Genomic DNA, 72089 nt, shown 5'->3' with positions numbered 1-72089 from the left:
TTAATTTTAAGTTTGTTCTCTCTCTCTCTCTCTCTCTCTCTCTCTCTCTCTCTCTCTCTCTCTCTCTCCCTTCCTCCCTCTCTCCCTCTTCCTCTCCCTCCCTCTCCCTCTCCTCCCTCTCCCCCCCCCTCTCTCTCTCTCTCTCTCTCTCTCTCTCTCTCTCTCTCTCTCTCTCTGTCTCTCTCTCTCTCTCTCTCTCTCTCTCTCTCTCTCTCTCTCTATCTTTCTCTCTCTCACACACACATATGCACGCAAATTCCCCCCTTGCTTTTGCAATAGCTTTATTTAGAAAGCAAGTAATTATACATGTATAGGTCTGTTTCAGGCCTCTGTGTTCCATTCTGTTTGTCTTCCTGCCCTTGTGCCACACCATGTCATCTTAAATACTATAAATTTACATATCTTGACATCTGATACAGCAAGTTCTCCTACTTCAATCTCTCTTCAAATGTCTTATGTCTTTGTATTTCCTTTTACAAAATTAGAATGTAAAACTGCAATATAAAGATATAATTGATGGCTGGGCAGTGGTGGCATGCGCCTTTAATTCCAGCACTCGGGAGACAGAGGCAGGCGGATTTCTGTGAGTTCAAGTCCAACCTGGTCTACAGAGCAAGTTCCAGGACAAGCTACAAAGCTACACAGTGAAACCCTGTCTTGAAAAACCAAAAAAAAAAAAAAATTGACTTTTGCATGTTGACTTTTTAACACTTTTTTAAAGTTATACTAATCATTTATCATATATATTTTTTATTCATATAGTCATGTTTTTCATGAAAAATGACATTTCTAGTTTTTATTTCTAATATTAGTCCTTTTATTTGTTTTCATTTCCCTGCTACAGTGACACCTCATTCTTCCTCTTGTCATTGTGTATCAAATAAACTCCAAAATTTAGTAACGTGAAATAACAATTTACTTTCATACTTTGTGGGGCATGAATTCATCCAGGGGACATTGGTACCAATGTAACTAAGGCCTCAGCTAGAAAACCTTGAAACTGGGAGTCACTTAGTGCTTGGAAGTTGGAACCTCCTGAAGGCTCCTTTATTCATGTGCCTGATTCTTGTCTTACAATATTTCAAAGAGTAAGTTCAGTTGTAAATGTAACTGTGGTGCATACATGTGTCCTCATTATAGGACTTCAGCTTTCTAATGACATGGAAGCTTCAGAGTGTTGAACCCCTTATACTTGGATTCATGGTACTGCAAACAAGACACAGACCGTGTCAGTCTTCATGACCTCACCTCAAGAGTTATATAGTATCAGTTCTTCAAAGAGCTGTACTCCAGAAACAAGAAAAAGAAGACTGGAATATACTCTAAAGGTATATGATTATAGACAGAAGATGAGCAATTGAATAGGGAGGAAAGAGCATACACATAGTAAATATCTGAGTAAATCTGAAATGACCCGATGACTATAAAGCCACTATAATGATGTCTTATGGATTTAAAATGTATAGAGATCTAAAATAAAATATCGAAAAATTTAAAAATTATATATGTAGGGCTGGAAAGATGGCTCGGCAGTTAAGAACACTGGCTGTTCTTCCAGTGGACTTGGGTTTGGTTCCCAGCAGGTACATGTTGACTCTCAACTGTCTGTAACTAACTCCAATTAGGTGGGATCTGATGTCCTCTTTTGGAGGACATACTAGCACCAGGCACATATGTGATACACTGATATACACACAGACAAAACGCCCATGCCCAGCCGGGCCGTGGTGGCGGAATCCTTTAATCCCAGCAATCGGGATGAAGAGGCAGGCAGATCTCTGTGAGTTGGAGGCCAGCCTGGTCTACAAAGTGAGTTCTAGGACAGCCAAAGCTGTAACACAGAGAAACCCTGTCTTGAAAAACAACAAAACAAAACAAAACAAAAAACCCATGCACATAAAACAAATTAATTATATTTTAAAATTGTATATGTAATTTTCAAAAACCTTTCATAAACTAAACTACAGACCTAGATTATTTCATTGGAAATTACTACAAAATATGTAAGAAATAATAACAATTTATCCATATTCTTCAAGATCATAAAGGAAAAGAGTTATTTTTCAATTGTTTCAAAATGAGTTGTATACTCATTCCAAACCCTAATAGGTATGTTACAAAAAGCAATAATACTCTTAAAAAGCAGAAGCATGTTGGGTGCTGAAGAGACGGCTCCACAGTTAAGAGCACTGGCTGTTTTTTCCAGAGGACAAAGGTTCGGTTCCAGTACCCACACACATGGCAGCTCACCACTGTCTGTAACTCCAGTCCCAGGGGATCTGATACCTTCACACCAATACACATAAAATAAAGCTAAAATATAAATTACTTAAAATATATATAAAATAAAAGAATTTTAAATAAAAGTAGAAGCAAGTTACTACACAAAATAGTACTTTTTTGTTCGTTTGTTTTCTTGGGCTTTTGTAGTGAGAGCAACAGGGTCTTATGTAGTTCAGGCTGGCCTCCACCTGTGTAGCTCAGGGAGGCCTTGAACTTCCTGGTTCTCCTGACTCCACCTACTGAGTGCAGGGTGAACAGCCAAGTGTTAGCAGGCCAGGTTTGAGAGGTTCGGGGAGCTTGACCCAAGGTTTCACGCAGACTCAGCAAGCACTCTACCAACTGAATTGCATCCCTAGCACCACAATAGCAATTTTTTATGGGCAAGTGGTGATTCTAACTCATAAACAGACAACTGCACACCAATGACTGATCCAAGAGAGGACTGGGATCACTTTTGCCCATTACATCTGGGCACTGAAATCAAGTAAGGAATACAACAACATTTTATTTATATACAAACAAGAGGATAATCTGCTTCAATGGTATGTGTCTGCTTGAGTGTATGTGAGCACATGTCCACAGGCGCGCGCACACACACACACACACACACACACACACACACACACACACACCTGCAGCTGCAACTACTGCATCTTCTCCAGTCAACACAAGGCAACTGAGCTAATCACATCCATTTTGTACCTCAGTGCAGGGCTCTGCCCCTCACTCCCATTTGAAATCCCATGCTGAAAGCGGAGGGCATGCCTAAGGACCACTGATGCATGTACTTATCAGAACAAAAGAACACTCATTGCGTATGGAACAGGGAAATACATTCCCACACAAGGTAATAAGCCCGATACTGTCCACATGAACATTTTGCCTCACAGTAAGCGATTTAATAAATTCAACAATCCTTCATGGTTAGAAACAAAGGCAAACTATAAATAAAAGAGAGCTTCTTTAATCTATTCAAACATGTGAACAAAAAACCTAAACCAAATACCATATTAAAATTTTCTCCTGACAGTAATTGAAAAGAACTAGATACTTATCCAACATTGTGCTAAATATTTTAGATAAGATTACAAGAAGAAAGAAAGAGGTATTATGACTTAAAGGATGTAAAAATAATTTCATTAATTGTAAATAATATTCTTGTACACGAAGTATAAAAATTCAAACTATACTTTAAAAAGCATATTATCATCATAATTATCATCATTATTGGTGATGGTGGTGGTGGTGGTGGTGGTGGTGTGTGTGTGTGTGTGTGTGTGTGTGTGTGTGTGTGTGTGTGTGTGTGTGGCATGACTGTAGTGGTCAGAAGCCAACCCTCAGGAGTTGGTACACTCCGAGGATGACACTCGGTTTGTCAGATTTGTGTGGCACTTTTTACCATTGGGCCATTAAGCTGGCCCACTTATTATTTATTTGGTTGCTTGCTTGTTTGTTTGTTTATTGAGACAGGGTCTCTTGTTTCTAGACTGGCCTCCCTATGTAGCTAAGGATGACCTTGAACTTCTTATCCTCCTGCCTCTACCTCCTAAGTGCTAGGATTACAGGTGAGCAAGACAAAGAACTTTGTCCATGCTGGACAAGCATTCTGCCACCTGAGTTCCATCCCCACCCCTGAACCTGTCTTTAAATGGTAAGGTAGGAAGACAGGTGACTAAAGAATCAACATCAAACTAGAAGGCCATTCTGATATATTTGCAACCAATTCAAGAAATTGAAGACATGCATGCCATTTAAAATAATGTAAAAACTATTTTCAGAGATAAGCTAAATTGGAAGACTGACACTATCCTATTCCAAGACTTACTAGAAAACTACAATAATTGAGGCAACTGTATTACTGAAAAAAAATAGACAAACAGATCAATGGAGCCAAATAGGGAACTTAGAAATAAATATTGTCAGATGAACAACATGAGCAAAAGCAACACAACGTTTCAACAACTGCTGGAGCATCTGCACATCTCCATGCAAACAAATGAATAATCTATACACAGATCACATACACTTACCAAAAAGTTTCTCAAAATACCCTGCAAACTTAAATGTAAACGCAAAACTGAGGCGCGGCATGGTAGCTCACATCTGTAATCTGAGCACTTCCAGGAAGCAGATGTTTAAGGACTGCTTTAAGTTCAAAACCAACCTGGGTTGGAGCTGGACAGATGGCTCAGCAGTTAAGAGCACTTGCTGCTCTTTCAGAGGTCCTGGGTTCAATTCTCAGCACCCACGTGGAGGCTCAAAACCCTCTGTAACTATAGTTCCAGGGGATCTGACACCCTCTTCTGCCTCCATAAGCATTAGGCACGCACACATGCACTGACATCCATGCAGACAAAATATGCACACAAATAAAATAAAAAAAATAAGCCTACTTGGGCTGCGAAGTGGCTGCTAAAAAACAAAACAACATCCAACTAATCAATTACCTGATCAGTAGATAAACAGAGAAATGGAAAAGTGCTAGAAGACTCCCTCTAGGATTTGGTGATGACCTTGTAGAAATGGGACTGAAGGAAGAATCCGTAGAAGAATTGATGAGCTGAGTATCATTTTAAAAGATCCTGTCAAGCGATAAAACGAATCCATGGATCAGGAGAAAATATTTACAAAGGATGCACTTGTTAAAAGACTTTAACTGGAGATAGATGAAAAAGCACTCAAAAGTGAGCAGTGAAGTACAGCAATCCGATTTAAAGATAAGCCAAAGACTCTACCAGATACTTTATGAAAGAAGACACACAGATATCAACTAAGTGTGTGAAAAATATGTCATAAGACAAAATTAAAACAACAGTGTGAGTTACCACGACACACCAATTACAATGACCAAAATCCACAACAGTGACAAAGGCAAATAAAGGCGGTCATTCATGCCAGCTTAAAGACCAGGCAGTGGTGGCACACGCCTTTAATCCCAGCACTCGGGAGGCAGAGGCATGCGGATCTCTGTGAGTTCGAGGCCAGCCTGGTTTAAAGCCTTGGCCTCCAGGACAGCCAGAGCTGTTACACAGAGAAACTCTGTTTCACAAAACAAAACAGAAAAAAAGAGAAAAAGACTGTCATTCATTGGGAGAATGCAGCACAGGCACTTAAGATGATTTGTTTCTTAGAAAACTAAGCATACTTATATCATATGATCCAGCAACTGTGTTCCTTGGTATTTACTGACATGTCCATCAAGACCTGCCCATGAATGTTTATAGCAGTTTTGTACATAATTTCTAGCATGAGAAAACAACTAAGATGTCCTTCAATTGGTTAATGGACTAATTGTGGTTCATCTGAAAAATGGAACATTATTCAATACCAAAAATAAATGAGCTAACAGGACATGAAAATACATGGAGAAACTTCAATATATCCCACTGCATGAAAGAAACCAGCCTCAGAGGACTTAGTGTTAAGGACTGAGTCTAAGCAAGGCTAAGGGGAAGGAAGATGGGATATTAGAGGAATATATCTGACAGAGCCGTTGAAACCCTAGTCCTTCTTCTCGGGCGCTTTAGTTGCTCACTACCATGAGATGAGCAACTTCTCTGTCCCCCATGTCACGCCATATTGTACTATCTCACCACAGTACCAAAGGCAAACAGTGATGGACTGACACCTGCCAAACTGTGATGTAGAATAAACTGTCGTTCTTTAGAAATTGGTGGTCTCAGATATTTTGTCATGTGTGTTAAGGTAAACAACACGGTAGCAAATATCTAATAATATATCTGTGCACTCCTGGGGCCAATTTGGTAAAAATAATTCAAGCAATTAATCCAACTCTAATTAAACTCACTGAGTCAAAAATAGCAAAAGGAGACATGAAAGTAGGAGAGACTAGGAAATGGAATTCACCCCCCATCTGCCATGTGGTGGCCCTCGCACCTCCGCCCCTTGCTACCTGTGGCAGGCAAGAGAGCTGGTCCCAGGGTCACCAATGAGCATGAGAGAACTAGTCCTGCCCCACAACAGCTGCAGCACACTGGAGAGTGGGCCCTACACCCCAGCCTGGGCAGCACACTAGAGCTGACCCTGTTGTGGGAGGGGGTTGCGCAGGTGAGCCAGCCCTGAGGGCGTGAGAGCAGGAGAGCTGACCCCACCCCTTCTGCCGTCCTCCGTATAACCCCTAAAGCAATCAGGAAAGAGGGCCCTGAACCTTGCTTGGGCAAAACAGTAGAGCAGGTCCTAGCAATGTGAGTGAGGGGGACCAGAACCTGAGGGCCAGAGAGCAGGAGAACAGCCCTGCTCCTTGCTGTAGGCAGCACTGGCTGAGATAGTCAAGGCAGTGTTGGAGAACTCACAGGGGTACTGACAAAGAGGGAAAGCCAGCAAACTGACCAACCCAGCTACCACCTAGGCCCAGAACCAGGGCTAGGAGTTGGTCTACCTCAATATCCACCGCATCTATGAACTGTTGGAGCATGTGAAGGAAACGGAACTACAGAGCCAAACAGCAGGTCTCTGTGACAAAGGACAACAGGATATCCAACAGACAGGAGCCCCAGTGAGAGCCCATTATAGGTGCTTAACCAGATGCCTCAAGCCAGAGCAATGACTCCAGGCAATGAACATTTGCAAGTAAAGACAAATGGACTAAAGGGTAAAGTGTGTGACTCACGGCCCACACTAACTACAGCTTCAACGGCAAGATTCCTCTTTTTTATTTTTGTTTTGTTAGGTTTTAGCTTTTCTTTTAAATTTGGTTTTGTTTTGGGGGATACATTACAAGGGCAGAGGGCAAATGCAAGGAGACAGGAGATAAGTGGGATCAGAATGCACAATGTGAAATCCACAAAGAATCAATAAAAGTTAAAGAGACAGAGAGAGAGACAGGGAGAGAGACAGAGACACAGAGACAGAGACACAGAGACAGAGAGAGAGACAGAGAGAGAGATACAGAGACAGAGAGAGAGAGAGAGAGAGAGAGAGAGAGAGAGAGAGAGAGAGAGAGAGAGAGAGAGAGAGAGAGGAAGAAATCGGGGTTTGGGGGGTAAAGTAGGGAGATAGAGTAATTCCGGGTGCACATAATCACAATACACGAAGGTAGATAGATAGCTAGACAGACAGACAGATGACGATGAAATTGTCTAAGAAAACATCTTGAGACAGTATGTCATAGAGTTCAGGCTGGCCAAAAACTCCCTACATAGATAAGGCTGGCCTTAAACTCCTGATCCCCCTGCTTCCATCTCCCAAGTGCTAGAATTATGGACATGTACAGACTACCATGTCAGGCGAAAAGACATTTTATAATGAAAAAATGGTTGATGTTAACTCTATACTAAGGCTGCCTACATCCATGTGGAATGCGATCATGTGGCACACATCCTATGAAAATAAAAGATATTATTACGAAAAGGTACTTTATAGAAAATAAACTTTTAATTTCTGTAGTATGAGACTGAAAATACACAATTTTCACAATGTTTATGATTTTCCGGGCAATGTGTAGCGCTTTGTATGTGCATTCATTATTTCATTTAGCTCTTCATGACCGCCTATGAAGCAGTTATAACTGGCAGAGTTGACAAAGGCTAAAATTGAAGCCACCATGGGAATCACTCACTCGAGGTTGTGTAAATAGTAAGGAGAGAAGCACTGCTCAGAAACGCCTTATTCATTTAATGTTATATCTTAACTATGGTAGTATACTGCTTCCCTAAAGATGAAGATCATATTGTTTACCTAGATTTATTTATCTTTATTTTATGTGTGTGTTTCCCTAAATGTATGTCTGTACACCACCGCATGTGTGCTTGGTGCCTGTGGAGGCCAGAAGAACAGGCCAGAATCCCTGAAGCTAGAGGGATAGACATTGTGAGCTGCCGTGAGAAGGCTCAAAATCAAATCCAGGTCTTTAATCACAGCAGCGAGTGCTCCCAACTACTGAGCTCTCGCGCTCTCTGGCTCCATATTTTATTTCTTTTGTTCTCTCATTTTTCCCTTTAATTTTGTTTAGTGTGCGTGGCTGTTTTGCCTGCCTATACATCTATGCACCGCCTGTGTGCACTGTCCTTGGAAGCCAGAAAATGGAGCTGGATCTCCTGAGACTGGAGTTACAGGTGGTTGTGAGCTGCCGTGTGGGTGCTGAGGGTAGAACCCTTGTCCTCTGTGAGAGCAGCCAGTGCTCTTTGCCACTGAACCACCACTCTAGCCCACTTATTTTATGTCTTAGTATCTCAACATACCCAGAGAAGCAGTTGCTCAAAAGGTATTTTCTAAATGTGGGTCAGTGAGATAGATGGTCAGAAGGTAAAGATCTTTGCTTCAAAGCTGGATGACCTGAGTTCAGTTCCCAGAACCCATATGGTGGAAGAAGCAACCTCAGAGAGTTGTCTTCCAATTTTCACACTCTCACTGTGCATGTGCACCACCCCCACCTCCACCCCCACCCAAAACAAACAAATAAATGTGATTTTTTGCTGGATGAATACTTGTATAAATAGACACATTTCAGCTGGTTTAAATGACTTACATGCCTTCCAAGTGTTTATGTGTGCTATAAGAAAGTATCATTATCAGTCTTGGAACTTGATTTGTATTTATTACTGCCATTCTACCATTGACAGTTTATGGAAGTCTGTATAAATAACACTAATGTCTTTCAAAATTAATCCTTGAAACTCTGGAAAGTAAACAAAAGGAGCTTTTTTAAAAAATAGCCCAGCAGATTTCTACATATCCTTGAATCAACAACTGAAAGATATGTAATGAACAAAGAAATAATTTTCCTCCAATGAGAGTTTCTAGTTCTATTAGAAAAATATCTTAGATATAACAGTACTGGTACCATTTCCTAACTGAGGAATAACTATGGAAAAATTATTTCTTGTTTTTCAAGGTCTCTCAGTTCACCATCTTAATTGAACACCTACTATATCTCCAGGGATTTACAACCTCTAAGACAAAAAGAAAACGCTAAGTACAAAATTGTACTACGTGAGAACAAAAACCTAACAAAATAGGATCAACAAAACCAATGCTGTGGGTGGGCACTCATTAAGACAAGGAGCCTCTGAGAAAGCTCATTTGTTCAAAACAGAAGTTACTGCACAACTGCCACATGCCAGGCATTGTGCTGCTCATGAGACCAGTGCAGATGTGTGTTAACACAGGATTTCCACAACTAAGATGACCAGAGCTTTGTGGGAGTAAGTAATGAGAAACGAAAACAGTGGACTTGGGGAGTGTTGGAAAATAACGTATATAAAACAGACTACCTAAAAGAGTATGATAGTCCAGTAAAGGAAGAGTTTAGATCTTGAGGGAAATGGAATACTTTATCCATTTAAAATGTTATTGATATGGTTTTTGTTTATTCTTATTTTATGTGCACTGGTGTTTTGCCTGCCTGTAAGCCTGTGTGAGGGTGTTCGATTCTGGAGTTATAGACAGTTGTGAGCTGCCATGTAGGTATTGGGATTTGAACTTGAGTCCTCTGAAAGAGTAGTCAGTGCTCTTAACAGCTGAGCCATCTCTCCAGCTCCCTGGTTTTATTTTAAAAAGGTAATCAAATTGGCATAACCAGGTTTAGCAAAGAAAAAAAAGAGAAAAATTCTGTCCTTATGTCCTCCGTTGACTGCTCTGGATTAGTGAATACTAAGAATATTTCTTTACATATTTTCAAGGAAACAAAGGCATGTGTCATTATTATTTACCTCCTTCCTTTATACAAAGGGGTATGACATACATACTGTTCCTTTTCTTGCTTTTTTCCCCATCCACCTTTATAGTGTGAGCTCTTCCTATGTCATTTATATAGAGAGACAGAGAGTCCTCATTCTTTATTATACAGCTTCATACTTTGTTGGAAGGATAAGCCACAATCTAACCAGTTCTCTATTGAAAGAACCAATTATTTCCAATGTCTTTCTTCTTCAAACAGTACAATCACAAATAGGTTTGTATTTATATATAGGTATACCTGTAGACATAAATTTTCAGTATAGTTATTTAATCAAAGGAAGGAATAATTTGTATTTTTTAAAAAATACTGCCAAATTACTTTCCATAAGGATTGCACCCACTAAAATATATGAGTGCTTGTTTTCTGAAGGTGACTGGCAACAATTCTCTCATTGTGGTCTAGTGTGTATTTCATTGCAACTGAAATTGAACATTTTTTTGCTGTGGAATAATCCTTCTGTACACTGTGTGAATATATGTTGCTGTGATTGGTTTAATAAACAAGCTGACTGGCCAATAGCTGAACATGATAAAGTTAGGTAGGAAAGCCAAATTGAGAATGATGGGATGAGGAAGGGCAGAGTTAAGGGAACTACCAGCCAGACAAAGAACAAGTCAGACACACATAATGGAATAGAGGTAAAAGCAGCAGATAGATTGATAGAAATGGGTTAAATTGTAAGAACTGGTTAATAACATTTATAATTTATATTAAGTCTCCAAGTCAGTTATTTGAGAAGCAACTCCTAAATCCTATTTACCTGTCAATACATCCATGCTTATGTTCTCTCTCTCTCTCTCTCTCTCTCTCTCTCTCTCTCTCTCTCTCTCTCTCTCTCTCTCTCTCTCTCTCTCTCTCTCTCTCTCTCTCTTCTTCCCTCTCTGGAAAAATCCAAAGAAATAAAGCAAAAGGACAAAAGTTACCAAAACGAAATGAACAAACAACAAAAGCACACATAAAAAAGTGGAGTCCATTTTGTGTTGGCCAACTACTTCTGAGCATGAAGCCTGCCTTAGAGTGTGGTTGATACTTCTTTATAAATTGTGAATATTAATTCTATATATCAGTTCCAAATACTTTCTATAGTTTTTCAGTTGCCATTAAAGAAAGGATATGGGGAATCCAGTGGAAGAGGTGGGGGAAGGATTGTTGGAGCAAGAGTGGTCAAGGATTCCACAAGAAAACCCACAGAACCAACTAACCTGGGCTCATAGGAGCTCACAGAGTCTGAACTAACAACCAGGGAGCCTGCCTGGGACTGACCTAGGTCCTCTGGATATATGTTACAGTTGTGTAGCTTGGTCTTCTTATGGGGCTCCTAACAGTGGGAGCAGGAGCTGTCTCTGACCCTTTCCTCCTACTGGATGGTCTTGTCCAGCCTTAATAGAAGAGGAAGATGTGCATAGTCTTATTGCAGCCTGAAATCCCATGGCTTGCTGATATCCATGGGAGGCCTGCTTGTATCTGAAGAGAATCAGTGGAGTAGGAGTAGATGGGGCGGGAGTGGGGTTAGGGGGGAGAGGAACTGTGAATAGAGGAGGGAGAGGAATCTTTGGGATATAAAAACAAACAAAACCCAAATAAATAAACAAACAAAACTAAGATTTTTGGTTTTCCTTTTATATGAATTTTTAAACTATGGTTAAAAAGTCTTTCCTAGCCATCTATCATAAGGAAATTTACTGATATTTTCTCTTTGTCCTTTTATAGGTTTCTATATAAAATTAAGAATTCATTATGGGTGTTCAATGTGCCTTGTGACAATCTCCTTACAATCTATTCCATCCTTTGATTTTTTTAAAATAATATTTAAGTAAAATTCCAGGCATCATGACAGTACTTCAGTGTATCTAACTAAAAGAATGTATTTTTCCACATAACTACCATGTCATTATGATACTAACAAAAATGGACAATTCCATACTCTCTAATGTCAATACTATGTTTAAGTTTCCTAATTATGTAAAAGGGTTTTTTATTTTACAAATTTCTTTTCATCATCTCATTTGGTTCCTTGTTATGCTTACTTTATTATTTACTTTTACATCTGCCATCTTTCCTCCTGTTGTATTTGTGCTCTTGGTGACAGAGAGAGGAGACTAAGAAAGGGCCAGTGTCAGTCTTTGAAACTGGATTTAGAGCACTCTAAAATTCAAAGGAAAAACAAGAGTTAAATAACCAGCATTTAGCTTTGTTCAGAACATCAAGCATGTGATTCCTAGCAATACTTTGTTTTTCCTAAATCTGAACTTTATGACACTAATCTAGGATTCTTCAAATAGTTCTTTGTGAACATACTTATCAGTTCTCAATTTATACACATTGTTCCATTTGAAATGCTTCTTAACTGGAGGACGAACTCATCTAGGGGATGGATTATGATATGGAACAGCACAATGACCTTGAGCTGATGCGCTTGGAGTGTGATGGTCAAGGTTTGGAGGGATTTGAGATGAAATGCTAAAAGAAAAGCAGATTGCAAAACAAGCAGGACTTTCTGGGCAGTTCAAGTTTCAGAATTTTCTACTCAGAACACAGGACATCAATGAAACTTTTAAATTACAATTGTATTCCTTCAACTCAGGACCCTTCTGAATATTGTATGTGTGATTACCTAGCCAACATAAAAACATACATGGAAATGTAAGATGTTTGGCTCTCATTCATGTTTATGTGACACAAAGTTAGATGAATTAAAATTGTATCTACTAATATAACTTTCAAGAATTTAAATTTTTCTATTTGAAAGAATGTACGTTGTATTTGTGGAAAAAGAAAATTCATTGATTCATTATATTTTTAGATGTAACTTGGTGCCATTCATTTTACTTCCTGGTTACCTACGACATGTTTTCTGTGATAAAATGAAAACTAGAATCTCACCACCAGTAGTTGGTGCATTTATCAAGTCCCACTCATACAAATCTTATATATATATATATATATATATATATATATATATATATATATATATATACATACACTCAATAACTTACCATCTACCAAATGAAATTTAAAATATTAGCAAAAGTGACTTAGATAATTACAGTCCATCCACCTGAGTTGCAATAACAAGAGTGTGTTGGGACTGTGAATGCTGCATCCATTTTCCTTATGCATTTCTCCCTCTTAAAATTTTCCTTGTGGTTAAAAGTGCTTGTCACCAAGCCCAAAGACATGCATTCAAATAAGACCTGATTCTTTGAAGTTGTTTTTGTCCTCCACATATGCGCCATAAATTTGACCTACACACACACACACACACACACACACACACACACACACACACACACACACACACACGAGCACAAACACATAAACTTTCCTTTTTTAAAAAAAATGTCCTTCTTAGAAAGAAGCATATTGTAATATCAGGACTGACATCAATCCGAATAAAATGATGCAGTTCTATTGTAGCTTTTTAGTCTACTTCAGAGCCGCAGGTTTTCTTGACCTCAGTATCTTTCATCTACAAACTGAAAAGAGTGACATCCACAGTGCAGAGTTGTGGGTTGAGCGAGACAGCATATATGAAGCACACACTCAATGTAATTATGGCATTTCATTGTGATACTTAACACAGTGGTAAATCTGAGTAGTTTGAGATATATTTGCATTTTCAGTGAAGTACTAGTTGATAATTCTTAGTAGTAGCTGATAACTTCATCAATGATGTGTCACATTGAAAATCTCTAATTGACAGTTTTTTGAAAGGTTATTGGTTTTATTCTTTATGCTTTTAATGGATTAACATTATGTCAGACAGTTCACATTATTAAAGTGTGTCTAATTTTACTTTGTGTTAATAGATTCACGTATTTACATACTGAGTTTTTTTTTTGTTTGGTTTTTCGAGACAGGGTTTCTCTGGGTAGCTTTGCGCCTCTCCTGGAACTCACTTGGTAGTCCAGGCTGGCCTCGAACTCACAGAGATCCGCCTGCCTCTGCCTCCCGAGTGCTGGGATTAAAGGCGTGCGCCACCACCGCCCGGCTTACATACTGAGTTTTAACTAAAGAAGAAAGATAACCTTAAGTGATTTTCCTCTTCCAAGCTACATAATCTTGAATATGAACTACAGTTATGCTAACAATTATCTATTTGTATGACTCTGGGTATATTTACTCTAAAAAAATAGAGTGCCTATTCTGTTTCACACCACTCATGAACCCTGTGCATCAAAAACAGGCTTAGGAGCTGAAGGGACATTTTTCAGATACCATATGAACCAGTTCTCTTGGATTCCACATAATGTCTCCAATTTTCTTCCTCTTCTTGCTGTAATATTGCCTTCTCTGTCAAAATAAGCTATGGAATCCACTGCCTCTTAAGGCACCACTTGTTACTAATGACTATTGATGGCTCTTTCTGTTATAGGTACTCTTGGACATTTTTAGATGGCAATTGCTGATGTCCTTATCTGAGAGGGTTATATGGACTGAAAGTGACATTTCACATCTGGGATTTCTGATGTTAATGTTCCTGACATGTCAGTTTCAGGCTTAAACACTATAACATGAAAGTATATATGAGACAGCTCATCACATTTGCTTCATTTTAAACTCTTTTTTTTCTTTCCTGGTATCCCTTTAGTATTAAAATACAAGTAACTATGAAATAGCTGAGTCACTGACTGGCTAATGTACATCTATGCTGCAATTGGGTTCATCTCTTTCAATGGAACTGACCTATTTATCTTTGAACACATCCTGAATTCCGCATCATTTGCTTCCCTAAGATTTCATTTCCAGGAGGTTATTTGGCTCCTTGAGTAGTTAGGCTCCTGGTATACTTACCCACCAATCCTTCTAGTGTGTTCACAGATGTTGACAACTCAAATGGAGTAGAACTTGAGAGCATATGGAGACACCCTGCACCCGCTGCCAATTTTCTCTTCCTTGTAAGACATCTTTATGTTCATGCTACATTCAGAATATCCATAACCTCACTAAGCAATCAATTTTTGTAAGAATGGGAAAATGAGCACTTCACAGTTTCACATGCCAAATAGTCCTTGATTTTGTGACATCCTGCACTGGCACAATGTCCAGACTGTGAATTAACCTCTGCTAGGAATTAACACTATTTTGCAAGACAAGAATTCTTCCTTCAGTTCCTACTCCTATCTAGAGAGAAACAGAAGCTCTGGGTCCTTTGATTTTTCGAGAACTTCCCAGTGATTTTAAAGGAGCCACATGTTCAAAAACTTTGGTTCATTAATAAATCAATCTTACAGTGGCCTGATAAGGAATTGCTCTTTCTTCATTCTTATAAGGATGTATTCAAAAATAAAGATGCAGACAGTACAAGGCTTTTCATAAGGAAGGAAAAGGCCCAGTTCCAAAGAATTGGCCTCAGAAATAATAAAATTATTTTATCCATGCTTTCATAGGTGTCATATTATTTATAAACTCTTAGAAATAAACTCACCGTACAAGATATACTTCATCTCTGTCAAGTCTTTAAGTATAGATGATAGCTTTAAATTATTGCCACATTAAATTGGATACAAAAATGCACCTGTCATTTCTTTTCTACAAGACCAGGAGGCCTAAAGTCTGGAAGAGTACTCATCAACCATCTTGAAATTCCTGGAATTGTACTTGTGTACTGAAATGGTATTTCATCTGGGAGTTTCCTACAGTTTCTCATTTCATAAAATTACATGCTAGGTCAAGCTTATTGAATCTCTATTCTTAACACACCCCAGATTTAAGATATATAGATATCAAAGACTCCAGCCAAATACTAAAGAATGAAGGATTAAAAAAGGTTAGCCATGTCTTGTCTCCCTCAACATCTTTACTCGACGTCCCGCTACCTGTATACCATCAATGTCTAATCAAATCTTTTGTGATTTGAAAATTCTTAGAGTCATGATAGTCTAGTTTTGAATTTGTGGTTTATACAGCCTAGAGGTTACCTAGAACACTTTGTTTAAACACTTAACTGGATAGAAAAAAATAATAGTTCTTCCTAAAAATCTAGGCAATGGCCAGGCAGTGATGGTGCACACCCTTAATCCCAGCACTTGGGAGGCAGAGGCAGGCGGATCTCTGTGAGTTCGAGGCCAGCCTGGTCTACAGAGCGAGATCCAGGACAGGCACCAAAACTACACAAAGAAACCCTGTCTTGAAAAACCAAAACCAAACAAACAAACAAACCTAGACGATGGGGAAGATGAGCCTTTCACTTTGAGCATGGTAGGTGAGATAATCACTTACTTGTAGGTTCTTCCCACAAATCTGTTATCTGGTTTTTGAAACATGATGTATTTGTTCATTAACTCTGTGTGCTTGGTATTACAGATTGTTTTCAGATAGACTGCTGAATTTGGAGGTCCTTTGCAACATGCAGAAGTTTTACAGCAGATTTAATGACCTCAATCATCCTTGGCAAACAAAACAAAAGAAAATTAGTTCTAAGGTATTTCCTGTTCTAAAATACAACCACTGCTTGGCACTCACAAATAAGTACATACTGACATTCTCTGAAAAATCAAATGTGTAAAAATATCAGATTTTCTAGTTTCTTTGTGCAGGCCGATGAAAATCTTGACACAATACAGGACTTTTAGTAACAATGCTTTTAAATTACATCATTCTTTCACTAAATTTTTTTAACCCTTATTGAAAAATTTTCATACAATATATTCTGATCACAGTTTCCCCCGCCATAACTCCTCCCAGATACTACCTACCTTAACTAAAATCTTAATCACACTGGGAAGACATTATTTTGAACTATACATTATAAACTATGAAGATATCTCAGAGGGCCACAGATGGTGTTTTCATAAAATGAATTAAAATAAGATAGTGTCTTTCATAGGGATAGTTTCTTTTTCCTGTTTGTTGAGGACCTGAGATGACAGATATGCATATATACATCTTTGTTACCACTCTTAGAACTGTGACATGGATTTAAGCCTATTAAATACAGTCAGGATCATCTCTACCTACTTATTCCCAGCAACATGTAATTCTAAAAGTAGCATTCAGTTTCTACTCCAAGACAAGCAAGAAGTGAGAGACAGTAAAGACCATGTCAGGACACGGTGACCAAAGAGTTGTGCTGCCAATGGTAACTCCCATGGTTATTTGGGATCTTGATGGTCATGTATTTGGGCTGGCTGGGGCCTGGACTTTTCTGAGGCTTTTTGCATGAGTCCTTCTCGAAGAGCATACCATGAAACTACTATCTTTCTTTGGTGTGTGGGTGAGGTTTTTTGTTTTGTTTTGTTATGTTATGTTTTTTGTTTTTATTTTAGACAAGGTCTTACATATCCAACAAAAGCTGGCCTCACATTTGTTATGTAGTTGAGGTTGACCTTGAACTCCTGATTCCCCTGCCTTGATCTCCCAAGTGCTGGGATTACAGGCACTTACAAGGTTTTACCCCGGGCCTTGTTTTATGCAGTACTGGAGAAAGAGCGTAGGGCCTCTTACATTGCAGGCAAGCACTCTGTTGACTGCCATACACACCTCAGCTCCAGAACTAGTACTTTTCTATAGCTCTTTTAAATTGGCTACAAGTTAGCCAGCATCCTTATTTTTCCAGTGCTCTGATAAAAGTAATGCTTTTATTTAGCACTACTGATCTATTTAATGCAGTTATGCAACCTATTGCCTTTTCATTAGATATTTTGGAAAAGCAAAAATGTGTTTTTTTCTGTGAAGTGTCCTTTTAAACTAATAAAAGTAAATCGTTATCTTCTTTCGTTAATGCAATTTGGAGACACATAACTAATAAATACAATGATCATTGGTTTTTTCCCATTCATATTCCATCTGTTGATAGTAACATCCATACTCATTCATAATTTCTTGAGGATCTTTTCTTATCCTCACAGTAGATGAAGAATATGAACAAAGAAAAATAGGCAACGATCTCATTGGCCTATTATTCTTTAGTATGATTTTTCAAATCCTTGATCTCTAAAAAAGCAATCTTCTCAAATCAGTTGGTATAAACTGAGGGCAATTTTGACATTCAAGTGGCTTCCTACAATATTTGTAGACACTGTCGTTTGTCACAACTAGGATGCTGTGGCTATTAACATCTATTGGCTAGAGGCCCAGGGTCTTGTTAAACATCATACCAAATATGAGCAGTCCCTACCTCCTCTGCCTAAACACACAGAATTATTTAGTCCCAAATCTAAATGATGCTGATATTGAAAATTTCTAGTAATGTTTGTCATCTGATCTTTACATTTTTCACTAAGTCACCCAAACATATAATAAGTTAATCCTTTAATCTATCTATCTATTTATAAATAGAGACTTTGCATAACCTTATTCACTAAGTCACCCAAACATATAAGTTAATCCTTTAATATATCTATCTATTTATAAATAGAGACTTTGCATAACCTTAATTCTGATCATCCTTCTCAATCTCATATTCTACATTGTAGAGTTTAGAAAGGACTTTGTTCTAGTTTGCTTCTCTATTACTGAGATAAAGTATTGACCAAAAAAATCTTGAAGATGGAAGGGTTTACTTACCTTACAAGTCATATTCTGTAGTTGAAGGAAGCCGAGGAAAGGAACTCAAGGCAGGAACCTGGAGGCAAGAGGAATGCTTCACACTGACTTGTTCTCCCAGGCTTGCTTAGTATTGTTTTCCAAGTTCCCACAACAACACATTAAGCTTTGAGCACTCAATGACAATTCCAGCATAAAGCTCCAAAATCCTTCATCTTCCTCCCCCAAAATATCCCACGGCATAAAAGCCACATGGTGAGGTCCATCACACCACCACCTACTCTCTGGTACCAATTTCTCCACAAGCTGCTTTTGGTAGTGTTGTTTATTAATGGCAACAGAAAAAAATTAGGACATACTTCAAATTCAAAATAAAAAAAGTTTAGAGATCTTAAATTTTGAATTTTATTAAGTGATGCTGGAGAAGAAGAAATAGATATTGAGAATTCTTTGTATGTCTTCAGAACTTTTGGTGAGCTGGTGTATGTAAGACAATGAGAATTTTTGTTAAGGATCTATTATCAGTCTGCAGCTGGAATAATACTCTAGTACTTTAAAAGGCAAAATTATCCATAATCAATGCTATACACACCACAGCAGGGTTGATTCAGCTCATCTCAATGGCTTATATGGGGGAAATATAATGAGTTCAATTTTGAATACGATGAGATTGAGATGTCTGTGACTCATTCAAGTAGAGATGTCAAGTAGGTAATTGTGAATATGTGGAACTGGAGTCAGAAATAGAGAGAATAGAGAATCAGATTCATCAGCTTATATATGGTAATTGAGGCATGGACATAAATGGAATCAGCCTAAGGGGGAGAGAAACAGAGATTTTAAAAAATAATATGGTCCACACTGAAATCATTGGTAACTCCGATGTTCAATGTCTGATAAAGGATGAATCAAAATCCAACGCCCTTGCTACTACATCAGGCTGTCTCCCAGACAGTAACTGTCTTGATTTTAGTATTTCAATAAAATTTTCAATGAAACACTTGTTATTTGTCAGACAATATTGTAGACACATCAGTAAACCAAACTGACAAGCTCCAAACAGTAGGAAAACTTGTAGCCTTGTGAATTTCTTTATAATGAAACATGGGCAGCATTTATTAGTTTGGCTGGTAGCAAAAAGGGCTATAGTGGCCACATTATGAAGCAAGGGTTCTGGACATTTTTGCTAAAAGCATCTGGATTTCAGTCGCCCCCATTTATTATTATAAAGAATTCCCAGATGGTATCTAATTGTCTCCTTTTCCACACTCTAGCTTCTTTGTTTAGTGTTGCATGCTATTTAACTTTTCTACACATTTGGTAGTCATCTTGAAATAAATAATACCCCAATCCAGAAGTTAGGGAGGCATTATTAACCTTGGGACAAAGTAGAGTAAAAGGGTGTCTCAGAAAACAGAATGTAAGGCATTCATAATGAAATATTTAATGTTATAGACCCAAATTCAGATAAGTGGACAAAGAATTCTCAGTTCTTAGATTGACGAGCTGTAACAAAGACGGTGTGGCCTTGATTTGATAAGACCAGCATGTGTCGTGAAAGGGAAGAATAACGGAGAAGGAAGTCAAACTCATACAATAGTCTTTTAGAGTCTCTATCTTTTGTCTTGTTAACTCGGACTTAGTTTCTTTTTCCATCAGGTAATAAATCTATGGGAGTCAGACTACATAATAAATGCATTCAACTAAAATCTGGTGATAAAATTTTAGACTTCCTCAGTCAGCATTTTTGAGAGAAAGCGGATCACTAGTGGGAAGGGCTTAGGAACCCTTAAAGACAGCTTTTCTGATGTTTCTTAAGATGGTTTTAATTATGTATGGCTTCTGCTGCTTTTGTACATTCCTGACATTTTATACCAATGCAAAGACTGAATTTAAACAAATAGGAAACTCCAGAGCTTTATGTAGCAATCCAATGGCACTTATAACATAATTTCAGTTCCCAATGATTGATTTCTTTAGTTGTTGCTGATATTCTTGGATGCTGAAAATTAGAAGCCTGCACAATGTACTGTCTCAGGTGTCAGAAGAATATTATTGTGTCAATCAGTGAATCTTGAATAAAGGTCCCATGAGAATATCAGAATTAGGTTTTTATTTTGAAATAAGAATACATCCTGCCTTTATGTCTAGTAATAAAACACAAATACGCATTAGAGTTTCAACACTTAGGTGTGTTAGAAAGGTTGAAAATGATAAACATGTTTAACATTTTTACTTTGTGCCACAGATATATCTAAACAAACTACCAGTGAAATCAATAGTGACTTTTTCATAACAGTATTATTTCCAAAATTAAAAAACAAACAAACAAAAAACAAACACAAAAAACTTGGACTGGAGAGTTGTGCACACTTGTTGCTCTTACAGAGGGTCTGAGAATGGTTCCTAGCATCCACATGGCAACTCCCAACAGCCTATAAGTCCAGATTCTAGGATTTCAGCATCCTCTTCTGACCCTCACTCTCTCCTGCACACAAATGGTATGAATACACACACACACACACACACACACACACACACACACACACACACACACACATAAAATAAATAAATACCTAAATAAATATTTTTAAAAAGAATCTCCAAAAACCTGAATAAGAACCCTCAACCAAAGCCATTCTACTTGACTAGAACTTGATTTAGAAATGGGGAATACTAGGAAGATCCAGTATAACAAGCTTAGAATCTTAGCGATTTCTTGGGAGGCTAAAGCATGAGAATAGGAAACTCAAGATGTGCTCCACATAAAATAAGTTCAAGACTAACCTAGGCAACTTAGTGAGAGCCAGCTACCAGTTAACAACAACAAGAAGAACAACAAAAAGCAGAGGTCTGGATATGCAGCGCAGTGGTAGACCCCTTGCTTAACATATGTAAGGTTCAGGTTCAATACACAGAGGCAGAAAGAAATGAGGGGAAGTTTTTCACAGGGTTATAAGATGCTATTCTGGTTACTATTCTCCATAACCACTCAAATTTCCAACTCACTCATTATGTTTACAATTCTGAATTAGTGTGAGGAATCTGTAAAGGACAGAGCTGAGATGAAGTGTTTCTGCTCCAGGGTCTGGGGCCTCAGCTGGCATGACTCAACGGTTCAATCATCTGAAGCCCTACTCGCATGCATGGCAGTTGCCACTATCAGCTATTCTTTCAGCTGGAATACAAGTTCAAAACTTTCTCAAGTAGCTACTTGAGTTTCATCACAGCCTGATCACTGGGTCCTAAAAGTACAAGCCTAGAGAGCCTTGAAGCAAAAGCTTTAGCATATTTTGTGTCCCAGAATTACAAGTCCAAGAGCATTACTTTGCTGCTATCACAGTTCCACTCAGACTGAAGAGAAGGAACACGGACTGTCCACCTCTGAATGGAAGAGTTGTCAACACCATATTTTGTGTTACTATTTTGCTGTCATTATTAGTATTATTATTTTGGAGATGGTCTTACTATATAGCCTTAGCTGACCTAGAACTTAATATGCACATCCAGCTTGCCTCAAATGCATGAGAATCATGCTTCTGCCTCACAAGTGCTGGGGTTACAGTTGTGACCACTATGCCCCTTTTGAAAGTCACATTTTCTCTCTACTTTTCCTCCCTCCAAACACTTCCATATATCCCTCCTCTCTCTCTTTCAAATTCACGGTCCCTTTTTCACTATTATTGCATGCATATATGCACTTCCACATACATATGTATCCCTAAATATGTACCTTTTCAGTACATATGTTGCTACTGTGTGTACATTTTTAGGGCTGACCATCTCAAACTATGTTAGCCGTTGGCATGCTTTTTCCTGGGGAAAACCATCTCCTGCTCCCAGCTTTCCTCAGTTCCTTATAATGCTTTGTGTGGAGTTGAGACCTCATGGGCTTTTCCTTGTCCACTTTGGCATGTCCACTGGTGTCATCCTTGTTCAGAGCATGTTTGGACAGTCATGTTAGTGCGATTTTATTGGTATAGTTTCTGATGTTACCAGATGAAAATGTGGTACATCTACACCATGAAATACTATTTATCTGTACAGAAAAAAAAATGAAATGATGAACTTTGCAGGTAAATGGAAGGAATTAGAAAAGATCAAATTGATTGAGGTAACCCTGACCCTGAAAGACAAAAGTCCAATGTTCTCTCTTGTTGGAGGCGGCTCCTAGCTCCAAATCTTGAGATGCGAGTACACAGCCTGTAGCAACTACAGAAACAAGGAAGGTAAACGGGACCATTTCAAGGATAGGGAGTTGGAGTGCAATACAGAGGGGAATGGCAGGGTACAAGTAATCTTATTATGGAAATGGGGAAAGGGGGGGTACTCCTTAGGGAGGAAGGGGAAGGTAAATACTCAAAGTCATACTTTGAAAAGAGCATAGAGGACTAGATACCAACAAGCTAGAAAATACAATTGTCTACAGTCTCCTCACTGTCTACAGTAATGAACACCCTTCCCCCACGCAAAATACACTGCTCCCCTCCTCCAAGACTCCAAAGTCCATTGACATTCTGGCAGCACTCCAACTGCCAGATCTCTCTATCTAAATAGAGGCCAGGTGAGATGAAGATCCTCAATTTTGATTCTTTGAGTTTACTTCCTTGAGACCTTCCTGACAAGAAAAAATAAAGCTAAAAATAATTGTTCCATGCACCCAACATGCAATTGCAGAGTCTGGCTGACCTTGGTAGAGTACTAGCTTAACAGATGTGAAGTCGTGGGTTCAATGCCCACTCCTCCATAAACTAGGCACAGATGTAATTCGAGCAGTCAGGATGGAGAGGCAGAAGGATTAGAAGTTACAGCTATCCTCGGGTAGCTACATAGCAAGTTCCAGGACAGCCTGGGATACATGAAAGCCTGGTTCAAAACATTGCTATCCTCCTATTTGCAGCTAATTCAATTGAATTGTTTTCTCAGACTGCTTCTTCCTGGAAGAGCCTGAGAGCTCAGAGCACCCCATTTTGTGATAGCTCTGTGTTTCAGTACACTTGATGCATAAGTCCTTGAAAACTTTGATGATCTTTCTATGCACAGTTTATAATCCACTCACTTAGACAACAATCATAACCAAAGGAGATTTCTTTAACATCCTTTCACTCAGGTTCCCTGTGAGACCTCTGTGGGAATACCCCCATAGACTGCTTAGAAATCCCATTGTTCAGGAAAAAAAGATCTATAAAGTCCTTAAGATCTTTAGAAGGACTTTTGTCTGCATAAGAGGTATTAAGAGACACTAGGCCACCTCTTCCTGAGGTTTAACAAAAGATCCTGTAATACCATCCTCGTTTCCATCTTTCCCTAAAATCCTTTCTTATCTGAAAATCACTGTCTGCAGATGGTGAGAAAGAGAAACATGATTTTCAAACTCACCCTGTCCTGGGTTCTTTATAATAAGATTTCATTCTTTATCTCATATCTCTCCTTCTGGATTGTATCATCTGGGGCAAAAAATCAAGGTGGTACTTCCAATACTTTACCTATGTTATTTCCATAGCTACAACATCAAGTTTGCAACATATATAGCATATTTTCCATGTTAGTGTAGAGCTGTGTTACTAGGCTCCTGCTGATGCAGTACCAGAGGCTACCTTCCCTTTAACTTATCATTTTCCTTGACTCCTTCATAAACAGCCTTTTCAAGTATTTGTAGAATTTTTCTGCTACTCTCTTCTATTTCCTTCCATCTTCTGGCTACTTCCCGGTCCTAAAGCTAAAGGCGTATATTTTCATGCTTTGTTACAGCAACATTTCACTTACAAGTAAAAGAATTCTATTCAAAGTAACTATGGCTGAGTGCAAAATCACTCAAAACGTAGACTCAAAACAACCATTTGAGTATGCCTAATAATTCTGTGCATGAAGAATATAGCAAGGAAATGATAGGATTGCTTTTTTCAAAGATTTATTTTTATTCTATGAGTGCATGTTTTGGTTGCACTTGTGTAAATGCACTCCATATGTGCAGTGTTTGCAGAGGCCAGAAAATGGTGTAAGGTCCCATAGAACTGGAGTTACAGAAGGTTGTGAACCACCCTGTGAGTGCTGGAAACCAAATCTGGGTCTTCTGCAAGCACAGCCAGTGTTTGTAACTGCTGAGCCGTGTCTCCAGTTCCAGAATTGATTGTTATTTGTTCTCAAATGTCTATGGCCTTACCTGGAAATATGCAAAAACTAGGGGTATAACCATTTCAAGGCTTATACATTTGCATATATAGGCAGTGTTGCTAGCTATTTTCTGGGCTCTCAACTGAAGTTGTTGACTATGGCTCATACATGTGGAATTGAAGGACATATTTTCATTTAGAGAGACTGATTAGAAGATGACTATGGTTATCTTTCTGCAAAGTCAGTTATCACAACTCGGAACTATCAAATTAATAGTTAAAAAACTCAAGTCTGGTGCAATAGGCATAATTTAAGGGAAAATTCAACTTCAAGATATGCATATACTAGGAATCCAGCACCTCTAAATAGACACACTGCCATGCAAATCTGGATGACACAGGGTGGCAGACACCACTTAAACTCAAGAGACCCTGTATCCTGAAAATGTTATAATCATTCACCAGTGGCTGGAAATAATAATTCATCAGATATTAGTAACTAGCAAGTAGTTACAAATAATCTTGTATGAGACACTCTGAATAAAACCCAAACTGTAGAATGTATTGGCAATCCAGTCTATAAACGATTAGTTGACAATGTCTACTCAGAAAATCTATACACTATTATTTGCCTCTACACATTAGTAGATGGCCTTTGAAGAAAATGATAGTACATTTTCTGAGATTTCTGTTGATCTTATATCTGGAACTATAATATTTAAAAAACAATAAATGTTCCTGAATTAAAGACTATCTAGCAAGCTACTGATATACATTAACCAAGGTTAATGTACAGTTGAGATCTAAGATCACCTTGATAAAAGCAATTTTCAACAAGCTTTTTCCACTTACTACCAAAACAGAGAGAGGCATTGTTTACATAATTGCCTTATGCTTATAACAATAAATATTAAAATATATTCCCTTAAGGTTTAGTTTGCATATTTTAATAACAAACCAAAACATTTAGGTATACTAACAAATTAAACATTTATTTCAAACCAAGGAAATGAAGTTTATTTATAAATTAATTTTGAATGAATGGAAGAGTCATTTTTTAATTCCTATGTGAAATGTTGTGCCTAGGACTGGAGAGATGGTTCAGCGATTAAGAGCACTTGCTGCTCTTCCAGAGGATTTGTATTTGATTCCCAACACTCACATAGTAGCTTACAACTGTCTGTAACTCCATTACCAAGGTATCTGATAACCTTTACTGGTCTTTGTGGGCACCAGGCATACACATACACGGTACACAGACATGCAGGCAGGAGAAAGACATATACCCATATAATTTTTAAAATGTGCCTTTATCACAAGTATATTTATCTATTTTGTCATTTCTTTTGCTCTTGGGAATTGAATTGAGGGCCTCATACATTCTAGGCAAATATTTTACAATAAAGCTACAACCATGTTATATTTTTTTTTAACCATTAAAAAATTGTATATGATCTGTCCTGCCTGCAAGACATGCTGAAGCAATGGCAGCACAGAACTTGTGGGAGTGAGCAATCCCTGACTGGTCCAATTGTGACCCATGCCAGAGAGCGAACCCACACCTGACACTACCTGGATGGCCAGGAACCAGAGGCAAGATAGCCCAGAGACCCTGAATAGAATCAGACACGACTGGGAAAAAAGGCAATGAAATGATTCCTGATGGTATTCTGTTTTACTCAGATCAGTGTCTAGCCCAGTTGTCATCAGAGGGGCTTCATCCAGCAACTGATGGGAGAAGATGCAGAGACCCCCCAGCCAAACCCCAGGCAGAGCCAGGGGAAACACACAGACGACAGGGAGGAAGGACTGTAGGAGAAAGAGTGATTGCGGACACCAGGAAACACGACCGACCGCAGGATCAACTAAGCAGGGCTCGTAGAAGCCCACAGAGACTGAAGCAGCAATCATGGAGCCTGCATGGGTCTGCGCTAGGTCCTGTGCATAAACCTTACGGTTGTCCAGCTTGGTGTTCTTGTGGGACTCCCAACAATGGGAGTGGGTGGTAATCCCTGACTTTTGCCTGTGTTTGGTATCGTTTTCCTCCTACTGGGTTGCCATGTCCAGCTGTGATATGAGGGTTTGTGCCTAATCTTACCGTATCTTATTGGGGCATATTCGGTGGATAACTGTGGGAGGCCTGCTCTTTTTTTTTTTTAAGGAAGACAGGAGGAGTTGGTCTGTGGGAGTGGGGGAGAAGAGGGAAGTGCTGTGGCTGCGGGAGCTGGAGAAAACTTCAGCTACAGGGAAGGACTGGGAGGAGTGGAGGAAGGAGAAACTATGGTTGGATACAATGTATGAGAGAAGAATAAAAGTTTTTTAAAAAAATGTGTCCGGAAAGATAGTTCAGTTGGTAGTGTTTGCCTTGCAAGTATGAGGGCCTGGCACATTGGTGTGTGCCTGGAGTCCCAGTGTTAGCAAGATGGCAGGTGGAGAAAAGTCAGTGTTTGGAGACTTCAGGGCCAGTTAGCCTGGAGTACCTGGTGAAGCTACATGCTAATGTGGTACCCTGGCCCTAAACAAAACAGTGAAAATCAGCTGAGCACAAATACCTGAGGTTGTCCCCAGTACTCAACATGCACACCACACACACACACACACACACACACACACACACACACACACACACACACACACACTGATAAATACTCATAGGTGAGTTAAATAGTAACCAGGAGAGATAAAATTATCCTACAGTCTTTGCTTACTTACTTAGTTAGCTATCACTTGACTTCTCTGTCAGTCACCTTTGCTTCATCCTATCACAGACTGAGACCCTCTGTGTGGATCTCTTATTCAACCCTCCACAGTCAAAAGCATGGGTCATGGACATCCTATTTTGGAACCTATACTTCTAGAGGAACTGAATGCATAGACATAACTTATTGGGAAGCAATACCTTGGTCCTTTCATTAAGACATCCCTACAGGGGAATGGGGGTGTGTGGAGCTCAGTATTAGCACTGCATCAGGATTAGCATGCATGGAGACAAACTGAATTCCCAGGTTATCCAAACAAAAAGATATTGCCGGAAAAAAAAATAAGTAACTATTTTTTAGAAGGAAATGATTACAGAAGCATTTTTTTAAATCAATCATATTACTGCTTTATCTAGTAGTGTCAATTTTCCATATTTGTCCAGGCAGTAAATGTCTTTTAAAAACATTTTATATGGCTTAGTTGATAAACTCTTTATGTAATCCCACAGATATGTAGGCCTCACAATGGAGACATGATCTCACATAGCCTGGGATAGCCCCAAACTTGCTATGTAGTGAAGCCTGGCCTTGAATTCCTGATAGCCCTGCCAACACTTTCTAAGTACATAGATGTCCACCCCCACTGCCAATTGTAAAAAGGGCAAGTTGAATCTCTCAACTCTGCTTTGAGTAAAGTCTTTCGAGTTCTTCTTTATTCTCTGTTCTTGCTTCTTGTTTTGATCTTGGGAGTCTGTTATTTGCTGAATACATATTTAGAATCATTAGCTTCCTAATAAATTGATCGTTTATCATATATAACTTCCTTCTATCCTCAGTAATTTCTTTGCTCCAAACTTGATGAAATATTTTGGATGCTTTTTAAAATAAAGATTTATTTTTAAAAGTTTTCTTCCATCATTTTACTTTCAACTTACCCATGTCCTTGAATTTGAAATAAATTTCTTATAGAGTCATTTTTCTTAGATCCATTCTGCCAATCTCTGCTTTTCATTTATGTATTTAAACTATTCTCATTTGAGGTCATTATTGAAATGTTAGAGCTAAGGCCAACCATTTTATTATATTTTATCTGTTTTTTTTCAGGTTCTTATTCCATTACTTGATTTTCTTGCCTTTATTGATTATTTGAATAATTTTAGTATGCTATCCTGAGTTAATATTTTGTTTATTTTATGTAATTTTAATAAAGGTTTCTATAGGTATGATTGTGTGTGTGTGTGTGTGTGTGTGTGTGTGTGTGTGTGTGTGTGTGTGTGGTAACAGTCTACTTTCTCTCAACATTTTACCCGTTTGAGTGAAATATGAAAACCATATTTTCATTAAAATTATTTTGTTTTCCACACTTTACACATAGGACAATTGTATAATTTTTGTTTCAATCACCAATTATAGTCTACAAAATTCATAAAAAGTAAGGAATCCAGAGACAATGTCTTCATGGTATAGCCATTGGAAAGTTACTCCTGTAAGTAATCCTTCACATATATCCTGTGCACAACCCAATGAAACTCCTTGGTTCAGAAGAAAGAAAGAGGGGCCAGGGATGGGGAGGCGAGAGAGAAGGGGAAGGAAGGAGCATAAAAGTAGAAGAGGGACAAGTTGAGAAGAGGAAGGGACCAATGGGAATGAGAAAACAGCAGGAGTAGGCAATGGAGGCAAGTATGATCAAAATGCATTGTATACATCAGTATGATGGCACATCCTTTAATCCCAGCACTTGGGACACAAAGGCAGGTGCATCTATGTGACTTTGAGGCCAGCCTGTACTACATACAAACTCCAGGCCAGGAAGAGCTACATAGTGAGACCCTGTCTCAAAAACTACACTGCATGCACATAAGCAAATGCCATGATTAAACCTATCATTAAGTATAATTAATTAATATATTATAAAGTTAAAAATATAATACTAGGAAAGACAATTCTGATGTGGGTGGTCACACTTCTTTTTTTAAAATTTCATTAAGACATTATTCAAACAAGACCTGCTGGTGAATACCTGTAATCTAATCTCAGTACTTGAAAGACAGAGGTGTGGTATTTTGATATTAAGCCTGCCCTACATAGCAAGTTGGAGGACAGTCTGCACCAAAAAGTAGAAGTGAGAAATAGAGGTGCAACTCGGGCCCAGGGCACAGAGTGCTTGCTCAGCATACATAAGGCCTTAGTATCAATCTATGACTTAAAAATGATGTCGTCAATTCTTCTAACCAAAGGGCAGAATAACTTGAGAAATGGAAGCATGCCATAGCATTATTTCTAGTAAACTTAAGTTCATTATTTAAGTCAGTTTCTATGGGATATGCATAAACACTGGTTTTTGATTTTACTCTGTGTTGGATATAAACCTATTCATAGGGTCATTGTCAATATATTCATTAATTTTTGGTGTTTCATGAACATCTACTGTATATTCATGGTTCTTTTAATAAAATGTATAATGGAAAATCAGTTTACTAAAATTCCAAAATTTTTTATATTTAAATGTTTAATTGACACATTGAAGTGAATTGACAACAGAAACAAAAAACCAGCACTACTCAAATCAAAAGATAATAGTTTAAATTTTTCATAGCATTGCAATTATGTGTCATACATATAAAGTGGGTATTCCACAATTTTGCCTGTTTTGGCTAGTCAACATCTTATATAAAGAGGCTGAATTATTCCACACATCAGCTGGCTGATCCATACCTGTCTTTACTTGCCTAACCTGCTAGCTGTCGAGGACACATTTTCTATTCTTCCTGGGCATTCATAAACTACTTCTCAACCCAAAACAGTTCTTGTGCAAGGATCTACCTGACAGCAATTTTTTTTTTGTTTCTCTTTGCTGAAGAATGAAAAAAAGCCATCCAGCTGGCAATGACTGAGAAATTCATATCGTAAGTGGATACTAGAATTGTGCAGTTATATAAAAATCATACACAGTTGCATGGAATCCAGGGAGCAATGTTGGTGGCTTGAATAAAGCAATACCGCCAGAGTATGGCCATTTCAACACTGGCGGCCTACAAGAAAATTGGGGAGAATATATTGGCAAATAAAATAGCTATACACTTGTTTTCATGTGTATCATGAAGGATAATTATATCAAAATGTTTTTAACAGATATTACTTTCTTATAGTGAGTAAAAAGTATACTGGCCATTCATTTATTTGGAATGCTCATTTCTTTTATTTTGCCCATTTCTCCCCAAAAAGTTCTTTCTTGAGCCCACTTCTAGACAGTATTAATTGCTTCTTATTCTTATTGCCGTATTATTTTGCACATATATCCATTATATCAAACATCAGATTATATTGCAATTTGTCGTATTTGTAGACACTCTGATCTCTACCAAATTGTGAGATTCTTAAGGATCAGAGTCGAGTCTTTATATCCCTGGTGCTTACTAAAGTTGCTAGACTTTGATAAGTGCTCAGTGAATATCTGTGGAATGAATAGACATGAATTACAGCAGTGGTCAGGATAATTACATTCTGCAAGCATTGATTGTCTATTTCTCAGTTGGAGGCAAGATGGTACTAGAACCCAGGGAGAATGAAAAATTTAAAACTGTCAGACAGTAAGCCAAACATAATTAACTCACTATCAAATTAATTACATTAGCAAAATTTTATAGATTGAATTTTCTTATAACAGTAGATTTCTGAAACAATATCCGAAAGCAGAACTTCCAAAGAAACAAACAACAACAACAAAAATATGAGAAGAACTGAAATGTAGTGGGAAGAGTTGAGGCTCTGGAGTCAAACTGATCTTAGCTTGAATTCTATTTTTTTCTATTACTAACTGAATCATTGTTAACTGAGAATCAGAAATAATTCATATAAATTATAATAGTAACTAATTCATAGCAGCCCCTTAGAAATTGAAACTATTATTATTATTTATTATTATTTTAATATGAATGAAACTAGGAAGTACATTACTAATAATCTTCTAGTAGTAACTTTATGAGTTATAAACCTAAATTACTAAAGTAGAATTTTCTGCTTTCCCTCTGTTCTTACTCACATTCCAATCATCTTTCATGAAAGCACTGATTATTACCTGACCAACACATGCCAAGAACCCAGTCTAAAGCACAGCTGTGCTCTCTCTCTCTCTCTCTCTCTCTCTCTCTCTCGCTCTCTCTCTCTCATTCCTGGTATAGATCTTCCTAACATGAGGAAATACATCATTTTCTAATTCACACTTTCTTGGTGGCAAGCAGATAATTGTTTATAATTAAAAAGCTTTTTCATCCAATTTCTTCTGGGTTAGAGTAAATCACAACACTGTCAAGCCAGGAAAGCACTTAATTAAGCTCAAGAGGTGACAATGAGTCTGTGTATTTTGTTGGAAAAAAATATAGACCAAAGGTTGAAGTGAGATACCCAGTTTCAAGTCTTAACTTTGAAAATAACTCAAGTGAAAATCTCAAGTGACTTCATCACTATGGACATCAGCTTCCTACATGTGGATCACAAATTCTAAACTGAGACACTAAATTTAAAGTTTGAAAAAATAAAACTATACCCTATTACTCCATTAACCCAAATGGGGTGTTCAGAGAACTGAACAAACATTTCCATAGAAAGACTGGTATACTAGCTAGGTTATGCCAGTGCACATCTGTAATTCCATAACTTGTGGTGAGGCAGGAGGACCACGAATTAGAAGCCAGCATGTGACAATCAGAGCTGTCCTGTCTCAAAAAAAAAAAAAGGAGAGAGGGAGGGAGAGAAAAGAAAAAAAGAAGAAAGAAACACCACTCCTTCCACTCCCAAACAAGTGAAACTCCATAAGTTCTAAAAGGAAACATGAATAGGGAAATTATTTGAGAAGTAAATATAACAAATCCTGAAGAAAAAGTAATAAGACTACGTAAAACCAAAGTCTTTTGTTAGAAAAAAATACAAATATCAAAAGTTCAAGAGACCACATGATCTTACTCATATATGGAAACTAAAAAAGTTTATCTCTGTTGTAAATGGAATGGGCCCATATATTTGAATGCTTGGTCCACAGTTGGTGGAATAGTTTGGGAAGGATTAGAGGTATGGCCATGTTGGAGGAGGTGTGTCACTGGAGGTTTTCTTTAAGGTTTCAAAAGCCCACGCTATTCCCAGTTAGTGTGCTCTCTCTCTCTCTGCCACATGCTTATGAATCAATACTCAAGATGAAGTTCTCAGCTACTTCTCCAGTGCCATGCCTGTCTGCCTGCTGCCATGCTCCCCACCATGATGGTCATGGACTCTACTATCCTCTGGAACTGTGAGCCCCAAATTAAATGCTTTCTTTTATAAATTGCCTTTGTCATGGTGTTTTGCCATGGCAATAAAAAAGTAACAAAATAATCTCACAGAAGTTGAAAGTACAATAGTAGATAGCAGCTCTGGGGAGAAGAGGGACTAAGAAGGTCTAAAGCAGTGGTTCTCAACCTTCCTAATGCTGCAGCCCTTCAATACAGTTCCTCAAGTTGTTATAATCCCCAGCCATAAAATTATTTCTTTGCTAATTCATAACTCCAATTTTGATACTGTTAATGAATCAAAATGAAAATATCTGATATGCAGGATATCTGGTATGCAATCCCCAAAGGGGTCACAACGCACAGATTGAGAACTGCTGGTCTAGAGAGAGATTTGATAATGGTTACCAACCTATACTTAGGAGTAGCAAGTGTTACTGTTTAAAAGCATGATAGGGTGAATATAGCTTACAATATCTTGCCTTTATATGCTCCAAATCCCTAAAAGAAAGGAGTTTGAAGTTTTCTAACACCACACACACACACATACACACTTTGTATTTATGTTTTGAATTATCATGCTGAACCTCATAAATACTTAGATAATTGTGTGTGAATTAAAAATGTGAAATAACTCACAGATGAAAGAAAAAATACAATAGAAGAATAAAGAATATGTAAAGAACATGGTCAAACAACCCTCACAAAATAAATAGGAATGGCCACCAAACATACAAAAGATGTTACATTTCACACAATGACTTGAAAATCAAAAGGAGAGCCTCACCTCTCCGAGTCACAAAATAGAATTCTTTCAAATCCATTAAATGCCGCTCATGGTAAGGGAAGTGGGCACACTCCTGTCCTGGACCCTCCTCAGCCTTTGGCCTAACAAAGGTCAGTCTTCCAGTTTGGCTCATTTCCTTCTTCTCCTTGCAATCTCTTTGTTTGTTACACAAGTTCTAACAACTTGTGTGAGCAACTGCTTGAGGGGAACAGATGGGAAGATTTAGAGAAATTCTTCAAATGGAAACAAAGCAAAAGTCATAATTTAAGGACAGTTTCCTGTCATGTTACAAATGAAACTGAGATGGCAAAATATAATAAGAATATACCTATTGTGGGCAAAAGTTCAGGCAAACTCACAAAACAATGGCTTCTGCTTTAAGAGTTAAACAAGCATTCATAGTTTTCATTAAGCAAAACACAGACTAAATACATTTCATCATTTTTTAAAAGTCTCCGGCATGGGCCTTAACCTGGAGAAATTAAGCCCCTAAAGGCACCTCATCTGAACTAGATGATAATGCAAAAAGGACCAAGGGAATAATTAGATTTCCCCTTTAATCAGAAGCAGAAACTCGTCTGCATTACGAGTATACTAAACAGAATATAATCCAACAAGTAGAATATTTAATGAACATTTCTTTAAAAGATTGTCTTATTTCCACTTAGCCAATTTAACCCTAAAAACAAGGAGTTCTAAGGATATATTTAATTTCCTTGAAACAATGAAAACATAATTCTAGATGGATAGTATTGTCATTATAATATGTGGGAATTGAGCATAACTATTTGTGTGGACAGTTATTCACTTCAATATAAAATATAATTTCTTAGCTTTTAAGTAACTGAGAAAAAGGAAACGTGATTTTTTTAAACAAAAGAAGCAAGCATAAACCAGCTTATAAAAACAAGCTTAAGCAAACAAACAGGGAGATGGTTCAGAGGGTAAAAATCACTTGCTGTGTAAGCCTGATGCCCTGAGTTCAATCCTCAGAATCTGTCCGTCGTGGAAGAAGACGACACCTGACTCTCAAGTTGCCCTCTGACCTCATGCTTCCTGTGGGATGTGTCCACAGTCTTACACACACACACACACACACACACACACACACACACACACACACACACACCATACACATATACACACACCACAACACACACACACACACACACACACACACACACACACACACACACACACACACACTACTAGCTGATTTTCAAATAAAACTGCAAATGACCTTTCTCATTGGCCAGAAGTTCTGCTTGTAAGTGAAAATAAACTCTACTTTCAAATAGGAAGCCGAGGGCATTTGTCAATTGCTGGGTTTTTTTTTATTTTTTATTTATTTTTGTAAGAGTAACCTGCATTGATGAGGCTTCTAAGGAGCCAGAAGAAGCCCCAAACATTAAATCACAATTAAACCATATAACGCCAAAATATAATTTCTTTAAAGACAGCCTTACCTCAGTGACCCATAATAGTTGGAACTGCAAAACGTGAAAATTTTATTATTTGTGTGAGAAACTGTATGTGTGTGTGTGTGTGTGTGGGTGTGTTCGCGCGCGCGCTTGCGCGTGTGCGCTCCATGAATGTGTGTGTGTAAAGGGCAGAGCCTGATGTTGGATATCTTCATTAGCCTCTAGGCACCTTACTTCCTTTTTGGAGAGGGAAGGGTTTATTTCCATTGACAGGTTATAGTCCATCACTGAGAGAAGAGAAGGAACTCAGGTTCCCACCGTTGAAAGAGAAACTAGGGAGAAATGCTGCTTGCTGCCTCACAGGTTCAGGTTTAACTAGCTTTCTTACAACCTGGGACCACCTGCCAAGGGAACGTGTACCTGACTGTTTGAATAGGTTCTCTCACGGAATCTGGAGCCTCAGTTCAGCTATGGTAGCTGACCAGTGGGTTTCAGGGAGCTATCTATCCCTCCCAACCACCAGTGCCTTGAGTGCTGTGGTTACAAGTGAGTCCAAATGTGCCTGGATTGTACATGGGTACTGGGAAACTGAACCCAAGGCCCCATGCTTTCAAAGCAGACACTTGGTACTAAATGAGGCATGTTTGCTCTCCGCAGATTTCTCTTAGGAGGTCAATTTATTCAGTGATTATTCTCTTTTGCTGCACTTTCCCTTTGACTGAAAACTCTGGAGTACTTGTTTATATATTACAAATATATTCTGGTTTTTTTTTAAAGAATCTCATACAATTAAATCATTATATTCACCCTCCTTCGCGTAACTCTTCCCAGATCCACCCCCTTTCCTTTCCTTCTCAACCTTGTGTGTTTTTCCCCCCATCAAGGCCAACTGTATTGCCCAAATATTCTTGGATGTGCGGCCTTCCAGTGGAACACAGTCAACTTATCAAAGTAATACACAGTATTATAAATAGCATAGACTTTCTTAGAAATCCAAGAAATCCACTTGAGTTATATGATATCATCAGTGTGTACCTTTATACATTAAGGACTTTTGAAATCCTAGTTTTACCTTTGTCCTATCCCATTTTAAATATATGATGACTCTTATGTTTTTAATAGTTTATGACAAAATAAAACAATACATAGGGTTATGTTTGACTTAATAAAAAATTGTCTGTTAAGTCAGTAGCTGTGATGCCAGAAACTGGAAAAGAAGAAAAAAAAAATCCACACATGACACAAAGTTAGAAAATCTATTACTGTGAATGTCTTTTTAAAGCAGCATTTAACTTTAGCCTCTAGTTAAAACGGCATCAGGTTACTTGATTGAATATTTATTCTTAGAGAACACATTGATTTCACACACACAATCTATTCTACGGGTTACTGTTCTCTCAGTGGAGAAAGATTGTTTCTAATCAGGTCTCACTGGTGTCTGAGGCTCTGAGAAACAGATCCTTCCTTGAAAATAAGCTCTACTTTCAGATATTCAAATAGGAAGCCAAGGGCATTTGTCAATTGCTGTTTTATTTTTTTTTTTTATAATAAGAGTAACCTGCCTTGATGAGGCTTCTAAGGAGCCAGAAGAAGCCCCAAACATTAAATCACATTAAACCATATAACACAAAATATACTTTCTTTAAAGACAGCCTTACCTCAGTGACCCATAATAGTTATACAGTTTATAGAAGCGCTTCAACCAACATCTTAGTGTAGTTAGAGTTTTCCTGCCTGGCCCACAGTCAGGACAAATCTCTCTCACCTGCCAGTCCCACAGACGCTCAGACCCGACCAAGTAAACACAGAGACTTATATTGGTTACAAACTGTATGGCCGTGGCAGGCTTCTTGCTAACTGTTCTTACAGCTTAAATTAATCCATTTCCATTAATCTATACCTTGCCACATGGCTCGTGGCTTACCGGTATCTTCACATTCTGTTTCTCATTGTGGCAGCTGGCAGCGTCTCTCTGACTCAGCCTTCCACTTCCCAGCTTTATTCTCCTCCTTGTTCCGCCTACACTTCCTGCCTAGCCAATGGCCAATCAGTGTTTTATTTATTAACTAATTAGCAACACATTTGCCATACAGAACATTCCACAGCATCTTAGTACTTTATAAACTGTGCATTAATGTCTACAAGACAGAAAGTGAAACATTTCAAAATTAAGATTGAAAACATCTTGTATTTTATGCAAGAAAACATAGCTATTGCCTATACTAAAATGAATATAAAGCTTAGTAGGAAAATTCAGTTACTTTGCCGGAAAATTACTGAGATGAGATTTTAGGTGTTCTTCCCACAGAAAAGGGCACCTATCCTGTTGATAGATGTGCTAATTTGTTTGACTGTAATAATCATTTTAGTGAGTGTGCATATAAGCATTGTGTTGTACACTTTAAGTAAAAATAATTATTTAAAAAATTAAATAGTGGCTTATTTAAGTAAACTAATGGATGAATTAAGGAAGTTAAAAGCTCATTTCAAATAAAGGAGAGCACCTACTAGAAGTTGGAAATCTTCAAATGACTTCTGGGCAGTGAGAAAAGCCATTTGCAATTTTATTTGGAAACCATTCTGCTGGTAAATGACAGAGGAAGACATGAGAAGATGCTTGGTGAAAACTTTTATTCATGGAAATTATCAGTGAGGAGAGAGAGAGAACATAAAATCACTACGTGTTCTCATTTTTTGAAATAGTTAACAACTGGTAGGAGGATTTCATTTCAGGATCATAGATGAATGAGGGATCCAGTAGACAGGCAGAAAAACATATCAGAAGTGGCTGTGGGCAGAGGTACTTCTTGAGTTTTGAACTCACTGAGATTTAGCAAAATTTGTGTTTACTGAACATGCCCTGTAATTCATTAACATTTCTGTTGAGGTTGTTTAACTGCTACCACCAAAACTACAAATAAAATCTTCAAAACAAAAGTGAAAAAAAAAACAACCAAAACCAAACCCTGCTCCACCTCTAATAGATGACCTCAGGCAAGTCATTTAAACTGTCTGGGCTTGAGTTTACTGATCTGTATTACAAGAGTATTGAACTAGAAAATCTCTAGTCTCTTTAAAACTTTAATGTATGAAAGTCTAAAATGTTGTTTATTTAAATAATAGAAGCATTTTCCTACCATTTTCTTTCCATTTTTCTACCACTAGAAGTACACCTTCAAAAGCCATCCTGTGGGGGCCACTCAGAAATCAGTGTTTTATTAGTCTTGAATCTGGAGAAAGGAAGCTTTAGGTTCTCATGATTATAGTGTTTCAAGATTCAGTCTCAGGAAAGGGCTACCAGCAATCTAACTAAATTCAAAAATGAGCGCTTTAATGTATTGGAGTCATTTTAGGCTTAATGTTTATTTTACCAAGAAAAACACCAACCAGTATATTCAAAACGTTCTTTTGGTTGTAGTAGGATTTACATTATTATGTGGTAATAATTTAAGCAATTTTCAAATGTTTTTCACTTTTTAGCATATAGCAGGAGTGATTAATGGTAGCCAAGTTTCACCAAAGTTAGTGATATTTTAACATGGAAAAGACAATATTTACTACCAATCAGTACCTTTGTGATTCCCTTGCATGTATAACCATGCGTTGAGAACATTTTTACTATGCATCATATATATATATATATATATATATATATATATATATATATATATATATATATTTAAACCGAATATGCAGAACATCTGAAGAGCTTTTTGTCCCTCTTAACTCCCTAACATCCCTTTTCTCATAAGCACATAATGTTAATATTTTATTTTATATTCTCTGTGGCAAACATTTTTAATGTTGATATATTTAATCTGTAAAATTTACATCTTCCTATGCCATTCCCCACTGGTTACTGAATGGACATGCTACAGTTACTCTAAATTGTGACAGTCATAGTAGGCATACTTAAATAGCCAAGGGAAATTATCCTGTGGATAATTGCCAGGCAATCAGTATTCATAGCTTTTAATAAAAAAGAGAAACAAGCTAGTGTAATTTTAAAAATAAGTGATCCATTAAAAAGTCTCTCATTGACCATTACATAAAGATAAAATTCTGACTCTGCAATAATTTATCAGTTTTAGAAAAATAATTTGTAAATATAGTAAAGTTTGCAGCAGACACCTGGCATCTGATGCACTGAAAAATATTTAGGCAAGAAAAACAAGTCTATACAAGTGTGAGGGCTGGAGGAGTAGCATAGTGGTAGAGTGCTTGCCTTCTATGAATGAGGCCCATCTCCAACATCACAAGTTTGAGTTAAATTCCAGTCAAAGTTGAGCAGGCCAGGCAGGTTGTTGCACGTCTTTAATACGAGCACTCAGGAGGCAGAGGCAGGTGGGTCTCTGTGAGTTCCAAGCCAGCTTCATGTAAGTAGCGTTTCAGGTCAGCCAGGCTACATAGTGAGACCCGATTTCACTGAAGAAAAAAAAAAAGCAGGTTTGCTTATACAACATGGTGGTTCAATCTAAATTATATACTATGGGCAAGAGGGAAGGCTTTGGTGGTCTGAAATGATTACCAAACACTTGCTGGGCTGGGACTGTATATTTTGTAGGTGACACTGTAAGATGTGGAGCTTCAGACTGGGATAAAAATGCCAGGAAGGCCAAGAGCTAAAGCAAGTTGGCTGGTACAAAGGACACCCACCTTGTTGCCTGCTAGAAAGAAAGATGGGGGTGGGGTGAAGAACTTGGGCAGTCGGAAAGAGTAAATCAGTTTGAACAAGTTGGGCTCCGAGGAGGAAAGACTGACCAAAGCAGAGAACAGCTGCCAAACATGGGAGATGCTCGAGCCCAGTTCCGATAGCGGTTTCACCTTGCCTCGGATTTGAGATTTCCGTCCCTGAGCTCATCAGGACCACTTGTTTCCATTTACTGGGACTGAGCAGTCTGTTCCCTCAACAAGTACAAACTTTGTCTGCTTCGGCATTTGTTACAGTGTAACAATCTTCACAAGGGTTCAGAGCCAGACACCACTGCTCCAACAAAAGTCTTCTTCAAATACCTCAGTTTAAAAAAGAGCCTTTCCACCCCCACCCGGCACCATCGCCTCCGCTGGATTATTAAATATAAACTTCACCTTTCATATAATACATGCCACTTTGATTTGCAGATACGTATGCATCTGTTTTCTCAATCCTACAGAGCTACAAAAATCCTTAAGGGCAGAAAACTGTGCACTGCAACTTTGCATGCCACAAGGGTTTGCATTTTTATAAGCTAGTCTACAAAAACAAAAACCCTACCCACAAAATAATGGTAAATAAGAATTTGTTGAATGAATGCATTCCAGTGCTAACACGTTTTCATTCTCTTCATTTTTCCCTTATCCTTATGAGACAATTCTTATATTGAAACCAATTTTCTCTCAGAAAATTAAATTACTGAAACATACCCAGGTTCTTCCCACAAAGCTTTCACCATAAAGGTAACTAAAAAACACATCTAGAGCCTGGTCAGATGGCATGTAACTGCAGGTGAAGGAAGCAGATTTAAATGTGCCTTTCTGATTTGTCTACTTGAGTAAGAAAGCAATGTGAAGTTAGGGGCATAGGTTCAGTAGGTCTTAGTGTAAGTGGTTTGTTTAACTCCACATGAAAATGCTAGGAAAGAAGGGGCAAAACTCAAAGTGAAAGGCTCTGTCAGGGTGCAGTTTAGATTGAACAGGTAATTTGGCATTGTGTAGATCAGAGAACAGTCATGTTTCTTTGGTTTTTGTCTGTTTGTGGCAGGATGTGTATGTAGCCTAGAATGGCTTGGATCTCAATAGCTCACTGTCACATTGCCACTCCCAATCCTGATTAGAATTCTCTTAAATGGGGCATATATATTTTTATTTCATGTGCACTGGTGTTTTGCCTGCATGTATATCTGTGTGAGGGTGTCAGATCTTGGAGTTACAGACAGTTGTGAGCTGTCATGTGTGTGCTGGGAATTGAACCTGAGTCCTTTGGAAGAACAGCCAGTGCTCTTAACTGATGAGTCATCTGAGTCTGTTTTTTTCTTTAAGTTACATAAATAGAATTGGAGGTCTCACTAGGTAATAATAGACAGGGTTTCACTAGGTAGCTCTGGCTTGTTTGATATGTAAACCAGGCTGGCCTTGATCTCACAGAGGTCCACAGGCTTCTGCCTCCCAATTGCTGGCATTAAAGGCGTGCAGCACCAGGCCAGGGCCTAAATTCTTAAGTAACCTTTAAAAGGTTAATTTCCTTTTTTGATTGGCCTTTCAGTTTAGGGAATGGAGACTGTTGTTGAAGCACATTTAAATACAAATAGCTCTTTCAACAAGCAAAGCAAACCACGTCTCAAAAAAGACTGCAGGGACCTGTGTGCTTACTTCCAGTACCAATCAGCAGCCCTCAGCACTCTGTTTTATCCATAATTATTTCTAGGCATCTTATTCTTTTCTTTCTCCAAACGTCTAGGTCTTAGACTCTGACACCAGAAGACAAATGGACGATTCTCAAAACAGAAAGCTGCTACTTAAACACTGCCTGAGACTAGAATAGGTTTAGGGGGCACTTCTGTGAGCAAAATAAAATAAAAATAAAAATAAGGAGACACCTCAAGTTTCAGTAATGAAGATAAGGAATGGTTTTGTTTTGTTTTATATATAATCTTAAACATCACCTTTGAATTACGAAACCGTTAAAAAGCCAATGATTTTCTTCTGGGTAGAAATCTGCTATTACAGACTTCCCGCGTGGCCCCATTCAATTCTTGGTGAACTCCCTCCAGTTGGCGTAATGGCTCTTTTAGAAGGTAGGCGGCCTGCAGGAGCCTCCTGCTCTTCCAGGTCCCAGATTTATTGCTACTCTCCACCTGCGGGAGGCGCGCAGTTTTGGCACCCTTCTAAAGCCAGGACCACAGTTCGGCTTTGGCGGGAAGTTCTCGCGACCAGAAGCGTTCCCACTTTTTTTCCCGATCTCTAAATGGGTGCTCCTGTCACTTCAACCTTACCCTCTTGCCAACTGGGAAAGACCAGAGCTCTGGCTCAATCTAGTCTCAAAAGGGCCCGCCACCACGCGCGAAGAAGGAAGGGGGGATCGGAGATCGTGGAAAAAACAAACCCAACTGTTTGAGCTTTCGCCTGTCGTTATAACATAAAAGGGTGAAAAGGCAAGAAAACTGGATTTCCTGCTGGTCACGTTGGAGCCCTAGGCGTCTGCTAAGTGCATGGACTCCGGCACCCCAGAGGCAGTCAAAGCCGGCAGCGTAGGAGAGCTTCGGGCAAGTTCGCGGGCCACGCCTTCCGAACCGGCCACCTCCTCTCATTGGCCTGACAGCCTGTCACTCCAACCTGGCTCCCACTTCGGCTAACCATTCACGTAGTTTGGTTGCGTCTTGGCGTGTTTAATGTTGCCAATAACGAGAGATTTTTTTTAGGGGGAGGGGGGACGCGAGAACATATCGTGCTGCAATTAGTTCATTGAAAACTCAGTCGCTCGCGGAGCGGTCAGACGGAGACTCCTCTCGGCATTTTTCCCTCCTGCCTAAGGATCTCCTGCGGAGAGCTGCAACAATGCCCAAAAGAAAGGTAAGTGAAATGGGAAGATAGACGGGTGATTAGCTGCCGAAATACATATTTCCTACGGCAGAGATTTCTATCTTTTTGAAAGAGCATTTCGGTTTCTAGTTTGGTTTTTGTGATGTTCTGAATGGAAGGCGAGGGAAAGGTAGCGAGCCGTCTGTGTTTGGTTTCGGAAGGTCTCGTATGCAACTGGTAGTTCACTTTTGGCTTGTTTTGTTTAAGGGAGAGAATCGTTTGAGAGGTGTCTCCATGCTGAATTACAAACAGCCATAGCGCTGTGCTGTCGCTTCCTACCCCACCCCCCTTCCTCCGCTTACCCTATTGGAGAACTCTTCTCCCAACCATACTTCCAGCGCCAGCTTCCTCCTCTACCTCCAGTTTTTCTCCGGGAACCGTCCCGTTTGGGGGAATGAAAGCCCCGGCTTTCTCTTGTTTTTGCCTTTGTTCTTTCCGTTTTCTTTTTTCCTTTTTTCCCCCTCTTCCCTCCTCCACTTCTTGTCATGCCAGATGGCTATGCAATGGTAATCCTGTGCCATTAGGCGGCGCAGACTTCAAACTGTCCTAGAGAAGGGAGAGATTCACCGCTGTAATTAGAAACTTTAGATCTGAGAGATTTGGCACTCTCGGAACTCTCTAGTTAAAGGTGGAAAGGTGATTAGAGAGCCGCGTCCGAAAAACTCCAGCCAGCGTCGGATGGTGGGGCGGCGTGGGATTCGTTCACTTCAGACACTGGGGAGTTGATCTGAGCTACCGAGGGCTACAGGTCTTCTGTAAACCTTCACTTCAAAATTCCTGTCTCTGCATAGATAGGAAATAAGTTGACGATCAGTATTTGTGTTTATTTTTTTTTCTCCCGAGTCTCTTACAACTGAAATGGAGCGCTGTTTCATTGCTTGGTGAAATCGTAAAACACTGTGTTAATGTAAAAGCCTTATAATTGTTTTTATATTCTTGTGAATCCGTCCGCCTTCCGTATTCCTGGAACATAGAAACGACACTGAATTCCTCAGTGCTCTGGGCTGTATGAATCGTTGAAATAATAGCCTGGTAATTCCCAGGGTAAAGGGCTACTCAGATACCGAAAGCAATTGTTTCTAATCACCACCCCCTTTCCCGAGGCTCCCGCCGGGCTCTTTTCGGCTTGTGCAATGGATCTTGCTTTTTTGCAGAGCTGACAGCAACCTAGTAGCAGGTAGTGGCGGGAAGTTTTAAAATCCTCCGCCTGCTTCTCGGAATAAAACGTTGACGTTAGAACAAAGACGTTCGTCCTTGAAAGTATGGTGGGGTTGTTGTTTTGTATGCAGAACTTGGGGAGGAAAATAGTCCATAATCAGTAGAGCAGGTCAGATAGACACAATTGCATAGCAAACATAAGGCAAGAGAGGGAAATTGCAAGAAGCTCCGCCTTCGTTCGTCCCGCCCCAACCCTTGTTTTGGCTTTAACATTAGAGCAGGTGGATTTCAAAATAAAAATGGTTTGTTTTTAAGAGACGTTGTTTACACAAAAAGGTTACGCTGACTCTTTGTAAACCGGTCTTGAGCATGAACTTGCATCTTGGTGTACGTTTCATATTTCCCATACAGCAGATGTAGAATAGCTGCTAGAAAAAACACGTGGCTGCTGGAGCGGGAACCCAGGAAAGAAGTCACAAGTGGCTAAAGTTGTAATTATAATCTATCGGCGATATTTTCTGGTCTATGTGGTTATATTGATTACCCTATTTCTCTTTTGTATTTTTCTCCCTCTACATAGGCTGCAGGTGATGCCAGTCAGGAGGTGAGTGTCTTTAGTTTGTAAGTTTCCCTGAAAAAAAATGCACCCATTTTAGAAACTAAAGACATATAACTAGGTAAAAATTAATCTGGTGGTTATATTTGTACCAAATGAGTACTAATGTTGTGTATGCCAGTGCTCTGTCAAAAATACATTAATGAAAATGACAGGCTTTTTGGAATTTAGGGTCCTACTGTGCTTGTTATAACATGCGGGGAGCACCTTCTTAGCTTAAATTCTGCTTTGTCAGTTGGTGAGCAAAAAGGTGTATTTTCATTTTAAAATGTGCTCCTCGATAATAGCAACTTTGCTGATTTAGCTCAGTGAAAGAGACTTGTCATGGGATTTTATTCTCTTTACCATAAGAAAGGGGGGGTCAGATATGTCTACCATGATATTCCTTAACCAAATTTATAATCACTTCCTTAATAGCAACATTCACAGTGTTACACCAAATATTTTCTCAATAAAAATAATTCTAGATTTGTACATCCATAATTCTTTTGCCCTTTTTTTCCACTTCCAGCCAAAGAGAAGATCAGCCCGACTGTCAGCTGTAAGTGGTTTCTGTAAAAGTCTGCCCATGTATCACGGAATGGAGGTTTTTAGAATCAGGGAATCCTACACAATATTATCTTTAATATGAGGCTTATTTGGAAGGGTTATGGGAGAAACTTTGCACATTAAAGAAAAGGGTTTATTTTTGTTCCTAGTGCTTAGTTTAAAACGTACTCATAGATTTCATTGTTAGTGTGCTCTTTCTTCAAATATGATTTCTTCCTCTTTTCTTATATAATGCAGATGCCTGTGCCCTTTACACCACCAGAGTTGAAACCTAAAAGAGCATCGACTCCAAGGGTAAATATTCAAATTCTAAGGTTGAAGAAAATGTGTGTGTGTTTTTTTAAGAAATAAATTATGAGAGTGCACACAACTGATCCTTTTGTTTTCTTCATAGTTTGCTTAACCAGAAATATAATGTACCATACAGTACATATAACTCTACTGGGTGGTGAATATTTGTATATGTTTGGGGATTGGTAGCTGGGTCTTAGCATTTTTATTTGGTAGTTACAACATAATATTGTAAATGTAAAATAAAAAATGTTGGTGGATAGACGTGTTAAATGTATGTGCCTTTGAGATTTAATCTCTAAAATATCAATATTCCTGGGAAAACAGGCTGTAAACTGCAGTAACCCAATAGTGCATTATAATAATAGCAGCAACTAATATTTGGTACTACTTCAGGAAGTGATTTCGTGTATGTTGCTTTAAATGGAGTCAAATGACTTTATATAGACGTCTGTGCTTGGATGTTATAGCTAATGACAGACTGAAAGAGAAATAAAGTCAATTTTAAGTTAACTCTTAATTGCTTTATTACACAATTTTTTTCTAACACTTGGTTGAATGACAAAAATCAGAAAAGATTAAAGCTATAGAGAATGTTTGATGAGAGCAAGCCAGTAAACACTGTTCTTCCATGACTTCTGTTTCAGCACCTGTCTCCAGGTTCCTGCCCTGACTTCCCTAGATGATAGACTATAAATACATCCTTCCCCTGACCAAAACATAAAATAAAATAAAGCACCACAATATTTGACTACTTACCCGGCAGGGGGCCTACCATGGTCACTAAGGTGGTTTTCCCAGGGAGAGGCTCATCCATTGCACTCAGGATGCGCTGACCCCTGCGATTTCCCCAAGCATGGGAAATGTGACTGCATCATTTGAGGTAGTGGGGAGACTGTGTTTGTGCCCTCCCATGGAAAATAAAAGAATTTTTGAGATCATCTAATCATTTTCTGGTTGAAGACACAACAAACAATGACCATTTATGTAAGATGCTTTTGATATTTTTTAATTAAAAAATTCTTAAATGCTGTTTAACTGTCTTGATCAATCGAATTACATATTGATGCAGCACTAGCTGTGGAACTGTTCTTCCGCAAGTTGCTCTGAGAGGGAGGGGAAGGACAGGGAAAAAGCACAGGAATAAATCAGAATGGGTATTATGTAATCATGCACTTTAAAATTACTTATATTTCTCAGACCTCTGTTTCTCATTTGTTAACAGAATAATAGCTTTTGTTTCTGGTGCAGTATATAATTTCTAACACAATTCCATAGGATTTTCCCAATTGACTCTTACAATGTATCTCTGTGTGATGAGTGGTATTATCTTTTTATATATGAAAACACGATCTGAAAGAGATTTATACTTTTCCTCAAGAAAACACCAGATAAGTGGAAGACATAGAATTCAAATAGATTTCTCTGGCATCTTAAATAAATGATCTTCCTACTGTGTATACACTTAAGCAAAGACCTTTCCTATAGCAAAAAAAAAAAGTTCAAGGAAATGTATAGCTTACACATATAAATAGCTGCATCCCATGATCTCTTCTAAATGTGTCTAAATTGATGTTCTCACCAACATGACATTTCTCTTAATTGCTACCAATGGAGACTTTGTAATTAACACAACCCTATTGCTAATGATTAGACTAGACAGCAATAAATTGACTTTTGGTAAGAGACATTCAATTTATCAGTCTAACTTGATGCTGGGAATTGGACCCTGGTGGGCACGAGTGAACACTAACTTGTTATTGCTCAATGCAGGCAGCATAAAAGCAGATTTCTTTAATTTATATCAGGGTAAAAGAATTCAATTTTTTCTTTTTCTTTTTTTCTTTTTGGTTTTGGTTTTCCCAAGAAGGGTTTCTCTGTGTAGTTTTGGAGCCTGTCCTGGAACTCACTCTGTAGACCAGGCTGGCCTCGAACTCACAGAGATCCGCCTGCCTCTGCCTCCCAAGTGATGAGATTAAAGGCATGTGCCACCACCGCCCAGCTAAGAATTCATTTTTAATGTTGCTTTAGGGGTAACTCTGAAAGAGTTATGTGTTAATTTTATTATTATCAGACTTGTGTACAGTATGGTAAAGCTGTCCCTAAATTATTTCATCAGCTGTTAATGTAACTTTAGTGGTTTAATTAACATAGCAGCTAAATTGTGTATTTTTATTATTTTTGTTGCTGGACAGAAAGTGAAGACCACAAATGTTGTTGTGGAAGAAAACCAAGATGCAGCTGCCATAACAATTCCTGAACCCAAGCCAGAAGATGTTAAAGAAGAGTGCAACATGGAAAATGCCGAAAATGGAGAAGCCAAAATGATGGAGGTATCTTGAAACGTTAACAGCTCTATCTTCTTGAAAACTTAACATTGCAAGTGAAAAGCAATCTTAGATGCCTTTTAGTTTAAACACAGAAATAGTAAATGAATCGTGGTTCTGTGGTATAATGGCATCTAAATAGAGAATGAACTGAAACTATGAGCGTTGCAGGAAGTGCTACAGAAGTAGTTGGTTAGCATTGCTATTGCTTTACCAATACCGATAAACAGGACTTCCCACAGCTATAACTCTCTTATTAAATATAGGCCAAACTTCAATTCCTTTGGTCAACACATGGACTATTTGTAACTTCTTTTCCCAGAAAAAGACTATTTATTTCCTCTGTGGGTGGTAAAACAAACTATCATAGGATTTTTTTTCCAGACAAGTCTCATAGCCCAGGATGGCCTCAAACTCATTGTATAGTCAAGAATGACCTGGAACTTCTGATCCTCCTTTGCCTCCACCTCCTAATTGCTATGATTACAGGCCTGCACCACCACACATACCTAATTTATGCCAGACTGGGGATCCAACTTAGAGCTTTATGCATGCAAGCACTCTATCAATGTGTTACATGGCCAGCTATGTATTGTGTTTTTAATAGATTTTGCTTTATATATTTAATGTATCCTACACTTGAGGTATTCTAGTAAAATACCTAAAATAAGATGTCAAATCAAACATATACATATATGTAAACTCTAAGTAATCATACAAGATTTTTTAGTAATTTTTTTTGTTTGTTTTTTAAAGCACAAATGTGCCCATAGGCAGAGGCAGGTGGATCTTTGTGACGTAGAGGCCAACCTGGCCAACAGGAGTGGCAGGAGTGAGATGCGGGACAGCAGAGCTACATAAAGAGATGTTGTCTCAAACATACACGCACACACAAAAGCACAAATGTAAATTGTGCTTGGTGGTTCATGCCTGTTACCCTAGGACCTTAAGGCTTTATTGCTTTGAAGAGACACCATGACCGTAGCAACTTGTATAAAAGAAAGCATTTAATTAGGGCTGGCTTACGGTTTCTGAGGTTTAGACCATTATCATCATGATGGGAGCATGGCAGTACACCAGCAGATATGGTGCTGGAGAAGTAGCTGAGTGTTCTACATCCAGGAAATAGTAGTAGTGGTAGTATCTTAGGGTTGTACGCAGGCAGCAGGAAGAGAATGACACTGGGCTTGGCTTGGGCTTCTCAAACCTCAAAGCTCACCACTTTAGTGGCCACCACAAGGCCACACCTACTCCAATAAGGCCAATACCTCCTATTCTTTCTCAAATAGTGCCACTCTCTGATGACCAAGCATTCAAATATATGAGCCTATGGTGGCCATTCTTATTCAAACCACCACACACAGTATTCGGTAGGTGCAAGCTGGAGAATCACTGTGAGTTCAAGGACAGCCTTGTCTCAAAAGAAAAAAACAGCATTATTTTCCCAAGGAGTTCTTTATCTCCACATGTTTTACTTACTGAAAATTTATGACACAGAATAAATAAACATCCTTTGTTTATTTACTTTGTTTCATCAAATTGGTAATGAAAATTGTTGATATAGACAAGCTTTACTGAATTGGTTAAGTTAATATTGGTTAAGACATCTATGTGTGGTGCTTGGTATCAAGATGCTGTACTTGTATATTGTTTAGAATATTTTCCTTATATCCTGGTTTTTCCATAGGAAAACTACTTTCTGGCAAAAGAAATTTAATTTGGCTTTTCATGAAACAGAGATCATCGGATCCAACATGTGAGAGAAAATAGCTCTAAATTTACAATCTTATTTTCCCTCATTCTATCTAGGCACCCATTCCTAAAATGGAAGCTGAGGAAGTAAAGGAACAGATGAATGAAGACACTGAAGAAGACGGAGGAGAAAAGAAAGAAGCAGCGGCAGCAGAAGGAAAGGAGGAGGACCTAGAAGAAAATGTCCAAAATATCGAGAAGGATGAAACTGGAAAAGAGGACAAAGATGATGGTGAGCAGGTGAAAGATGGAGAAAGGGAAGAAGTCCTGGAAGAGAAAATCGATGCAGCAGAAATTGAGGCTGCAAAGGAGGACAAGGATGCTGAAGAGAAAGGAGACGATAAGGAGGAAGACGACAAAGAGGAAGGGGAGGGGAAGAAGGAAGAAGAGAAAGATGACAAAGAAGAGGAGGCTGAAGCGGAGGAAGAAGTGAAAGAACAGGAGGAGGAAGAAGAAGGAGGAAGGCAGAAAATTCGAAGGAGAAGAAGAAGAGGAAACTAAGGAAGATGGGAAGGAAGGCCAGAGTGAGGAAGAGGGCAAGGAGAAAGATGACGGGAAAGAGGAAGATAGAAAAGAGGAAGGAGGAGAAGAAAAAGAGGTTACAGGGGAAGGAAATGATGAAAACAAGGTGGAGGCTGAAAAAGAAGCTGAAAACCAAGATTTCCAACAAGATGAAGAAGAAGAGGGGTCTCTGCACATTGTCTAAAACTGCCCTATGTGATGTCTTCATTCGGTAACATGTACCTTCCTGTTGTAATGTTAATAGAGATAAATATTTTTATCAGATATTTTATAAACAGTGCTTTTCTTTAGCATCATTCAATCTTGGAACATCATCATTCAGGTTATTAGTTGCAAAATACCTAACATGACACCTTTATACATTTGTGATTACGGTAGTGCAAAACATAAAATGTATACTTGCAACTTTGTGAATTTCACTGTGTAAGTTATATATTAAATCTTTGAGTTTCAATTTTATTCTTATACGTGATAATTTTGCAACGTAGAAGAATTCCAAAAGAAAGAGTTTGGTACAACTTTGCTGTAGTTCTGTAGGTTGCTTTTATAAAGAAGGTCAACTATTTTCAGGTAATGTTAAGAGTTAGAATTGCCATTACCAAATATAACTGTATTAGTAGCTTGGAAAGAATATAAAATCTTAATTTCATTTTTGAATAAATTTGAATGTTTATTTCAGGAGGGCAGTTTTGATTATATGTGTATGCACAAAGTTTTGCTGGGTTTATCATAATAAAAAAGTTCCACAAAGATCATTATGGTTTGTGATATTTCAAAAACTGTAATTTAGTGGGATGTTAAAATCCTTGATTTTTCTCCCATTTTGTGTTCAGAAAAACATTTGATGGTTTTTTATTGAAATACAATTAATAAAAGCATAAAACTTGAGGCCAGCCTGGTCTCCAAAGTGAGTTCCAGGAAAGGCGCAAAGCTACACAGAGAAACCCTGTCTCGAAAAAAAAAATCATAAAACTCAGCATTTTAATCATTCCAAAGTATGCAGTGCGTTGACTTATGTATCATTCATTTTTATATCTTAAGGATATCCCATTCAGTCAAAGCATATTTTATTTTTTCATGAGTATTTATATTGCTTCTAAACTGTATCAGTTACAAATCTGCCATGAACACTTATGGCTGTTTGTGTTACAGTATGATCAGTGATTTCCTTTTTTATGTTACTTATGTGCAAAGCACACTACAAAAGTGCTGTGCATTTTTGTTGAGGGTTTAGGAGTTGAAGGTAGAGGCAGGAGGATCAAGAGTTCATTGGCCATCATTATTAGACAATGACAGCAAACATTTTGCCAGAACACCCCACGTAGAAGTGGTTGTCACAGTAACACTCCCAGTTTTCTCTATAAGGATATCCCAGGGGATTTGACGGAATGATGGTAAAAGGTAAGTTTTCTTTTCATGTGAACCCCTGTGCTCTATGCAAAGCAGCCAGCTTCACTTTATAATATTAAGTGCAAAAAGCATTTACATAACAAGAACAGGGTATACAACACTAGAGTTGTTCTTTCACTCTATTATACTAAAGTAAACTTACTTCCTGAGGTCTTAATTTTGTCCACTGATGTTTGAATTGTATCTCATATTCTCTACACCTTCAAAATTTTGCTTTATGTATTTTGTTTTAAGTCTCAAGAGCAGCAAAACTGAAAAGAGGTAGAGGAGAAGGAGTGCTGGCTGATTCACAGAGAAAGTATCAGTGGAGGTGAAGGTACAAATATGATAGAAATCGATAGGAAAATGGTCGCATCTAAAGATGCGGAGAAATAACCCAAATATAAAAAGGCGTTCTATAGGGCTCCCCATAGAGAAAAGTTGTTCATGGATACCACTTAATGCTTCTTTAGTAATAGGGGGCAACTTTGTTTATTTCACCGGCAACACAAGGTTTTCATAAGATACTAACAGCAGAAAAACTGATTTGGGAACAACATAGTGCTGAAATTTTATGCTGAAGTTTTGCAGCATGACTTTAAAGTTTTCCCCACCGACAAGTATGATATAGGAGGGAATACATACCAGAATCAAAGTTTTCTTAGAGGAATAAAAAAATTAAAATTACACTGCCCATGTTCCAGTGGATGGCCACACACCCATGGCCATATGGGCAGCACTAATTGGAATCAGTGGATCATTTATAAAGAGGTTATAAAGTTGGGAGGAGGAAGGCATTGTTGGGGGGGGGGGGAACCTGGGAGGAATTGGAGGTAGCATGAGAGTGCAATATAGTCAAAATACATTTTATACATTCATGAATTGCTCGAAGAATAACATTGTATATGTATATAAAACAATAAAACTAAATTTAACAAAATTGCCAGGTTCCCTGTAACTAGATGTATTAAGCTAACTTTATCTCCCCTATGACCAAGTACCTAAATGAAACAAGGTAGTGAATAAAGGATTTCTTTGGTGTACAGTTCAGAAGAGGGAGTCCATGAGCATGGGAAACAATTACGACTAAAATGGAGTAGTTTATGACTGTGGGAGCTTGCTCACATGGTACCCACCCATAAGCAGAAAGCTCAGGTCTAAGGGGCCTAGCCTATAACCCTCAGGGCCTGCCCTCCACAACCTCCATCTTCAGCTAGGCTCTACCTCCTTAAGGTTCTACAATCTCAACAACAGGATAATCGTCTAGGTGTCATACTCAAACCTATGAATCTTTTAGGAACATTTCCCATTAATACCATAGCAGTAAATAGCTTGCAATTCAGTTTATTGAAGTAAATTGAAAAAAAGAACAATTATATGCTGTGGGATGTTCTGTATGGCAAATGTGTTGCTGATTGGTCAATAAATAAATCACTGATTGGCCAGTGGCCAGGCAGGAAGTATAGGCGGGACAAGGAGGAGAATAAAGTTGGGAAGTGGAAGGCTGAGTCAGAGAGACACTGCCAGCCGCCACGATGACAAAAAGCATGTGAAGAAGCCATGTGGCAAGGTATAGATTTATAGAAATGGATTAATTTAAGCTGTAAGAACAGTTAGCAAGAAGCCTGCCACGGCCATACAGTTTGTAACCAATATAAGTCTCTGTGTTTACTTGGTCGGGTCTGAGCGGCTGTGGGACTGGCAGGTGAGAGAGATTTGCCCTGACTGTGGGCCAGGCAGGAAAAGTCTAGCTACAATTATACATAATTTTTAGGAGTGTGCCTGCTACCTGATATAGGTGTGTATAATTGTATTTATATAAATGTAGCCTACTGAGTTGTATTTGTCTGTTGTTTGTGTTCATAGGGCTTCACGGCTGAGTACTTTGTATTGGACAGCCAGTTTTCAAAAGGGGATCATAACAGAAAACCACAGCTGGACACAATGCAAAGATCAATGGATTGTGGGGAGCTCAGCCTCAGTAGATAAATTATCAGTCCTAGCCAGGCGGTGGTGGCGCACGCCTTTAATCCCAGCACTCGGGAGGCAGAGGCAGGCAGATCTTTGTGAGTTCGAGGCCAGCTTCGTCTACAGAGCGAGATCCAGGAATGACGCAAAGCTACACAGAGAAACCCTGTCTCGAAAAACAAAACAAAAGAAAATTATCAGTCCTTTGAAAACACCGTAGTTAGGAAGATATAGACAGGAGACAAATAATGTATGTCATAACTGGAGTCTAATATCATAAACTATAATAAAATGGATGTTATTAATGACTTTCTGTAACAACAGATAAATTTGAGAAAAAAATTTAAAAGCAGGTTTGATAATCCTCAATCAGTAATATTTTTGTCTTAAAAGAATTAAATATTTGAAGATGTTAATGAAGCACTTTTGCAAAATTTAAAAAAAAAAGCAATCCTTTTAAAACAAGTTGTTTAATATCAGAAGTGGAGAAAAAGCCCACCAAATCTGCTGTGGCTTAGCCACATCTACATTAAAAATTAAATCTGTACCGAGCAGGTAAATGGCTTATTTGAATGGCTTTTTTAGAATACAGAGGTTTTTTATTATGATAGTTACATGATGGATAAAATTCATTCTTATCGTAAAAAGCACATGTGCTTACTTGAACAAGAACTACACAAGATGGGCCTTTCCGTATTCCACCAAGGATGGGGAAAGCACATGTGCTTACTTGAACAAGAACTACACAAGATGGGTCTTTCCATATTCCACCAAGGATGGGGAAGTGGTTCATGAGGCCACACCCTTCCATGAAGAGCCATTAGCAGATAATGGCTCCTGGAAGAGGAGAAGTCATTGTCTTCAGTGCTGTAGCCCATGCTCCAGTAAATAACCTCTCCCCTGTGTCCTGTGCTCATGTGAGCCACTGTAGTTAAACACAGTGAGACAGAGAGAGGGAGAGGGAGAGGGGGGGAGAGAGAGAGGGAGAGGGAGAGGGAGAGGGAGAGGGAGAGGGAGAGAGAGAGGGAGAGGGAGGAGAGGGAGAGGGAGGAGAGAGAGAGGGAGAGGGAGGAGAGAGAGAGGGAGAGGGAGAGGGAGGAGAGGGAGAGGGAGAGGGAGGAGAGGGAGAGGGGGGAGAGGGAGAGGGAGAGGGAGGAGAGGGAGAGGGAGAGGGAGGAGAGGGAGAGGGAGAGGGGGGGAGAGGGAGAGGGTGGAGAGGGTAGGGAGACAGAGAGGGAGAGGGAGGAGGGGGAGGGAGACGGAGAGGGAGAGGGAGGAGGGGGAGGGAGACGGAGAGGGAGGAGGGGGAGGGAGAGGGAGAGAGAGAGAGAGAGAGAGAGAGAGAAGGGGGGTGAGGCAGGAGGAGAGAGACCAAAAGGAAAGAGGTGAACTTTGGTGGAAAGAAGTTTGGCTAGAGTGGGTGGAGGATGAGAGAGGAGAATGGAGAAATGTGTATGTTCAAAATACTTTAAATACTTGTATGAAATTATTAAAGACTAAATACTAAAAAGAAAAAGGAATTATTTGACTGTTTAAAAAGTCTTAATCCTATCACCTGTCATTAATAATAATAATTCATCTAGGGGGGATTAGGGATGTTAGAGTGGACCTGGGAAGAGTTAGGGTGAGAAGAAGGGGTATGAATATAATTGAAGAACACTGTATATATTCTCAAATAATTAATAATATTATATTTAAATGATATCAATTGTATTTCATAAATATGATAGTGTTTCAAATTATATTGGCTTCTTACAGAATAAAATAGTAAGTAGCTGAAAGGTCAATTTTACACAAAGTAGTAGTTTCCCAACATTGTCCTTTTAAGTTGATCATTCTGATTGGTAAATGTCTTCGCTTTAAAATGTTTCCCATATGGGCTGGAGAGATGGCTCAGAGGTTAAGAGCACTGACTGCTCTTCCACAGGACCCGGGTTCAATTCCCAGCAACCACATGGCAGCTCACACCTGTCTGTCATTCCAAGATCTGACACTTTCACACAGACAGACATACAAGCAGGCAAAACGCCAATGCACATAAAATAGAAATAAATAAATTATTTAAAAAATAAAACATTTCCCATAAATACCATCTTTCTAATTATACCAAAAATCACATAGCAGTATAGATCAAAGTGGTTTTCCTTCCTTCAAAAAGATAAACACTGAAATTTAAGTAGTCCTAGGAACCAAAATTATGATTTACTGCATGTGTACTTGACAACCTCTGCCTTTAATCACTTTTAACTAGATTATTCAATCCAGGCTTGTTGAAATATTCTAAAGAACATAAATGAACTCTGATATTTGTAGAAACCGAGTTTCTGATTATATAATGGGAATTGATATGTGTGTATGTTTTTTCTACAATAGAAAGAAGAAATTGTGAAGTAAGGAGTGTAAATTTGAAATACTTTAAAGTAGCTTATAAAACTATTTTCAAGTAAGGTAAGGAATTTCAAGCTGAAGTTCAGTGATTTCTTCAATTTTTAGCTTTCATTGTTTCCCATGTGTCAGATCCTGTTCTGAGCAGCTTACACAGATTACACTCTTTTTTTTTTTTTTTTTTTTTTTTTTTGTAAAAGCGTTTGGATTTCCCTTTGAGGCAGATGTTAGCATTATTTCCACTTTATAGATGAGGAAACTAAAGTAGAAAATCTTAATCAAATTAATTGGTAGCAAATCCACGATTTCTAGGATTTGGACTAGATTATGTCCTCTCTCAAATATATTAAATCCACAAGCCATTCTGCCCATTAGAATTTTGGAATTGGGTATTTATTTGTAGAAAAAAGAACTTAGAAATGAGAAATGGCAAGTCACTTGTCAGTGTTACAACTTAAAATATTTTAATGTATATAACAAATAATAATAAATAATAAGCTATATTAGCTATTTTCATGTCATGTGACCAAAATTATTAACATAAACAAGTTGGTGGAGGAATTACTTGTTCAGATTTACAGTATTAGACAGTCTCAGTCCATCATGGTAGACAAGGCACGGCCATAGTGATGGTGGTAGGTGTGTGTGCATCAATCTCCTATACTATATCAGAACAAGTTTAAGAGAAAGAGGTCAGAACCAGGAGGTGGCTTAGAAACAGCTGAGATCCTCTCCAGTGACCTACTTCGACTAACAAGAGTCCACTTTCTAATGGTTCTACAGCCTTCCAAAATACCATTACCAGCTACAAGACAAGCACTCAAATCATGAGGCTGTTGGGAACACTTCAGATTCAAACCATAATATAACTAGCTTGGGCTTCTTTACAGCAAAGGGGTTTCAGGACGCCAACTTTTCCATGGTAGATGACTTCCTCCAGAATTCCAAGAGACCCAAACACTAGACCTAGGGTAAAAAGACACTAATTCCATTTAATGGTCAAAATCAACTCAAAATGCCAGTGTGGATTCAAAGAAAAGCAAGTTGGTAAACACAAGAATCTGAAAAGTCATGATCATTGAGCAATTATCATTGAGTGTTAGCTACCACAGTTCACTTTCTCTGCTCTGTACAACTCCTACTGCATAGATGCTGAGTCTCCTGGATTCATTCCTACTGAAAATAGTATTTTCTCTCTTATTTTGTTTCTCTATTTTTCTTCTTTCAAGGACACACTTTTTTTTTCATTTTTTAAAATGGATATGCGTGTTTCACCTACATGCATGTTTGTGCACCTCCTGCATACAGTGCATGGGGAGGCCAGAAGAGGATGTGAATACTGGAGTTACAGATAGTTGTGAGCCACTATGAGAGTGTTGTGAATCAAACCTGGGTCCTCTTGGGGAAGAGAAAGCACTCAACAATTGAGCCATCACTCCAGCCTCCAAGGACACACTTTAAGCTGGAGTCTTCTTTTTTTTTGCATTTTTTTTAATTTTTATTTTGCAATACAATTCAGTTCTACATATCAGCCACGGATTCCCTTGTTCTCCCCCCTCCCGCTCCCCTCACCTTCCCCCCAGCCCGCCCCCCATTCCCATCTCCTCCAGGGCAAAGCCTTCCCCACAGACTGAGATCAGCCTGGGAGACTCAGTCCAGGTAGGTCCAGTCCCCTCCTCCCAGGCCGAGCCAAGCGATCCTGCATAGGCCCCAGGTTTCAAACAGCCAACTCATGCAATGAGCACAGGACCCGGTCCCACTGCCTGGGTGCCTCCCAAACAGATCAGGCCAATCAACTGTCTCACCCATTCAGAGGGCCTGATCCAGTTGGGGACCCCTCAGCCATTGGTTCATAGTTCATGTGTTTCCATTCGTTTGGCTATTTGTCCCTGTGCTTTATCCAACCTTGGTCTCAACAATTCTCGCTCATATAAACCCTCTTCATTCTCGCTAATTGGACTCCCAGAGATCCACCCGGGGCCTAGTCATGAATCTCTGCATCCAGATCCCTCAGTAGTTGGATGGGGTTTCTAGCACAACAATTATGGTGTTTGGCCATCCCATCACCAGAGTAGGTCAGTTCGGGCTGTCTCTCGACCATTGCCAAGCTGGAGTCTTCTGATACGTAGTGAAATGTATCATCCATTGTACCAATTGCTTCTTCCAACCTGGTCACTGGAAAAAATTACTTTTTAATTTCTGTTTAATTTTTATATCCTAAACTCTTTCCTATTCTGTATTTTTCTACTTTTCTCATCATTCTGCTCCTGCCCATTGATACTTTTTTCTCCTCCTTTTCTTGGTATCAATTTTATAACAGTTTTCTACTGCTTTTTTGTCCTCTGGCTTTCATAGTAACATCATTTTCATAAGTACATTGTGACTTTTAAAATAAATGTAAATTAATTTTATGTGTATGAGTATTTCACCAGCATGTATAGCTGGGCAACACTTGTGTGCTTGGTTTCAGCAGAAGCCAGAAAAGGAAGTTGGATCCCTCGGGAACTGGAATTAAAGATAGTTGTAATCATAGATATGCTGATAACAAAACGTGGATTGTCTAGAACAGTGGTTCTCAACTTGTGGGTCTCAATATCTTTGGGGTTTTGAACGACCCTTTCACAGAGGTCATCTAAGACCATCCTGCATATCAGATATTACATTACAACTCACAACAGTAGCAAAATTACAGTTAGGAAGTAGCAATGAAAATAATTTTATTGTTGAGGGTCATGACGAACTGTAATATTAAAGGGTTGAGCGTCAGGAAGGTTGAGAACCACTGCTCTAGAAGAACAAAATGATCTTAACAACTGAACCATATCTCCAGCCCCAAGTGCCTTGTAACTTAAGAACCAGGTACTAAAACAGAGTGAGTGGAGTTCGTCAATTAGTGGCATGGGATATTTGTAGGAAGTTGGACAATTCATGAACAATATTAAATTATCAATATTACACTACATGAACCCCTATCTATCTATCTCTATCTATCTATCTATCTATCTATCTATCTATCTATCTATCTATCTATCTATCATTTATCTATCATCTATCTATCTACCTACCTACCTATCCATCCATCTATCCATCCATCCATCCATCCAGCCACCCACCCACCCACCCACTCATCCATCCATCCATCCATCCATCCATCCATGCATCTATCTAGTTATCTATCTATCTATCTATCTATCTATCTACCTGTCATCTCTCTTTAAAAATTACTTTACTATTTTTTATGTGTATGATACATGTATATCTGTGCATCGTTTACATGCAGTGTTCAAGGAAGCCAGAAGAGGGCGGCATCAGATCCCTTGAAACTGGAATTACATAGAGCTGTGACCTGCCCTGTGGGTGCTGGAAATTGAACCTGGGTTTTCTGGAAAAGCAGCCAGAGCTCTCAACTGCTGAGCCATCTCTCCAGCCCAACTTTTTCTCTTTCTCTACTGAATTTCTCTAAAGATGAATCATCGAAACTTCTGACTGGACATGTAACCCTGGATATAGACACAGTCAAATATTCATTACAGAAGACGAGAAAATATGAGAAATGTTTCCTTAAGCTTTTAGTGAGCACACCACAGAATGTAACTGCAGACACCACAATGACTTGGATGTCACTAGTTGATAAGATCATATAGCATAACAGTCATATGTGCAGTTAATTTGTCTAACATGTCTGTATCCTGACCAAGAACAGGGATGTAGAGTAGAGGGTCCCTGCATTAGTTAGTGTTCTTCATAGAAATTCCTATAAAGTGATATGTGTGTGCAAAACCAAGCAATAAAAAGAATTGGTTCATATATTATAAAGATAATTAAGTTAAAATCTGCAGCAAGACTCAGAAGAGCTAATTGTGCAGTTTGAATCAAAAGAGTGGCAAACAGAGACCTAGAATATTTGATGATACATATGAAACCGGGAAGGTAGTTTTTTGGAGAATCCCCTCTCATTCCAAGAAGCCATTTTGTTGGTGTTCTTCAGTTCAGACCAATTTAATAGAAGGCTCAACAAACATCAAATGATTAGTGATTTTTGTTCCCATTTCCTGGAACAAGGAGTATATGTGCTCTAATGGAAACCCAGCTTCCATGTGACAAGTTACCCCGAGGTAATCACACTAGAGGGAAGCTCACATGTGGAGGTAAGTGTCTGGCTGATCTTCAGTGATTCTAATCAGTCTATAGGAGGTGATAGACATGTAAATGAAGAAGACATTTTTAAAGAATCAATCAGCCAGTAATGTGTTCATGTGGCTATATCACTACTTCCTGTCATGATCAGACTGTAATAACATGTGAGCTTTCAAGTGGCTTCCACCTTAGCAGATTCCTGGATACTCATGCAATCTTCAGAGATAATAATTTTTCTATTTTAAGTCATTTAATTCTGGAATAGATAGTTACAAATAGTAAGCAAATGAAATAGAAATTAGCAAAGAGATTATGCAAGAACATTTTTAATCTAGGTCATCTGAGATTCTGTATTTAAAAGATCCATCAAGTACTCAGTGTAATGAATGCTGAAAACATAAATATGTCAGAGAATATCATGCAGAAATTGTAGTATTTTAGAGCATAGCATTGAAAGGACCATAGAAAACATGACACATTCATATCTGTCTCATACATGCACACACACACATGCACACACACATGCACACATGCACACACACACACACAAGCACAGCAAATGATACTGAGTAGTAAAAGACATTTCAATAACAAAAGTGGGATCTTGAAAGTAATGAACCATACCTTTAAAATTATCATAAAATGTGACTTCAAGCCTGGAATTCTATATCAAGACAATTTATTATGAATCAAGTACAATTAGAATGTTTTTATACATATACGGTCTCAAAAATTGTATCTTCTACCTACTCTGCCCGAAAGGCAATGAAGCAAAGTTGTTTCACTATGCCAAGTGTAGAAAGGTTTGTGTAAAAATTATGAAATTTTAGGTTCTATCTGCTGGAATGGTTTCATAGTGCCACTTTTTAGGAGGAATTTTAATGAGTTATGTGACAAGTGGAACATTTTAGAGTAATTTTTAAGTTGGAAGTTAAAGAATGGGTTGTCTGGGATCATCAATTCTGATATTGTCTTCTTACCTATGTCTTAAGATCAGAAGACAATATCTTGTATCCATTTTCATATTCTGTTTTTCCATCTAAATATATAACAAACAAATTTTCCCTCTACAAGTATGTGAGGAAATCCAACCTATAGACAACAGAGAAGTGAGCATTTAGGAAAAATAGTCCTAAAGAAAGTGTGTGTGAAGTCAGACTTGGAAACAGTCTTACATCTGGATTTTCCACAATGTCAGATTAACACTGATTACCCGAGGAAGCAGTAGTGAAGAGGGCTTGAGAATATGAAAATATTTGAGTATTGACAAGAAACTGAATTTATTCACATTTAAAAGAATATTAGATGAAGACGCAAACTCCAGCCATCTAGTGAAACACAGGAAAGGACCAAGAAAATCGAGAAAGACTAGCCGAAAGAGATGGATAATCTAGAATAAGTAAGTGCAGTCAGCTCACATTTATGATTCCAGAAATTACTCTGCCTTTTATTATCAGTTAACATTCCTCATTGTGAGACAGCCATTTTACTCCCAATACCTGTTTGTGTGTGTGCTATGTGTTAACCTGGAAAGACTAAGTGAGCAATGGAAACTTTAGGTTGTAAAGTCTCCTGGTGTTTCAGAATTCCAATGAGAGAAAGTCACACTATTCAAAATGGAAGATAAGTCATTTTATAGAAACCCCCCAAACAGTTAACATTGAAACAAATTCAAATTTTAATGGGTAAATCTAATCAGACACAAACAATATAACGAACCATTTGAATACAAACATATTGAATACGTTTATTACTGATCACATGAATAATCAAAGTATAAAAATAAAATGCAAACCATAATCCTTCACATGTCCCTTCATGTAAATAATCACTAAAGTAGAAATTGATGGTTTCCAATGACATAGTTTTGGATGGTTTGGTTTCATTTGTTTCGTTTAAGTACAACTTACATGTATAAATGTACAGAAGTTGTAATTGAATTCATGTTTTCCCATACTGAACACACCCAAATCAAGAAACACCATCATAATCATCCACAAAGCACCTCTGAGGCTCCTTTTCTGTCATTATCCACTCTCTGACAAAGGGAACCCCACTCCTGACTTTTCACAGCATAGTTTAATTTGATCTAATTTTCCATTTCTAAATGCACATTATCATAATGCACTGCCACTTTGGTATCTGAATTCTTTCATTCTGCATCAAGCTTATGAGATTCAATCATATTTTTCTGTGAAGTGGTAGTTTGGCCAGTATGCGTACATATAAAATTCAGTTGTGTGAACGTGCCTAATTTATTCATTAAATTGTTGATAGTATAGGTACTTTACAGCTTGGAGTTTATATGAATAAAGCCTCTATGAATATTTTTGTGCATGTTTTTGGTGACCACAGGCATGAGTTTCTGTTGAGTGTATAGCAAGGCGTGGAATTGCTGGGGTGTGGGTCATGTATAAATCATGCCAACCAATTTTCTAAAGAGGCTTTGCTAATTTGCACTTCCAAGTGGCATAGTGTATGTTAGATGAACCAAACTGAATTGCTATGTACTGAGTTAATAAACCTAAAATTCTCAATGAAAAAGATTAATCTAGGGAGAAATAGAAGTTATAACAAGATACTGCTATGTGAGTAACCCAACACTCATTTTAACTCTATTGTTCTTTTCTTACCTCTAATATAGAAGCTAGAAAGGCTAACAGGAACATTCCCAAGTTATTTTGCAGTGAGGGGAGTCATGTACTAAGTTCTGGACAATATGTCCTAATAAGCCTGTTGTTACTCTTCTTACTTTATAAGGAATATGTTACTATGAAGACACAGAAAGTATCTTGCATAAGACACAGTCTTCTCACATCCTAACATAAACACTATTCATATATTTATATTGTCAATATACCAATCAATCATTAATATTCCAAAGGAAATATAATGATAATAAATGAAAAACCAATAGACATCACATTTCTGGACTGTCTACTTTGTTTTAAGTTCTGGTAAATGGGATGGCAGTAAGAGGCGGGGCAGGGAGGGAAGAAAGGAGGAGAGTATAGCTGTTTAGAAATCCAGCTAACTGACTTCCCATTGAGTTGGCTGGAGGAGATATCCCACTATTCTCCCCAAACTTCTTAATTTCCCTAAACAATTACAAATACTTGATGTTATCAACACTCTAAAATAAGTGATTTAAAAAATCAACATTATAGCATCATTTTCAAGCAAATAAACATCACTATTAAAAGCTTTCAATTTGAATGCCATTGTTTTTATATTTTTATTTCATGATTTGATTTGATTGTGTGAGTCATAAATATATAAAAGTCACTTTTATTTTAAGATTGTTCAACGATATTTTATTAATTTATTTTTACTTTATGTGCATTGGTATTTTGCCTGAACATTTGTCTGTGTGAGGTTGTCGGATCCCTGGAACTGGAGTTACAGACAGTTGTGAACTGTCATGTGGGTGCTGGGAATGAATCCAGGTCCTCTGGAAGAACAGTCGGTGCTCTTAACTGCTGAACCATCTCTCCAGCCCCTTACGACTTATTTTTATTTTGTTTATGTATGAGTGTGTGTCTGCAAGTATATCTGTGCACCACATGCATGTGTGGTGTATATGCAGGTCAGAAGATGGCAGCAGATCCAGTGGAACTGTAGTTACAGACAATTGTCAGCTGCCATATGAATACTGGGAACTCAATCCAGGTCCTCTACAAGAGCAGCAAGTGCTCTTAACCATTGAGCCATCTCTCGAGTCCCTGTTTTTTATATTTAAGCTGATTAATCATAATTTATTCTAAAACTAAGGGACTCTGAAATACTTTTGTTCCTGTTTTTTAAAACGTGGCCTATGTAAGACATTACATAATTAATTAAATTATTACTCTGAGATAAGTCTTAATACCCACATATTGATTATAAATAATATAGAAAGGTTCTTTACATGCTCCATTTGCTGACTGGCCCTTAAGTATGTCCAAGTTCTAATTCCTGGAACCTAGCAATATTGCCTTACATGGTAAAAGAAACTTTCATAGACATGATTCACTAGATGATCATAACATGGTGATATTATCTTGGAATACTTTCACATGTCTAGATACAAAAGTGTCCTTATTTGAATGAAGCAGAGGAAAACAAGACTAGAAAAAACAAGGTGAAAAAATCATGGAAATAGATTGGATGATGTATTTTGATGGCAGAGGAATGTCATACCAGTCGAGGAATACAGATGGCCAGTGGGAACCAAAAAGAAAAGAGACAGGAATCCAGGTGTAGCTTAGTAGAAGAGTGACTGTCTAGCATGTTAGGATGTTCAGTGTTCCATCCCCAATACATAATCACATACAAACCTGGCAAAAAACACATTCTGCACTCAGAACCTTCAGAAGGAAGTAAAATTGTACCAACACCTTGATTTACCTTGATACAGCTTTTTCTGGACTTCTGGACTCCAGGATTATAAAGAGAATAAAGTATTGTTTTAAGTAATTAAATATTTGCCATTTTGCCTCAGCAGCAACATAAAACTAAATGTACTCAGTTTTTCTGTATGACAACATCTTGGAAAAATCTAATACAGTGTAATAACTAATATATTTACATTGATGAATTCAAACTACAAAACATTTCCATCATTGGGTAGATCCCTTATTATATCACTTACTGCTGTGAAACTGTAGCAAAAAAAAAAAAAATACCAAGAGAACAACTTAGTGGAGTAATTATTTATTTTGGCTCACAGTTTCAGAGGATTCAATCAATGGCCCTTTGACCCTGTTGTGGTTTGAAGGTGAATGGCCCCCACAGGCTCATATGTTTGAACACTTAGTCACAGGGAGTAGAATTCTTTGAAAAGTTTATAAAGATTAGGAGTTGTGGCCTTGTTGGAGGAAATGTGTCACTGGAGTAGGGCTTTGATGTTTCAAAAGCTCATGCCAGGCCCAGTCTCTGTCTCTCTTCTTACAGATCAGGATGTAGCTGTCCACTTCTGCTCTAGTGCCATTTGTGTCACCATACTTTTGCCATTTTTCACACCATGAGATGACGGACTAACCTCTGAAACTGTAAGCAAGCTCCCAATGAAATGCTTTCTTTCTAGTTTCCTTGATCATGCTTTCTCTTCTCAACAATAGGACAATGACAAAGACAGACCTATGTGTGTGGCAGAGGCATGCTCTTTATGTTGCAGCACACAAGAATCAAAGATAAATGCATGTGATAGCGCCAAAGTTGACATACAGCCTTCAAGAGCATATTCCTAGTGATGTAACTTCCTCCTCTTCACCATCTCACAATAAGTCTATCAAAAATTAATCCATCTGTCACATCAGAGCCCTCATAACATAGTCATCTTTGGAAATAACAGACAAGGCACAGCCAAAGGTGTGATCTATTAATCTCTGAGGTATCTCTCAATCAAATAAAAGCAACAGACAAGTTTAATTTAACGTCACACTCATATTGCTCTTCTATAGCTGCAGCCACTTCCCTCCTAACCGTATATCCTCTTTAACCTTTGCCTAGCAGTAATCTGTTATCTATTTCCATAATATTGTCATTTGAAGAACATTGCATACATGCAATTATATGATAAACAGAAAGTTTGAGTTGGTATTGAAAAATAAATCACCATAATTCAAGCTGTTGCCTGAATTAGTAATTCATACTTTTTTATTGCCAAATAGTATTCCATATCAAGAGTTTTTCCAGGGAGGAAAATCTGGGTTGCTTTCAGGTTTGTCCTGTTCTTAGTAAAGCTTTTATGAAAAATCATGTACTTAGTTTAGAATGAGTGTAAGTTTACTTTAACTATTCTGTTAAGTATGTAGTGGGCCATTTGTAGTTTTATGTTTCCCTTCTAATAATGACTATTACTTCATGTATTTTTTTTACCACCTAAACATGACTTTTAGTAAAAGTCTCTTTGTGTCTTTTGCCCATTTTCAATTAAATTGGATATTTGAAGTTTTTGGTTATTTTGAGTTTTTATGTTTTACAGAATTCTTTTGTTTGCTTGCTTTTTGAGACAGGGTTTCTCTGTGCATCCTTGGCTGTCCTGGAACTCACTCTGTAGACCCGACTGGCCTCGAATTCAGAGATTCACCTGCCTCTGCTTCCAGAGTTCAGGGATTAAAGGCATGCACAGAGTTCTTAATATACTCAAGACTCAAGACACTTAATATACTCAGTGGAGAAGGGGAGAGAAGTATCAAACAACTTACTTTTCCCCAATTAACCTATCTCCCAGCCTCTGATTACACCTCAAGAAGTTCAACTATTTTTAGATTACACATTCAGGGCCTATCTTATTTCATGCAGTATAGTGTCCCCCAAGTTCATCTACATCGCTGTAAAGGCACATGTCCTCTTCATCAAAGCTGAATAATATTTCTAAGCATGTATATATATATATATATATATATATATATATATATATATATAGTATAGAGTATAATGTAATATAAAACTTTTCTTTATCCATTCAACCGATGATAAATAACTAGGTTGCTCACATATCTTAGCTATTATGACTACTACTCCAATGAACATGGAGTGCAGATAGCTTTTCAGAATACCGATTTTGATACATTGGTACATACACCTAGAAAGAGACTTACTAGATTGTATGGTGACTCTTTTTATTTTCTCAAAATTTCTGTTTTCTGTATTAGGCAATATTAAGTTAAAATCCTGTCAATATTACACAAGTATTCTCTTTTTCTATATCTCCAAGAAAACTTGTCTTATTTTTAATAATATCAGTTCTTATAATTATGAGACAATCATATCTCTTGTGATTTATTTTTGAGAAAGGCTTTCTCTGTGTAGCTTTGGAGCCTGTCCTGGAACTCACTCTGTAGATCAGGCTGGCCTTGAACTCACAGAGATCTGACTGCCTCTGCCTCTCCAGTGCTAGGATTAAAGGTGTGCATTACCACATGTGGCTCTCTTGTCATTTTCAAATTACTGTTTTATCATACAACGTACCATTTTTACTTTGAAGCTACATATAATTCACTATGCTACATTGTCACAACCCCTGTTTAGACTTCTTCCTCCTTATTCAGAGTCCCCTTTCTACTTTCATAGCTTACATACATACTATGTGCTCACATGTCTCTAGAATTTTAGATTCTCAATTGAGAGAAAATATGATAGTTTTGTTTTTAAATTTAAGCCAGGCGTGGTGGTGCACACCTTTAACCCCAGCACTTGGGAGACAGAGGCGGGTGGATCTCTGTGAGTTTGAGGCCAGCCTAGTCTACAGAGCGAGATCCAGGACAGTCAAGGCTATACAGAGAACCCTGTCTTGAACCCCCCCCCACAAAGACTTTAAACATTTAATGCATTTATACAGTGTATTTTGATCATATCCATGTACCATTAACTTCCTTCAACTCTGCTGTCTCCCATCCTGTCACCTTCCCAACTGCATGTCCTCTTTTTTTTGTTATTAATAAGCCCATGAGTCTAATTAGTACTGCCTATGTGTGCATGGGGATGGGCCCATCCACTGGGGCATAGAGAACACGTTCCATACAACTTCCCACAAATGTTCTCATTTTATTTTTATTTATGGCTGCATGGAATTCTATCATGCATCTGTTTATTTTCTTTACTTACTTGTCTGTTGATTGACGTTTATTCTGACTCTATGTATTAGCTATTGTGATAGTGTAACAATAAATATAGATAGGCAAGTATCTCTGGGTGTGCTGCCTTAGAAGAACCCTTTGAATACATACCAAGGGATGTTATAGCTGGATCATATCATATCATAGTCCCATTTTAAGTTTTTTTCAGGAACCTCAACTTATTTCCATACAGACTGTACCAGTTTACAATTCCACTAATAGTGTATAAGGGAACATTTTCTTCCTGTAATTTAATGTTTTAGAGATACGCATTTTTGCTCTGAGCCCACTCTGAGTAGATTGTGCACTAAGGGTTTAGTTAATTATTTTAATAATTTATTAAATAAGTTGCTCTTTGTTCACTGGGCATTAAGGAAACATTTGTCCCAAATCAACTGAATGTAAAGGCATATGGTTATGTGGAAGTTTTCTACCTTCTTCATTCCAATTAGTCTGATTTCTGGCAACTTTTCACTCTGTTTTTGATCTTTTAGGGAAATAGGTGGTGTTTAGAAAGGGCCTCACTCTGTAGTCTAGATGTCCTTTTATATCACAGTCCTCCTGCCGCTACCCACCACATACTGGAATTACAGGTATATCTGACCACACTGGGCAATATATTTGTTTTTGTGCCAGTACATTTATATTTTGGTTTCCAGGCCCACTCCCCATTTGAGACAATGGGTATTACTGTGTTAATCAGGATATATTTGAATTCATGGCTCTCCTGCCTCTATGCTTGAGTGTTGGGATTATAGGGCATGTGTGAGGATACCTGGCTTATTAGTACACCTTTTAGTCAGTATTTTTAGTCATGCAATATGATGTATCAATCTTTTTGCTCAAGATTACATTTTCTTTTGTTTTGTAGTTTTATATATATTTTAGAATTATTTTCTATCACCATAAAATGGTATTTGGTTTTTCATAAGGATTACATTGAATCTGTAGATCTTCGAGGAAGTATATAACGACGTTTTAACAATACTAATTCTAGTAGAAGGATGCGTGATGTTGACAGGCACAGTGGTGCACACCTTTAATCCCAGCACTAGGAGGCAGATCTCTGAGTTCGAGGCCAGCCTGGTCTACACAGTGAGTTCCAGGACAGCCAGAGCTACACGGAGAAACCCTGTCTCAAAATAAATAAATTTGGGGCTGGAGAGATGGCACAGTGATTAAGAGTACTGGCTGCTCTTCCCAAGGACCCGGGTTCAATTCCCAGCACCTATTTGGCCACTGACAACTCTCTGACTCCAGTTCCAGTGGATCCAACACCCTCCTACAGATATACATGCAGGTAAAACACTAATGCACGTTTAAACTCCCATTTCAGAAAGTCTACTGTTAGCATAAAGAAATTTTATTGACTTCTTGCTACGTTTTTTAGAGTTTTTTATGTATAAAAGCACATGATCAGGAAACACTTCATCTCTTCTTTTCCTATATGTGTATCTTCTACTTCTTTATTTTTAAATTTTTAAAGACTTATTTATTTATGAGTGCTTTGGCTGCACATGGATATGTACACCACATATGTGTCTAGTGCTTGAGGAGGTCAGAAAAGGGGGTTCAAGTCCCTGAAACTGGAGTTACTAATAACTGTAAATCACCATGTGGATGCTGGTAACTGAACTCAGGTCCTCTGCAAGAGATCAAGTGTTCTTAAACACTGAGTCATCTCTTCAGCCCTGAATATCTTCTACTTTGAAAAATATTATTAGCTGGGTGGTGGTGGCGCATGTCTTTAATCCCAGAGCTTGGGAGGCAGAGCCAGGCAGATCTCTGTGAGTTCAAGGCCAGCCTGGTCTACAGAGTGAGTTCCAGAATAGATGCAAAGCTACACAGAGAAACTCTGTCTTGAAAAAACAAACAAAAATTATTATTATTATTATTATTATTATTATTATTATTATTATTATCCTTATTCCTCTTTCTCTTCTCCCCATCTCAAGTTCTCACAGTTCTCTTTTGATTACTATTTTCCTCAGATAACTTTTTTTCATTCTGTTACTCTCTGTGTATATTTAAAGCCAAAGAAAGTCACTTGTAGGGAGCTTATTGTTTGATCTTTTTTTTTTTTAATCCAGTCAATCTTTTTTGTTTTGTTTTGTTTTTCGAGACAGGGTTTCTCTGTATAGTTTTGGTGCCTGTCCTGGATCTTGCTCTGTAGCCCAGGCTAGCCTCGAACTCACAGAGATCGATCCGCCTGGCTCTGCCTCCCGAATGCTGGGATTAAAGGCATGTGCCACCACTGCCCGGCTTCCAGCCAATCTTTTGATTAGAGATATTTTGTTTCTTTGTTTTTCCAGACAGGGTTTTTCTGTGTAACCCTGGCTGTCCTGGATCTCACTCTGTAGACCAAGCTGGCCTCTAACTCACAGAGATCTGCCTGTCTCTGCCTCCCGAGTGCTGGGATTAAAGGCATGGGCCACCACTGCCCGGCTTGATTAGAGATTTTAATACATTTATATTTAACCCTTAATAAATACTCAGTATTCACGTTTTGTTAAAGATGTACTGGCTTTTGTGTCATTCTTCCTGCATCTCTTAGCAAATGGCTGTATTTGTGAGTTCAGAGCCAGACAAGGATATAGCCCAGCACTTCTGGGAGCAGACTGGTTCTGTAGTTGAACCCATAGGCAATCAGTGCATCTACTAACTCCATGTTGATCTGCATTCCCAAAACAATACCCTCAGGTTCTGAGCTTCACTGGAATCTCACAACTTCTTATTTGAATTCCAAGACTCTAACGAAGACAGTTGTCTGGGACTGGGTACAGAACTGGCACTGTGGCAGCTACACACAGGTGACTTCCTATTGTGACATTTGGCTGACATCTTTCATTTAATTTATCTGAAATGTGTAATGTTTAGAGTTTAGAACCTGTATGCTTCATTAGATTAGTATCTAGTTTTTTTTTTCACTAGATACTAAGTGAAGTGAATGTAAATAACATTGTTCTAAATTTCAATTTCATATGTCAATATATTTGTTGATAATGTACATCAACTGCTTTAAAAAACCATATGAACTCTGTTCACTGTAATATATACTGTGAGGTCAGGAATATATTCATCATAGAGGGTATCTATACAGCTATTGCATTTTTTTGCTTTATTATATAATTTACTTGAACATTTCCTAAATCTTCATGGAGAGAAAATGGAAAAGAAATGAAAAGTTGTTCTTGTTACAATTACAGGCATATTCAGAAACTTCACATCTTCATAAGATAGAAGCTAACAGAATTAAATATTCTAAAATCGTTTTACCTCTTCACAGCTAATTATGAATACAACACATTTGCTTAAATGTGCATAAAGAAAAATCAATGTTCTATTCATGTTCAGCAACTAATTTTAAAATATTTTCAGTCACTTGTTTGACAAAGCACAATTATGGATGGGCTTCTTTTGTTTTCACTGATGAGCAAATTTGAAATTAATAGCTTTTATTGACAATTATTTTTGAAGTATTCAAACAGTAGACAAAAATGACTACATATATTAAAACATCAAAAAGTCACTAAAATCTTTATGCTTACATATTTATTCTATGTGTGAATTTTCATTCATTGGTTATGGCATCTTATTTTAAACAGCTTTGTGGAATAAAATGAGTATGAGAATACACACCACAAAGGTATTTAAAGTTTCATGAATTCTGGAATAAATTCACTTGATTACATTTTAAATGTGGAAGGGTTCTTAGCATTGAGAGAAAAGCAGGAGGCATTTAGTGCAATACACTTATTTACAGGTGAGAAAACTGGTGTCCTCTGAGATAATTTAGAATATTTACGATGCTATAGCTCTTCAGTGGCAAAATTGGGCACTTTAACCCAAAGCATTTTAGTCTCAACCCTTCTCACAGTTAACCATAATTGTAATGAATAAATGATTAAGCAAGTTTTCAAACCAATCTTAAGGTAATTCATCTAAACTATAATTTCCCACACAATTAGATGCATCATGTAGTTCATTTGATTCAATAACTGGACAGACAGACTTGAGTGGTCATCCTGAAATTTAATATACTCATAGAACAAACATAATAGGTGTTAATTCATCATCAACCACATATCTCAAGTAAATTAAAATTTCAGAGACATTAATTTTCTGCCTTCAATGTGAAGTGAAGGAATTTTTCACTAATTCAGAGGGAAAACCTCTCTGAAATGACTAGATAACTATGGCAAGCATTGCTCCAAATACTAAATGGCCAATTGCTATAGTGCTCCACCTTCATGTCACATATATAGGTCTTCACACTGTTGACTATTATCTGTTTCAATAATAAAATAATGCATCTTCTCCTATCAGCAAACTATATCATTTGCCATATACCTGCCTACTGAGTTTGAAATTTGGGTTATAGATTTATTATTTATCCATAAAGACATTTCACAGACTTCCTTAGTAATTTTTAATTAGTTATCATGCTGGGTAGCCACTGTGACATAATGCTTTATGAAGATGAGGAAATGATTTCAGCATTGAAAAAAAATCCATTAACCAAACAAATTTGAACAGAACTTTCATGCTTGAAAGAAGAGAAAATTGATCCTTGAATTTGAAGTAACGTGTTATTTGAGAACTGTGTGGTTTCACTGATTTTAATAACTTTATGGAGAAGGAAATTAAAATTTTCCAGCCGTACAAGTTTTCAAAAATAATGAAGGTAGTTTGATGAAAATAAATACAGTGTTTATAAAACCCCAAGGACATTTTACTGAGTATTTAAAGTGCCTCAGGATCTTTGCCATATTAACTTTCTCAATGTTCCTAAAAAAATATGTGACTGATAGCATTTGACTAGTGTTTTGCATCCTCGGGGATTAGTGAAAACACAAGGGTACTTCTTACCTTTATTTTAGATTTCATTTTGCTTGCTTTCTTTTATATTATAGCTTTAATTATGTAAAAACATGTGAATTACTTAAAACTCTACTTGTTCCAAGTGTTGCCTTAAGTGATGTTTAGGGGAAGGAATAAACAACTATTAGGGAAATAACTCATTATTAATATACACACAGAGACACACACATGCACGTATGCATACACACACACATCATTCTCAACAT

The 72089-nt window shown here is 38.0% G+C and overlaps 1 protein-coding gene and 1 non-coding gene across 2 annotated transcripts; both read left to right on the top strand.

Moving 5' to 3' along the window:
* The first annotated feature begins 42069 nt into the window (after positions 1 to 42069).
* Hmgn5 (high mobility group nucleosome binding domain 5) lies at positions 42070 to 50277 on the top strand. Its single transcript, XM_052745773.1, is given in 7 exon segments — positions 42070 to 42298; positions 44046 to 44069; positions 44593 to 44622; positions 44868 to 44924; positions 47117 to 47254; positions 49058 to 49473; positions 49475 to 50277. Coding segments are annotated over 7 exon segments (912 nt in total). The 5' UTR covers positions 42070 to 42283; the 3' UTR covers positions 49707 to 50277.
* Positions 45673 to 45837, top strand: LOC128118318 (U1 spliceosomal RNA). The gene has a single exon (XR_008221149.1). It is a non-coding gene; the product is annotated as a U1 spliceosomal RNA (small nuclear RNA).
* Positions 50278 to 72089: the final 21812 nt, after the last annotated feature.

Source organism: Peromyscus californicus, unplaced genomic scaffold, assembly GCF_007827085.1.
Source record: "Peromyscus californicus insignis strain IS unplaced genomic scaffold, ASM782708v3 Scaffold_10__1_contigs__length_136768540, whole genome shotgun sequence".
Lineage (NCBI taxonomy): Eukaryota > Metazoa > Chordata > Mammalia > Rodentia > Cricetidae > Peromyscus > Peromyscus californicus.
This window is presented reverse-complemented; position numbering and strand designations above follow the sequence as displayed.